The 72,089-nt window shown below is 37.1% G+C and overlaps 1 protein-coding gene, 1 long non-coding RNA gene and 1 pseudogene across 3 annotated transcripts; all 3 read right to left on the reverse strand.

Annotated features, from left to right (window-relative positions):
* Nucleotides 1–32,337: 32,337 nt before the first annotated feature.
* LOC132626065 (receptor-like protein Cf-9) lies at nucleotides 32,338–35,360 on the reverse strand (annotated as a pseudogene).
* Nucleotides 35,361–35,568: 208 nt separating this feature from the next.
* On the reverse strand, nucleotides 35,569–46,302 carry LOC132626066 (uncharacterized). 2 transcript variants are annotated; one of them, XR_009577065.1, is made up of 4 exons: nucleotides 45,952–46,302; nucleotides 45,336–45,405; nucleotides 36,781–36,807; nucleotides 35,569–36,649 (listed from the first exon to the last, which is right to left on the reverse strand). It is a non-coding gene; the product is annotated as an uncharacterized LOC132626066 (long non-coding RNA). The 2 variants fall into 2 exon arrangements; XR_009577064.1 differs by lacking the exon at nucleotides 36,781–36,807.
* An 8,056-nt stretch (nucleotides 46,303–54,358) lies between these two features.
* On the reverse strand, nucleotides 54,359–56,032 carry LOC132628316 (uncharacterized). The gene has a single exon (XM_060344112.1). It carries the CDS (start codon nucleotides 56,030–56,032, stop codon nucleotides 54,359–54,361), a length of 1,674 nt encoding a protein of 557 aa, XP_060200095.1.
* Between the last annotated feature and the right edge of the window lie 16,057 nt (nucleotides 56,033–72,089).

Raw genomic sequence — 72,089 nt, forward strand, 5'->3', positions numbered from 1 at the left:
ATCTTAGGCTGACTAAGAGTTGGCTTCCTATGACACAAGGTTCTCCCAAGCGGACAACTTGGGAGTGGAAAGTCCGTGGCCGTCGACTGCACCGCTGATCGACTAAATCCACAAGATCAATCCAACTAAAGGGGTAATTTAGTAGTGAACGGGCGCGAACCGCGAAGCCGTTTTAAGTGTGTGAACATGTGTGAGTTTTCCAGAAGTGGAGGAAATATGAACGGAATGACAGTTTATCAAAGCAGTAACACATAAACAGTTTATATCAAACAAACAGTTTATATCAAGCAAACAATTAATAGCATGTAAAAACAGTTAACAAACAAATAAAGTAATCAAAATAAGCACACAAAACCTATTTAAACTAAGTCCGTTATGGTTAGAACCTAAGTGATTCCCCAGCGGAGTCGCCAAGCTGTCACACCCCATTTTTTACCCGGGAGGTTAAGTAGAAGTATGACGTATTGGAGATTCCTGTTTTTTGTTGGTTTGTTAAGGAGTCGCCACCTAATTATTTATGGTGAATTAGGACACCTAAATTTATTAAAGTTATGTTTAAAGTTAGCTCTGTTTAAGGTCTGCGAAACTTAAGATTCTGGATAAGGGTTCAATTAGTCTAAAAGGAAGGTATTAGGCACCCTTTAAGACCCATTAACAATGGTTAACTGACCGGACTTATAATTAATTAGGCTAAGTGTAAATATAGTATTATAGAAAAAGAAAGTAGCTTTGTAAGTATGGCTAAAGTTATAGACAGACATGTAAGAATGCTATTTAAAATAGAACTTATAGAAAATAATAATTTGTATAAAAGAGTACTTTTAATGTTATTTTGAAATACGACTTATAAATATTGTTAAGGTTTCAACTAATGATGTTATTTTAAAAATAAAGCTTGCCAAAGATAGTTTACATATGAGTGGACAAAAATGTGAATTTATGCAGCGTTTTGATAGATATTTGAAACAATTCAAATGGTGAGATATTAACGATTTTTGTATTTTAGGAGTATGGATGAAGTACGAAAATAATTAATGCGAGTTTTATTTTATCTCTTTCATTATTTCTTATAAACTATGCTCAATCAAAGTATGTGCAATTTGGATAAATCTAAAAAAAAGTCATTTACAAACGTGTGCTTTAATTCATATTGGTCTATTCATTACGTTTGAATTCTTTAAGATAGTGAAAATAAATTATGATTCCCTTAGCTAGAAAAATGTAGTCATACTATTTTTTAAGAATCAATTGTTCGAATATATAAAAATATTATAGATGCCATAAATGACTATAATATAGAAGGAGAATGAAATCTATGGGGCTACTCGTGAGTTTCTCTCTTAAGTTAAGCTACCCATTATGCTAAAGTTAAACCCACTAATTTATTAGAATTCATCTAAGTTAATAAAAATAAGATAAATGTTAGTCATACAAACAAATAAGAATACACAACAATAAAATAAGGAAGAGAGGAAAAGAGTAAATGGGTACGGCCCATTTATTAAGGCCCAATTGATACGAACTGTTTATGCTATTGGGCTTCGGCCCAAATTTTATGTATTGTTGTGGCCCGTTTGCCACCTATTGGGCCTTGGCCCAGATTTTGTTTTCTATTTTTTGGCTGTGGATTGGGCTGCTATGATGGAGATCATGTTGGGCTGTTGGCCCAACGCCAAATGTGGAAGGAGACAAGTCCGAGGGACTCGTATGCGATAGCCATGCATAAAAAATGAAAAGAAAAGGATTAGTATGGGATTAATAAATAAGACTAAAAATGTAGAATATACACTCAAAACAAATCAGTAGATTATGTATATATTGTGCATATTTAGATATATCTCATGTATATGCATTCATAAGTCTAAACAACATCAATGTAAAAACAGTAGCTAAAGCAGGGAAAAGTGCAGCAGCAGGTGCATTATTTTGCACCACCAAAATGCAATCTCTCAATTGCATTTAGAATTCGAAATTCTCAGTTCATGCAAAGTAAGAAAGGGGTAAAGGATGAGTATTTTTTTTTTACACTGAAATATAAAGATAACAAGCTCAAAAGCTATCGAATTCTTTTGTATTTATTATAGTTATACTTCTTAGTTCACTTTTAAGAGAACAAACTGCCAACTGTATTCACTTGATCAGGCTTAACAAAATAACTGGAGACATGAGATGCCACTCACATATATGGACTGAGAAATTCAGAAGGAAGACTATACTATCAACAGATGGGGAGGATTAAACCAAATGCCAAGTATGGCAGTATTCCACTATTGAAACAAATGCTTAAAACAGAACAAACATATATTGCATTTTAATCATTTTAGGCATGTCGGGATACGGGAACGATTTTCAACATCCTCAATATGTTTCAACTCAAACAGAGGTAAATTAGAATGTCTAAGCATATTCCAAGGTAACTTGCTCTTTAACACTTCCCTATGCTAGGCTGATTTGTTTACTTATGTAGCAATTCGTAATCATCCAAAAGGGGTCCCATGGTGTTGTTATTCCGTGAAAAGGGATCTTAGTAGTCCAAAGTAGGTAGTACTTAAGCCTTGAGGGTAGACAGTTGTGAGAGAGCACACATCAAGTCAACTGTTAAAATAACTTCAACTCGGACTGCTTCAAAATCATACAACCAGTTCTCTTTATAAGGTCAAACATAAACAATCCCAAAAAACATTTAAAGATATCAGATTAACACCCAAAGAAGAAGTAAGAGATAATAATGCATCCGAGTTATTCTACATTATAGGCATAGGAATCTTAAGACCACGTGAGACCTATTACTTTATCTTATCAATCTGTTAATCAGCCTACCGGTCCTTCGTCTACCTTCTAAATAAACTAGTTCCGTCATTAGCCCATTATACTACCTTATCTCAGGATAGGACTTTTGTTTCTAATGAACTAGATGCTTAGATATGGACCCTGTTTTCAATCCTTTTATGCAACTGAACTTTTTAATATGGAACCTGTTAAAAGTCTTTTCAACCTATACTAGTCCATTTTTAAATAAACTTATTCCTTTCAGTTGTTAATCTACCTTTAAATGGCCTAACCAGTATATATGATCTAACTCAAGTATGAAGTAAATTGAGAACGGATTTCAGAATCTTTCCGCACCTAGAGTAAACTAGGCTAAACTGATAATATAAACCCAATATTCCTGTTTAAACGAACATGGTCGATTTAAGTTGAATCGCAATTAGTAAATCACTAAAACGTAGACTGGTCATATATATTAGCTAAAGAATGAAGATCAAATGACAAAACCATCAGCCGCAGAGAACTAAAGAAAATTGAACTTAAACTAAGTTAACATATGAACACACAAACACTATTAACTGCTGTTAAACTGCAAAATCTAAACTAAACTAAGACATGAACCTACAAACATTATTAGAACTGAAACTAAACTAACTAAACCTTACATGCATAATATTCTACATTACTGAATTGAGATTCAGCCAAATTGAAACAACAAACACACGAACATATGAGAAACTTCAGATTTGAAAGAAAGCGAACACACTGACACAATCTGCTACCTATACTGATCATAAGTAAGGTAGAAAGTACCTTTTTACAACTAGAAATCATCCACTGAAACCTAGTAACATTCGTTTACGACATATTATGTCCTTAAGGGACGGCTTCGACTAATAGAGGACCCTACTTGAGGAAAACGATTAGTTACATACAAAGTCCACCCCTATGAGGTTATATCAACATAAGATTACTAATTAACTGATTTATAAGTCCATACATACAACTCAAACTAATTCAAGAAACGCAAATATACATGCTCATTGGTATCCTAGCAATTAAACTGAAACAGATCCAACAAACCAATCTTAAGCGTAAGCAATGGGCTCAAGACCTACTGACCAACTAAAAATAGAACAAGGTCTAATACATGCCTGTTGATGTAACTACACTCAGAATTCAGATTTGGAATCAAACAGAATTAAAAAAAAAACAACATCGACATGTTGTATAATCATTTTGTCGTATTTAAATCTAAGCAGATTACATTCGTCGCAGGGTCACTACTTAGAACAAACAGAGTAAAGAGGGATAGTTCAGAACTGTTTTAACCATATACACAGTATACCTAAAATATACACATCAGGGTGTGTATATCGGGTGTATGTCGAATGTATACCTTCTGCTTACCTTGATATCCCTGGTATATCCTATGTATATTCGACTTTTAAATAAGTTCTAAGTCCTGCAAATTCAGTCTAAGCATCCAAACTACAGTGTACATCTTTTAAATTCATTTTAGCAATTATCATCCTATCCTAACAGCTCCCAAACATCAAACAAACAATACAACAACAAAGAAAATATATAACTACTAAAGATGGCAAAATAAATTAAATTTTTTTAACCGAAGCAGAAACTAAAGACTACAAGCGATAAATGTGTCGAGGTTTACCTTTTTGGTGCGCAATGAACCGAGGCGTCGGGGTCTCAAACCTACTCTCGTTGGGAATAGATTAGGACTCGATACAAATGAATCCGAAAATCTCTGTCGCGGCCAAATTCCACCAATACAGAACGAATGTTTGACGTTCTTAAAGTTAGAACGATAATCGAACGAATGAAAGTCGTAAAATCTAAGGAATTCTGGAAAAATTTGAGGCGGTTAGAACTTGTGTTTTGTAAGGGAATTTTTTGTAGATTCCAGATCTTTTTCTCGATCTGTTCGTCTCTTCCCCAAAATCCCGTCTGATTTTTTGATCTCCCCCCATTCTCTTCCTCTGTTTTCTCTTCTTATAGGTTTTTTTTGTTTTCTTTTTGTGCCGAGGAAAGGGGGAAGGAGGAGCGGGAGAGAGAGGGAACGAGGGAACAAGTGTGGGGAACAAGCGGGGAACAGGGAATAGTGGGTGAGGCGGCCAGGGTTTGGTCACGGAGGAGGGAGAAAAGAGAGTGGAGTGGAGAGGAGAAAGAGAAGGAGCGGCGACGATGAGGGAAAGAGGGAAAGGGAAAGAGGAAAAGAAGAGAAAGAGGCGGAAAGAATGAGGAGATGAAGGGGAAACCCTTCCTCATTTTGCTGAAAAAAATGAATTGGACCCGGTCCATTTGTGGACCGGGTCAAATTTTAGACTGGGTATTTAAAAGAATGGATTGGTAAACTAAATATGGACTGATCTAAAAATTGAGATAAAAAATATGGTCTAGTCCAAAAATATTAGGAATTAATCGGACTTTGATTTGGGGTCCGGTAAGTCAATATACGGACTAAGTGCAAGAAATAGTTTGGCCTCTAAATTTGAATAAAAGACCCATTTTGATTAACGATGTACTAAGGGTGCCAGAATATCACCTAATACGGAAATAAAAGATCCGGATAATAAAATTATATGATGTTGCAATGACCGTGCAATAATATTAAATAACAAACGCTATCATTAAAATGTGCGAAATAAATGCGATGTGTATGCGCCAGTTGGTAGAACGTTGAGAAATGCAAGTTTCAATAATACTAAATAATAGCAGCAAATAAATAGTGGTAGTAATACTGCTAATAATGATAACAATAATGATAATGGTAATAATGATAATGCTGATGATAATGGTGATAAAAAATAAAATAATAGTAAATATCAAATATTGATAATTAATAACAAATAACAGTAAGGATAATGATAATAATTAATAATAATAATAATAAATATGGTAGTGATTAATAATTAAAAAAAATGACAATTATTGATAATAACAAAAAATGATAATAAATTAATAATAATAACAGTAACAGTGGTAATAATAAAATAATAATGATAATAATAATAAGAAATAATAATGATGATAATAATAATAATAAATAACAGTTATTGATAAAACAATGATAATAATTAATAATGATAAATAACAATTATTGATAAAACAATGATAATAATTAATAATAAAAATAACGATGATAATGATGATTAATAATTAACAACAAAAATAACGCTGATAATAATGATTAGTAATTAATAATAATAATAACAATAATAATAATAATAATGGAAATAACAAGAATAATAATAATTAATGATAATTAGTAATAAATGATAATTTAAGAATAATAATAATAATAATAATAATAATAATAATAATAATAATAATAATAATAATAATAACTGCAGTGGAATAATAAAACGTGGGCGTTAATAAAAGACTAATAATTATAGTAAAACTTAAATGCATATTTTTTAATTTCTCGAAATACCAGAAGTATAAATAGGTATTTCGGAGGAGATGCGTGACAAAATTGGGTGTCAACAGATGCCCCTCTTCGACCGGAGGTGATGTAAGAATCTTCGGGCGAAGAAGTTGACGTAGTAGCCAATTTTGTTTGGACTGACGAGTATGAGTTTGTAAGAAAGTATGATTTAGGAAAATTGATGGGAAATGTTATGAGGGCCGAAGGAATTATGGAAAATTATGGCCGAATCTCAGTTTCGAGTTGCCTACATATCTCGGGTTGCACGAGAATCAGGCCATGTGTAGTTCGAAAGTTTTTGTGGATTCACAATCTTGCAGGGGGTTGTAGACAAGTGACGCGAACGTTCAAGAATGGAACATACGCTTATAGCCTCCTAATTATGAATGTGGCGCGCAACCCACTTTCAAGTAGGACTCTACTAGGCACGATGTGAATTCTTCAAAGATGCCACAGTGTTGAGTTATGGAGACACTGGGGGTGTAGAAAGGAATATGAGATTGTGAAAAGAGTAGATTGAGTAGAGTTTTAGCGGAGGATGTGAAAGAGAATTTAACCTACGTATCACGTGTTTGTGGACATAGGCGGAATCGAGTTCGAGAGTAGATCCGTGACCTTTGCTTGTGAGTTTGGTATTCCTCTTCAGCAAATTTTCCCCAGTTCACTGCGTAAGATAAAGTTCCACGTTGTGTTGCGTCCCTGCAGGTTGTATTTTCTGCCAAAACTGAAATTCATGTCAAAATTAGTAATAACGTTGAGAGTGTAAAATTATAAAGAGTGTAAAATGATAATAAATATGAATGTGGGAATGAAAATGAAGCCGTGTGGCCAATGTTGTCTCTGGTTGTCTTCATGGACTTGAATGAATGCGTGATGCGTATGTTGAGGATGTGATAATATCTCTAGTTACATTTGAAGGTTTTAATGATAGTAATAAGGCATCCGGCTATCTTCTGGACTTGATGATAAATGATATCTGCGGAATTCAAAGTAAAGTTGTTAAAGTATGTAAAGTGGATGGTAAAGTACAACAATAAAGTAGAGAGTAAAGTAAGTGTATAGCCGTTTGGCTTATGCATGTGAGGTTTTGTATCCGTGTGATGTCTCTGATTGTTGTCGAGACTCAATGATATGCTGATGAGGCCGTACAGCCAAACGATGTCTCCGGTTGTCTTCGGAGGCTCAATGATAATGCCTGTAAAGTTCAGGGTAAAGTTGTTAAAGTTGGTAAAGTAAATGATAAAGTAGAGAGTAACGTCAAAGTGTAGCCGTCTGGCTTATGCGTATGAGGCCGTGTGGCCATGCGATGTCTCTGGTTGTCTTCAGAGATTTGATGATGATTCCCGTAAAGTCCAGGATAAAGTTGTAAAGTGGATGATGTCTCCGGTTCACAGAATGAGTTGTTGATGGGGTGAATTGACGGTCACTTATACGGACCGTATAAAATTATACGGGCCATATAATGTGCCGTATAATTGACACAGAAAGGGAAGTTGCTGAAGCAATTTCACGGTCACTTATACGGACCGTATAAGTGTCCGTATAATTTCGTCGAGATAGATTTTAAGTTTTTAAATAAGAGACCCCAAGTTCATAATTTTCATTTCATTTTCATTCTCCACGACTCAAGACATTTCTAGAACCTTCCACACACTTCATATACAAGAACCCAAGAGAAATTGATGGTCAAATTCATCAAACCAACAAAATTAAGTGTAAGAAACACCTTAAAGTTCATCCAAGTCAAGAGATCTCATGGAAGGTGGAACTAGGGTTTTGTTCAAGTGAAGTATTTCCACTCAAGGTTTATTCCTACACTATCTAAGGTAAGTTTCATGTTATTTAAGGTGTTGAAAAGTTGAGACACTTGGATTGTGGAAGGGTATAGGAAATGGGTAATGAAAATGGGAATAGTGCCATTCTTGAGTAGTAGTTTGGAATGAATCATGAATATTGATATGTTGTGATTGTAATTATGTTATGAAGGATGTTAAGAGCATGATAGAAACATTAGATGAAAATGAATGTAATGTTGTGCTATGACCATGATTATGGATGACCGTGAGAGGAAATTATGGGGATTGGATAATGATGAATTTGATAAAAGTCATTGCTAATGATATTATGAATGTTGTTATTGACGTTTGGGAGTTGATATATGATATGGAGAAAGTAGTATAAATAAAGGAGACACTGCTCAATTTTCTCTAGCTTCAGTTCAAACACGCTTATGTTATCGATTATCTAATATGAGTGTGAACTCTCTTGAAGGTAGAAACGTGAATATTGGAGAGGAACGTTCAAGTGATAGAATAGCTAAACGAAAGAGGTATGTAAAGCTAATCCTTTCCTTCTAAGGCATGAATCTTCCTAATTTTCCGAAATATTCCTATATACTGGATAGTATGAGTCCCTGATTATACAGAGCTACATACGTACATGATAAAGAAAGGAGATGTGATACGAGCATGTTAATGATGATGATGAACTTAAGTATGAAGAATCCTAGAGTAATATAAGATGTCCATGAAGCTAATGATCCCAAGTATAGTTCCATTGATGATTTTCCTTGTGTACACTCACCTTAAAATGCTAGTCCCTCCAAGGTGAGATATGACGATCATGATTACTCCATAACGTAGTCGGGGGTTCACGACCTTAGGTCACCCCAACATAGCCATGGTAACCTTCAAATTTTAATGTAGGATCAATGATGAATGTATGATGATGTTAAGTTATGATAAGATTATGATTTGTCTATGAGATGTGTAATAATGATGAGTTATGTTGACTATATGACGAAACGATTCCACCGCACCTAGTTGGCCGGGCATGTCACCGCGAAGGCGGGCTGCGTACGATTCCACCACGCCTAGTTGGCCGGGCATGTCACCGCGAAGGCGGGTTGATGATAACGTCCAAATCCACTCCTCAAAGAGGAAGTGTACACGGTCGTATGCAATATAGTTTACCCAACTATGAGTCGGGGTCGATCCCACAGGGAACAATATGCTAGGCGATTAAGAAAGTAAGGAACTTTCACCAACTAAGCTAAAGCCAAACGATGGATAATATTTTGGTTTTTGGAGAATATTATAACTAATGCGGAAATGTAAACTAACCTAGAAAGCGAGTAAAATGATCAATGGCCACAAGTTTGGATATAAAGGAAATTACACTCAAGTAACGATCCAATGTATATCACGATTTTACAACTAAGAACGGGTTTATGTTAATAGATAATGATTTCTAAAATCTCATTGAAAGTCTTCCAACCAAATCAATGAATTTCACTCTAAGCTTTTCCAAGCCTTAGAGTGTGATATTAGGCACAATCAATTTAACCTCAAGTAACTATCCTCTTCCGAGCTCAAGTTATTAGATGGGTTTAATGACCCAAATTCTTGTTAATCAATCTTTCCCAACCTAGATTTCCTCTTCCGAGCTCAATCAAAGTAAATGGGTGAGTCCTAGGGTTAGCTAATCCCTTTGGAAACATTCAAGAACGAGATTAATTAAAGAAACAATAACCCACTTCATTAGGAATAAAAATCATTCAATACATAAGCATAACAAGAGTTTCAAACCAAACTTTAATCAAGAATATTTTCATAAACAAGATTCAAGTCATGGAATAGAAAGCTACACACTTAGATAATCAATACAAAGCAAGGAATTGAAGAAATGAATTAAAGGTTTAAGAAATGCTCAACCAAATCTTCAAATCTTCAACCCCAAAGTGTGGTGTAGAAACCTAGTCTCCAAACTTGATGAAAAACTGCCAAAGATGAAAATGTTTTTGCCCTAAGCCTCTCTTTTATGCCCCAGATTTCAGATTTGCAATTCTGCCCGTTTTTTTGCGAATCTGTCCCATTTTTGCAAAACTGTCAAGTTTTGACAGTTTTGCAAATCTGTCCAATTTAGCCTCTTTTTGACTTTATTTTCACTTGGTTTCTTCTGATCACTTCTAAATTATATAAAATCAACTTATCAGACTCGCAGGTCACGCTTCTTTTATCTTCGTATGTTTTGCTCTATTTTGCTCCATTTTGGTCCATTTTGCTCCGTTATGCTCTCCGGGCATCTTATCCTACAAAACAACATAAATATACAAAAAGTAACAACAAAAGTGCTTGAAGAGTCACAAAAGCTTAAGGAATTAGCATCGAATATCCCGTAATTTCACGGCTCATCAGCTGCGTACGATTTCACTGTGCCTAAATGGCCGGGCATGTCATCGCTAAGGCGGGTTGCTATGTTCACACCGAGCCTAGAGGGCCGGGCATGATCACCACTAGTGGGCGGCGTATGATGGTTACCCGGACGCGGGTTAACGATGATGATCTATATGATACGATGATGTATGCGCTATGATGATACATGTGCTATGGTTATATATATATATGTATGATATATGTATGAAATGTATCCACCCTTAAAAGTTACGCGGGCTATATCTTCATCTTATGACTTATGATTTCTCCATTATTATGTTCATTTCATTCATGCCTTACATGTTATACCCCATTTTAAACGGATCAAAGTAGAGTACAACATATTGGTGATTCCCGAATTATTTAACTTAAGGAGTCGCCACCTAATTATTTTATCGGTGAATTAGGACACCTAAATATTTACTAAGGCAAAGTTAAACTAAACCTCCGTTAATGGTCTGCTTAATTAGTGTGATTCTAGGTAAGGGTTCTTGATTATCCTAAAGGGAAGGGGTTAGGCATCCTTTAGAATCCATTAATTACGGTTACCGACCAAACTTAGGTTAATTAATTAGAGCTAAAGATGCAAATATGACATTTTTTAATTTTTTAAGAAAATAGCTTATAAATGTTGCTAAGGCTTTAAATGAAAATATAAAAATGCTATTTAAAATAAGACTTGTATAAAATATAATAATTTGCATAAAAGAAGACTTTAAATGCTATTTAAAATAAGACTTATAAATAAATAGCTAATGCGAATTTAAAAGAAAATAATTCTATAATCAGATTCTTTTCTATGGTTAAATTAGGGACTTGGCGAAAATAAGGACTTCGAAACATTGAAAACTTATTTTTTTCTTTTTCAAAGACATACCAAAATACTTTCATTATCATATAGAAATAATGCCCGTTTTCTTTCAAAGATATACATAAATAAAAATTGAATTAAAACGTCCCGTTATTATATCAAACTACCATCCTTTTTCCTTTTTGTAGGTATAGTAAAACATTTCGCGAGATGAACCAAAAAGAAAGATTTCCATTATTCTATAAGCTAACGTCCCAAGTAACCCCACTAGATTAATTATTCTAAAGTAGCTAAAATAATCACCTACAAATATAATTAAATTAAACAGATATAAGGTATGCTAAAAAAACGCAGCAGCCTTTCATTTTTCTCCCCTCTCTATATTGCTTCAGACTGGTCATTTTCCGAGGGGAGAACGAGTTGTTCGAAATAGAGAAATTAATCCCAATCGTCACTGGACTTATTTCAGCCGAACTTAGCGAACTAGGAAACACGAGTGGAGCGATGCAATCGCTTGATCTAGCGGCGAAATCGAGTCTCATTTGAGACCCCTCGCAATCCCGGATGTCATGCAAAAGAAAAAAGAAAAGAAAAGAATTAGAGCGACGACATAATTTTGTAATATACACGATCATCATACATGGAAAATTTAAAGACAAATATCACGGGCAAACAAAATGTCCAGCCCAAAAACAAGAGCTTGCAACCGAAACATATGAAAACAGATAAAAAATGGGCAGTAAGGCCCAAATACCAAACAAAGCAGTCAAATAAAAATAGATGCAGGCCCAATTAAAATGATAACAGTCACAAGGATGAGGCAGGCAGTAGGTACTTCTTTAAGTCAAAATCTAACATCTTAGAATCTTAGTTTTTATTATGTGCTTCGAATGAACGAACGAACGAACAAACAAACAAGCAACCACATCTGATGCTCACAGGGAAATGATATATTTCAGAGCAAAAATAGTTCTCCAGTTAACAAACTTGAAAGAGAATAAAGTAAAATGATTGAAACTTATGATTTCTAAAAGATTAGAGACTCTCTGGTCGATCTAGAATTGAGTGAACCAATTAAGCAGGATATTAAATAGTTATGCGGTTTAGACAAAAGTTCCATTGAGGATTCTAAGTGAATGATGGAAAAAGAACCAAAATTTGGAATTGTGGATTCATTATAGTTCATGCATAAAAAAGAGAAGAAAGGAATTAGCAATGTTTAAAGAACCATTATCACGATTAAGTTCGAACAAACTAATTAAATACCAGATGCACATTTGGACCTTTAATGCACAGTGATCATTTTATCATTCGTTACCATTCAACTGAGCAAGGAACCTTTATACAAAGGAGATCATCTGGTGTAATGACGGGAAATTAAGAACAAACAAAGGCCTAATGGGAGATCACAGCCGTTACTGGTTCTTGGACCTCAAAGCCAAAGTGGAATGAAACAGGGGATCAATTTGTTGTTAAAACACTTAAAGCTAGTTCTGAACCAAACCTATTAACCTTTGAAAATAACACATTAGCATCCAATAGGTTCCAAACCATACACTTACATCTAAATGCTCATGTTTGGAAGCAAATTAATCAAGAAAAAAACTACTCCTTAAAAAAAACGCCTGATGCCTTAACACCCAAAAAGAGTGACTAAATATATATCAGAACAAAGACGACTGAGAGAACTCATGAGATAACTATCGTTCTATTCCTTAGACAATCACATGCATTAGTAAAACAAAGGATTTGAACTTTAAGTGATTTTTATATCCATTTGTAATGAAACACTATACTTGATATATAGGATCCTCTTTATACATTAAAATAACTTGACAGAAAAATATTTACTAGTTAACTTCTCAATATCAAATTCCTAAGGTTATGATTCGCTACAGCAACAAAACTAAAAAGATCCTAGCAATTTGAACTAGTGCATAAACTCAACTGTTGAAAGATAAAGGGTATGAACAAAATGCAGTATCTTTATTTAGGCTCTAGTATTCACGATCTTACTTAGACACATTAAAGTAGAGAAGGTGAAACTTATCTGTAAGCAACTGATGAACTCATATAACAGCTAAAACGAAACAAAGGACTGAAAAGGGACTGCTTTCATATTTCACACTCATACCATAGCCAATGTAAAGCTTAAGCATCCATGAAATTTATTTAACTAAACCCATACTAATTTTAAACATTCAACGGGGTATGTTGTTGTTGTGGTTGTTGATACTAATTTTAAAAAAAAAGAAGCAGGAGCTGAAAACTACAAACCAAATACCAAAACATAATAAAACCATAGCTAAAATATAAAAATGAAAAGAGAGGATGGAAAATTACAATTAGCAAACATTTTACTACTGTTTTAAATCTCAGAATGCATAATCGACTATGTTAACACATCACAAAAGCCATCATGATACTCCTACCAATATTAAGCTGAACAAACACATGCTAACACATATTCATTATAATCAGACTAATCTAAAGCATACCTAGAGCACATACTTGCTATTACATAAGGCTAAGCAGACATAATCAGATGTTAATACCTATTAACTATGATTAAACTAATCTAACTAGTACCAAACTAAACACATGATAACACATACTCACTAACTAATACTAAACCAAAAAACAAATACATGCCAACATAGAAAATTACTCATACAAACAGAGAATTAAAGAAACTTGCTAAAAGAAGTAAACAGAAAAAGGGAATTACGGACCTTCTTCGGGTGCAGCGAAATGGGTGCGGTGTCTCCGATATACACTCGAAATAACTACAACCTCCGAGTTTGCATGCACTCGGATTCGAAACCGTAATAGGGGCAAAAATGAGAATAAAAAATGATTTAGTATTTTTTTTTGACTCGATATTAAGAAAAAATTGTGACTGCTGAAAAACGAATATTTTCTTAGGGGAATTTGGGTGGCTGAAAAAGACCTCCTTTTACGGATTAAGAAGCGAATATTTATAGGGGATTTCTAGGGTTTCCTGGGGTTCAAAAATTTGGGCGGGGTTTTTGGTTCAACGTTCGGATTTTTTGTGATCTTTCACCTACCCGACCAGAAAGGAGAGAAATAGACAAAAACTTTAATTTTTGCCCTACGCCTGTTCTGGATTCGAATCCCAGCTCAGTAAAAAAAAAGAAATTTAGCAAGGCAGAGGTTTGGATTCGCAAGGCAGAATTTTGAAGGCAAAATTCTGCTTTAAGCCCAAAACTCTACCTTAAGGTAGAGTTGAAACTCTGCCCGAATCATGCAAAATTCCGCCTTACGAATTTCTTTTAATTTATGACTGAGCGGGGGTTCAAGTCTGAAACCAAGGGGTTCTAACGAAGGGAAAAAATTAAAGACCACCAATTTAATGGACAAAAATTAAAGACCACCCCAAAATAAGGCATTCTTGCAAATTGCCCAATAGATTTCATATGATAAATACGAGATTCAAGAACACATTTTCCAGGAAAATATTTTTCTTCATACCGAACACACCCTATGTAACCACTTGTCACAAAAGAAAAAAGTTGGAAAAAGAGAACTATATCATATCAGAAGAAAAAATACATTAAGCTAACAAATAGCTGAAATGGAATCACCAGCAACAACAATCTCTCCATATCACAAATACTTTGATATGTCTAGAACCTTCAGATCAATACAGATTTTACAAGTATAATCGACGTTTTTCAAGAAGGAAAAATATACACTTTTATAGTAAGTTTCCCTGCTAGGCAATCAATTGTTAACATCAAGAAATGGCGTAAGATCCACTGCTAGTCAATTATCTATCTAGGCCAATTTAGAAAACTCAGCTATACACAACTTCAGCTTTACACTTGCACGTGTGGTACTCCGGGGCGGATCTACTTGGGGGCCAGGGTGTTCACCCGAATACCCTCGATAAAAAATTACAGTGTATATATAGGGTAAACTTTTTGTGTTTATATGCATATATTAACTTTTGAACATCCTCGGCAAAAAATTACAGTGTATATTTAGCTTCTACTTTTTTCCGAATATCATGAATGAAAATCCTGGATCCGTCACTGGACTTGTACTAGGTGAACTATAAGCTGCAACTCCTATCTCGTTCAATCAAGTGAGTTGAAAGGAGATTGACATTTGACAAAGTATATTTTTCGTTTGCGGTGAGGACGAATATTGCAAGTGAAGCTCCCCACTACTAATATGGATGGCTACTCCAAGACACACTGGGATCATGTTATATATTTTTGATCTCTAATTAGCGAACCATTTTTAAAAAAAATTAAGAAATATTCTTCCTCCCACTACAGATCTCCTAGCTCTATCCTCTCTAGTCTTTCCCTCCAGCTACAAAAAGCACATCGAAAACAAGAAAACATATAATCACCATTTCCATCGTCTATTAATAACAAGTGCACTATTTGAAACTAGAAAAGCAAATAAATGATAGATACTGTGCCAAAACACTCAAATATGCTAACTGTCAGAGCAAATAAACTAGACATAATATGTTATCATCTTTAGTGATTAACCGTTAGCTTCTACTTCATACGAGTAGAAAAGATTTCTTTCTCTTGATGCTATCCACTAAATAATTCTCACTAAGCCAATTTCTTTCTTCTCTCGATAAGGAAAAAATACAGGGAAGAAGTTTCCAGGATGAAAAACGTGTTTGTTGAACATTTCTTTATCTCAGTATCTTGACCGTCTAACAACCCTATCACAATCAAATGATTCTTGTGTGCAAGTTTAACCTAACTAAGATTAAACATAGGGTACCCTCCTAATGAATCATACATTATCATCTATTTGTCAATGCTTGAGTTTAAGAATTTAGTGTTTCATAAAAAGTTTTCACACAATTAACAGAGCAAAGATTGTTTTCCCTTTTGCTAATAGCAGCGACAAGTACTTGAACGAATCCAGTGAATAAGCTTTCATTAGCACTATTTTGATATAGAGAGAGCAGAACCCAAAAGTTCTAAGTAAATTAACAAAATATAGATTACTTCTTGACCTAGGTTGTGAAGTACCTTTTGCCAATAAAGGTCTAATAATTGTTCACCATATCTTATGCGACGAGAATGATTAACTCAAATAACCTCACGAACCACTAGCTAGTTGTTCAAGACATTAAAGTTTATGCTTCTAATATGTGTTTATGTTTCCTTTCATCCACTCCATTTTGTTGAGGAGTATAAGGGCAACTGGTTTAATGTATAATTCCCATATTCTGAAACAATGTAGCACACACACTGTTTACACATTCTGTACCATTATCTGATCTAAAGCATTTAACAACAGTGCCAAATTGTGTCTGCACAAAGTTCACAAAGTATTTTAAGACTACACATACATCAGATTTTAATTTTAGCAAAAATAACCATGTCATTCTAGAGAAATCATCCACCACAGTAAAGAAATATCTGTTACCATCATAAGTTGGATACTTGTATGGACCCCATACATCTAAATGTACTAATTGAAATACTGCAGTAGTCTTAATAGAACTAGTAGGAAATTTTGATCTAGCCTGTTTTGCACAAGGACAAACAGTGCATGTATCTAGCTGTTTAGTAATAGAATCAATACTAACTTTGCACATCTTATTTAAGGGAACTGCAGACATATGTCCCATTCTTTTGTGCCCTAGACTAATGTTGTTTGCCTCACTGAGCATATGATTGTTTACAGCTGCACTTCCAGCTGTTAGTGCTACCTTCTTCCCTTGATTTAAAGACTGGTTCACCAGAATGTACAAACCATTTTCAAATCTACCAATCTCCATCACCTTCCCAGTGTAGAGATCCTGGAAAACACACAAAAAAAAAAAAAAAAAAAAGGAAAGAATTTTACTGAACAGTTCAGTTCTCTAGTTATCTGAGATACTGACATTAAGTTAAACTGGAATTGTGGAAGATGAAATACATTTTGTATGACACTTATATCCGAGATAGTACTAGCTCCAGTGTGTGTCACTAATGATTCATCTCCATTAGGAAGAAACGCCTTTTTTGGTTCATCTATCTGTGTTATAGTATTAACATCAAGTAACATTTTGTCTGCTACCATGTGATTTGTAGCACCAGTATCAATTATCCATTCTCTTGGACTTTTACAGCTCATTAGAGCTTTATTTATGTCTTTATATTTTAGTAATGCTTTGCATATACTTGATGCCTCATGCATCTGTTCACTAATGACATGTGATATGTTTGAGTTAGAACTCATACCTCATACAGCTGACAATGTTGTATCATTTTCACCTTTGTTCTTCGGAAGATACACTATCTGCTCATACTGAATCTTTGACAAACCATATGGTCGAACCTGATGACCTCCATCCACATTGCTCAGATTCTGCATTGATCCAGTTGACTTCCCTGCACCTCATTCTCAGCTATGACATTGTATTCTAGCACCAGAATTTCCTTGATAACTACTCCCTCCTTGATGATTATTATTAGTCTGTCTATAGTTTTAATCCTCAGTATTGAATTACTTCTTCTTTGGTCGATAGTCAGTAGGATAGCGAACAATTTTGAAGCACTTCTCAGTTGAGTGATTTTTCATTTTACGCAACTCACACCACAAATTTTGAAACTGACCTTGTCCTTGACTCTGATTAAAGTTCCTCTTATACTTCTGATTTCCTGAATTAGTGTTATTCATAGAATACTTGCCACATCTGCATTTCCCATGGAGATAGGATTAGTAATTAGAGATCCAGATGCTGCTGCTATAGACTTTTGCTCTTCATCACTGGTTACCATACTATAGGCTTGGTTTAAACTAGGCATAGGACACATCAACAAGATTTGGCTCCGTGCTTGATTATAGCTTTCATTTAACCCCATAAGAAACTGAAATAACTTCAGTTTTTGCAGATGAATCACAAATTCTTTAGACTTCTCACAGTTACAACTAGCTATTGGAATTAGTGCCTCAAACTCTTCCCACAAATTCTTCAACCTAGAAAAGTAAGCAGACACAAAAGTTGTACCTTGTGTGAGTGTTGCTATCTCTTTATGTATATTAAAGGTCCTTGATCCATCAATCTTATTGAACCTTTCATACAAATCTTCCCATACTCCTTGTGCATTTGTTGCATACATGATTCCTCCTAACATACTCTTCTCAACTGATCCCATTATCCAAGACAAGACAATAGCATTCACTCTTTCCCACCAATTCCACAATACTTCTGGGAACTTGTCTTTACTGCACGATCCATCAATCAACCCTACCTTGTTTCTTCCAAGAAGAGCAAGGCGCATTGAATTATACCAGATTGAATAGTTCTCAATACCAGTTAGTTGGAAGGATATGATTTGAATTCCACTTTGATCAGTAGGGGATAGAAACAGTGGATGATTATAGTCAATCTCCACTCCTTGATTTCCAACATACTGTGTAGATCCACCACTTTGATCTGGTTGTACATTGTTCTGAGAATTATTATTGTTAACTTGCGAATTGTTCGCATTATTTACAGTCACATTAGGTAGATCTTCGATTGCCATTGATTAACACTATAGAACCTTGAAGTTCTTGACACATTTTTATTTTGCGGAATCTAATTGGTTTTGAATCGAACTTAGTCGTCAACAATCAAGACTATTGCTCTGATATCATGCTGTTTTATGTGAAGTAGTTCATGAGAGATTAAGATCAAGATGAATGAAGAAGAAGGTTAGAAGCTTGAAGAAGAAGAAGAAACATTCATACACAAAGTAGAGAGAGAAATATCTTGTTTATTGATATTACTTCACTGATCTTACAAGTGGTACAATACATGTATATATACACACAATCTAACTAATCATAACTAACTAATTAATCACCTAGCTAATTGATCATTTACTTGCTAATGTGTACGGCTTAACTAACATTTGAATAGTTAGTTACTAAGTTCCAGTATGAACAGTTTAGTCCCTAAGTTTGTATATTTTGTACTCCACCATCATAACTCTTTTAGTCGAGGGATACATCAAATAAAAAGATATTCTCTACAAACAGTAAACATAGGTTTCTACTTTCTTCAAACAACTCTTAAATCACTCTATCACAACTTAAAAAAACTCGTTTCTAAATTTCTGCTTATGGAAGGAAAAATATTTACTAGAGGAAAACATAAAAGCATTCACGAATCGAAAAATAGATGTTTAGACACATCATACATATATAACAGAAGCAAAAATTTAAAAAGCACCAGACTACTAGCAAGGCAGTGACCGACGATTAGCATAACAGAGAACTGAGAAGAACTGGCAAAACAAATGGAGGGAAAGTATTAAAATAATACAGAAAAGGACATAAATTACAATCAATTTTTTTTTCTTTCTGTTTTTACAAATAAATATTATCTATGAAATAAAGCATAAATTTTATGAACTTGAATAAATTATAGTTATGAATGTGTGACTATATTGTTTTGTCAAGGAAAATTATAATTTTCGCCATCTTAACTTGCCTTGAGAATTAGACTCTCACTCCAGATTAAATGTTTTATCTAATAATTCAGACGATGTCATATCGTATTTTAAATTATGATAGATTCATCTAACATATGAATAGAGCAGCTATTTATGAATTAAACAATGACCATTTCTTCGATTATTAATTCACCCTTTGTACTAATTAGAGCAGCTATTTATGAATTAAACAATGACCATTTCTTCGATTATTAATTGACCCTTTGTACTAAGTATATGTTTTTCTTTCAAGAAAAAGAACAAGAACGCAATTTTAGAATTAGAGGTCTTAAATAAGAAAAAATTGATAATGATATATTTGTAAACGTTTAATAACACATTAATTTTTTTGTATAATAATTGCAGTGAACACGAATTAGACATATTATACATGGTTAATGTAATTGGTAAACAATTATTTTGCAAATTCTAACCACGAATATAAGATTCAGTAACATCAATAATATTATAGGTTAATCAAGAGGATGCTTGAAATTAAATTAGAAGATTGTTCAATACTTAAAAATATCACTTATAATATTTCCAAATAAGCATGATCTAAAAACATATCATAATTAAATTACATCAATTTAAATACATGTAAATCTACATATATAAGTGCAGGACATAGGCCCGGTGACGTGGCATGTCTCATTGATCAGGAACACTATTTATCTTTTTCCCTATTTTTTTGCCTTTTTCCGTCATTAATTAATTCATTATTATCTACTCAATTCAACAGTTTTTTGTTACTTGTTCACTAACAGTCACTTCTTTTCTTTTCAACAGTTGCTCTCGCGGGAGAAGAAAGTTTCAATCAGGATTGCACTGACGATGAGACAAACGGAGGCGATCTGCCATCGTATGAATCTGAGAGCAGTATTCAAGAAAAGTTTGGATAAGGATCGCTCCGATTATGATACCTTTTCATATTACTATGAAAATTCTTTTTAATGAGCGAGAATATACCGAGGATAAGTTCGAAGGGATTATATCGATGAAGCGTGGAGATAAGCAACGTGAAGGTATATCTTTTGTACGTTCTGGTTACCTGTGTGTCTCCTGCTCGCATGGATATCAATTTGATGCGGTTGCGTTCATTAATGTTCTTCAAGTTTTTTTCCCTGTTACTGCTTATGAGAATATCAATATTAATATTCATGAAAATTTACTATGTTTCTTCTTAAATTGTAAGTTCCCATGTTTTTTTCTTTCAGAATTCTTCCAATTGATGTCATTTGGTATCAAAGGAATGTAGTTCTCTGGTGTCAATTCACAATACTTATAGTTAATATAGACATTTCTTTGATGATTGATTACTTTAACATTTACACATGATTTAAAGTACATTATGTCAACAAGGTGTACTCGGAGCCCCTGGGTAGCGGAATAGTGACAAAAATCGCAGCTGGATTCCATCATCGAGAATTAGTGCCCGAAATCTGTCCCATTCTTTCCTTCTCTGTGTTATTTTATTTAGTAGAGTTTCAGGTTCTGAATAAAGAATATTTTGTTAAACAAAATGTAACTACCTAAAAACTTCGGAAAGTTTTCCAATAATCCATTTTCCTTTTCTGTTTGTTAATTTTCTCTATATAGTTAAATTTTCTGTTACTGATGCGAAATTAATATGCTCATTATTGATTTAACTTACATTCATCCATGAATTTGACTGATGTCTCATATTTATATTCATCTGTGATTTCAACTGATGTATCATCGGTTTTTTCAAGTTTATTCATGATTTTTGGCCAGTCATATAGGCACAATTATCCTTGCTAACAAATGAAAAAAAAAAAAAAAAAAGTCATGTGCTCTTTTCCTACTTCTACCTATTAACATTTTTTTAAAGGCTTTGCGTTTCAAGTTATCATTGCTTGTTGACAACATTCTTACTTTCTCAAGGAAAAAAGGTTTATTCTTTTGTGCCCTACTGAGTATGCAGGAAAACGAGTTTGGGGTTTATCTTTAGAATCTTTGGCTGCTTTCACTGACAATTAAATTCATGTGTAGTGATTCATGTAATGTATTTTTTATAATCGAAAATATTTGCAAAGTTGATACAATTACATTTCATACGGGCTAACTTCTAATCAGAAGTTGGAAACGTGGACGTGGCCAATTAACTTCCTCAAATTTCCGCTCTTCCACTGTCTTGATGCATTGCTTTTGCAGGTGTATTATATTTTTGGGTATGTTCTTTGGTCTTCCTGATTCTCATTGTTGTTAATGTTTGTGTGTGACTATTATGAGAACAATTTTTTTATACTAATTAAATGCTGAGAAATGTCAGTAGCAGACTAGCAGTGGAATTCATATTTCTCAGCCTCTACAACTGCCTATGTCTACTTGTGCTCAGTATACACAATTGCTTCTTCATGTTGTTTGTAATTAACCATGTCCATTTTGTCATTTAGTTTTAAAGTTGGATTATTGGAATGCAATATGTTTTTAGGGAGGATTTATGGATACATCAAATGTCAACCAATCTTTTGACAAAGAAGACTAGGACCGACACCACCACTCTATTTTCTTGATATCTGGCAATAAGGTGATGAAAAACTTCAAGAACAATGCATCATTGTGGGAGTTCAACCGGTTTAACGATAGTTGTAAATACCTCTGCTTGAATTCTGGTGAGCGCTGGAATTTTTTCCATTCCTGGGCAGTTGGGCTGTAAAAGAAATTTCTTACTTTCCTGTGTAGTTAAATTATAATGAAGAGAGTTCGAATGATTCAAGGCTAGCTTGGTAAGAGTTTCATCTGTCATGTAGTTAAATCTCTCCAATACTCTATGACTCGGACACAGTAAAAACATTAATTGCTACTTTTGTTGATTCTCATGTAATTACGAATTAGGCACATATCAGTTTTGTACATATGAGGTGCCTTGAGAAAATTTGTTGGTGCCATATGCTTGATTCCTGCTATGTGTAGTTTTAAGTTGCTAAAAATGTTGTTACTATAGCTTTATTGTTGATTAGATCTGCAATAGATGTTCATTTCTGTAGTTGGTTCTTATTGAATATCGTCTGGCTGTTTGGTGCTTCAAACTATCCAAAGTCATCTTCATTGAAAAATATTGTTTTTGATGATGGTATTAATTAACAACCAGAACATTTATACTATGCTCAGCATGTTGTTTTCCTCTTTAAACAAATGGTTTATTTCACTAATACCTACATAAAGAGCATACCTCTTATCATACTAATATAACCCATTTACAGTAAGTAAAACAAAACTCTATTGCAGCAAATTCTAATTTGAATGTTAGTAGAAAATCTTTGACATATAAGTAACAGTTACTGGTAACCATGCTCTACATGGAAAACTTACCTTCACAGTATTTATCCAGGACCATTTTTACGACAAATTATTAGTTTGGGCGCTGCGCGCATCAGGGAGATAGCGATAAAATTGATCAATGGTCACTACTCAACAATATTAGTTTTTGCAGAATCTACTTTTTGAGTTATTTTTAATATTTGCAATTAGGAAAAGATCATTTCAGAAATTTAAATGAGGTATTTCAAGACCGCGCGACGCGTGGTTATATGTACTAGTTAAATAATATATGTACTAGAATACACAACTAAAAATGTATTTTTTTCGCTTAATATAGACATATCTATTAAAGGATAAAATTAAACTTCACGTTAAAGATATGTGTAACTGAATATTTTTTTTTATACTCAAATTATTTGAGAATACAATTTAGTATATTTTCTAATGATATTAGCTCAACGTTAATTAGATTGATGATTTTATTAATAATTTTGTCAAAATAGTTGCTTAAACCCCTTCTTTAAAGACCTTATTAGAGGGAAATTATTGCATAATCATCTGACTTAATTGACAAGGAAAGTAAATGTTTAACAATAATATTGATGTCATTGTCATTTTCAACCGCCCTACCTTTCAAGGTGGGGGTTAGGTCTGCGTACACTCTACCCTCCTCAGACCCCACATGGTGGGATTATACTGGGCTTCTTGTTGTTGTTGTATTGTCATTTTCAATATTATCATAGTTTTAATTTCTTAATTATGTTTTGTAAATATTTCATTATTCCTAGATAGATATAATCCAGATCCCACTTGTGGGACTATACCGTACTGTATGTTGTTGTTCCTAGATAGACATAACACTGTGTTAGAATTCTTGAATCGTCCAACATAACATTTGATATGTTTATTAAAATGCTTCTGCGATTGCTCAAGACATCTCTTTTCAACCGAGGAATAAAACTAGATCAATGAACGAGTTTGAGGATGGGAATAAATAAATTAGCTTTGAATGATACATTAAATTCTTTTCTTATATTGCCTTAATTGAACAAGAATTAAACATACAGTACATGGTTAAGTAATCCGTTAAAATCGTTCTCCAATTGTAGCAACGAATACATGATAAAGTTATTTCTGTAAGGTTAAAAGTTAAGCAAAATGGTATTGAAAATATAGAATCTTAAGTATTAATACTAACATTTAAAAATTAATATCACTTAAGTAACATACTATAATTATATTAGATTTATGATATAAGTAACGACAAAATTTTCGCTCGGTAATCCCCATGTAAATTTTCATGAAAAAATACGCAAGTAAATCCGCAACAATTAAATCCCCATGTAATTCCTAGGTAATATAATTCCCAGGTAAATTTCCAAGAAATTAGCCCCAGGTAAAATCGCAACAACGAAATCCCCAAGTAATTCCCTAGATAATATAATCTCCAAGTAAATCCCCATGAAATAATTCTCAAGTAAAACCGCAGCAACTAAATTCCTAGGTAATATAATCCCCAAGTAAATCCCTAAGAAATAATCCCTAGGTAAACCCGCAAGTATCGTTACCTGGGAAATTTCCTATGAATACACAAAGAAAATAAAATTTTCATTTTTTTTATCGGTTACCTGCGGAACTATCTACGAAAGTGATACCTGGGTATTATTTTCCTCAAATAAATCTGCAGGTATATTTGTGGAGCTAAATGCGCCAAAATTACCTGCAAGGCTGCAAATATATCTGGAAAAATCATATTCGCAGGTAAATATTCTATAATTTAGAAAGTTTTAGATTTTCGCATGAAATCCGCAGGAATTATCGGCGGAAAAAATCCCCATGTAAAATCACCAGGTAAAATGAGCTTTTCTAGCAGTGAGGGATCATTTGGTATACTAGACAAACATAAATAATCTTGGGATAAAAATTTAGTATTGTCTTAGACCTTGTTTGGTTACTATTTCTAGAAATAAGTTATACCAGGATTAATACACATAAGAGCAAGGGCTAGGCCACTAAGATTGTTCCCTTAGGCCCCCCAAATTAGAAGGCCCCAATTTTTTTTAATTATTATTATTATTATTTTATTATTATCATCATCATTATTATTATTATTATTATTATTATTATTATTATATAATTTATATAGATAAAAGTGTTACAATAATTTTTTTTGTTATTTGATTGAGGTTATTTATTTTATACCAATAATTTCATAAATTATGATAATTTTTCTTCACTCATTAATTAATATATTTGCTTCACTCTTCATTTTCAATTTTATCCTTTTTATATAGGAATTATGTTATATACATTACATAACATAGACAACATTATGAATTTCTTTTACATTCTTCTTTGAAAGTGCATGAATACAAAAGCATAAACGCACCGGTTTCCTTTTAGAGTAATTCAACATATTATATTAGGTTATTCACAAATTACACCAATGAGTACTACTTAATAGAATGGACTGCAATTGTCGTTTAAATTGATCAAAAGAAGTAAATATATTTGACATTGTCAATGTTCAAAACTTAAACTATTACGTTATGTACGTTCATTTCTTTTTCTTGGGATGATAGCCAAATCAAAATTTTCACTTTGAGTTTCGGCACTCAACATTCAATAATCCACCACTTTATTCTTTGCGCTCTTCTTCCTTGTTTTTTATTTTATTTTTAAATTTGCTATTTTTTGTCTTAAATGATTACTTAGTTGTTTAGAAAACAACTTTTTTCCTTGTTAGTGCACAAATTCTATAAAATAAATTTAAGGGCCTCTCAATATAGTATCGCCTTAGTCCACGAGATTCGTTGAGCCACCCTGCATACAAATCTGAAAAAGGCATAAGAGAGTAAGAGATCTCATTTCCTCCTATTTATCCTAGATAAAATAATAAAAATGACTAAATACCCTGAGATCCCTCAAACCTTTTTTCTATCGGGTATTTTTGTAAACAAATAATTTCATCTTAGACAAATTCTTTTTGTTAGCTGAAAACACAACTTCTAGTGGCTGGTTTTCTCAAATAGCCTTTTTTTTGTCCACTCATAAACCTGAACTATTAAATCAATTCCACCATAGCAATCAAAGCATTGAAGGATAGTGAAAAATGTACTTCGTTTGAAGTTTATAGTTCAAAACATATGCTTCAACTTCTTCAGTATTTTATCAAACACAAAAACAAAATCAAACAAATACATTTCAACACAATGGATCAACACACTTGTTTACAACACTCTCATAAGAGCTTACCTCAACATTTCTCAACCTCAAACAGCCCTTATCCTTTTCACCCACATGCTCTTTCAAGTTTCATCAAGCTTAACCCAATAGTTTCTTATTTTTGGTAGTAGGCTTAAGATAGTCTCTTAAGTATCAACTGAGCAGTTTCGGTCTTTTAAGTTTGTCAAAAGTGAACACTTTCGGTCCCTATCAGATATTTTCCAAACTCTGATGGTTCAATTTAACCAAAACTGTGGGAACTTTTTTTTTCTAACATGAAACACCAGAAGTTTTTCTCAAAATCGCAGAAACCGCAACATCAGAAACTACATGAGACACAAAAAATAGACCCAAAAAAAAAAAAAAAACATAAATTGCACCTGAAAAAGTTGGAGAAAAAGATCAAAATAATACATTATCTTTGAGTTTGGACCTAAAACCATACATGTTCTTTTACATGGAGCATTAATAGTCCATTATGTTTGCATAAGTGGTGCACTTTTAGTCAACTTGCAAATATTCTGTTAAAAATTTAACGGAAAAGGGAAAAAATGCCCCTGAACTATTAGAAAAGGTCTAAAATTACCTTCATCCATCTATTTTGCTAAAAAAAACCCTCAGTTCAACTTTTTGGCTCATTTATGCTCTTTGACTAACGATCAACATTAAATTAAAAAAAATATTTAAATTACACATGACATTTTATTGCTAGTCCGATTTTCTAAATCTGAAAAAATTGGATTTTATAAAATCTCGAACAACTAATTTTTTTTCAAAAATGTGGTAAGCCCCCTTTAAAAAAAAACAAGGATTGGATTTTTATTAACAAATTTGGAATTTTTTAAATCTAGAAAACTGATTTTTTTTTTAATTTATAAAAAAGGTGGACCCCCCCCCCCTCTTTTTTAAAATATGGAAAATTGAATTTTTTTTTATATTAAAATTTGGTTTTTTTAAATCTGAAATTTGTTTTTTAAACACGGATTTGTTCTAGATTTTTTTTTTAAATCTGGATTTGTTTTTTAAACACGGTTTTCCCACATTTATTGTAAAAAAAAATCATTTTTTCCAGATTTTTATAAATATCCAGTTTTTCCTTTTTTTTTTTTTCAAGTTTCCTAAAAATAAAATCATGAAATTTAAATTTTTTAGGACAAACAAAATCCATTTTCCTGATTTAAGGAAAAAAAAACATTTTTCCAAATATTTTAATTTAAAAAATCACATTTTTCAGTTTTTTTTTAAAACAATTTTCCAATAATAAAATGCCATGTGTAATTTTTTTTATTTTTTTTATAATTTAGTGTTGACCGTTAGTCAAATGGCATAAATGAGCCAAAAAAGTTTAATTGAGGGGTATTTTTTACAAAATAAAAGAATGAAGGGTATTTTTAAACCTTTTCTAATAGTTCAGGGGCATTTTTGCCCTTTTCAGTTAAATTTTTTGATAACGTCCAAATTTACTCCTCAGAGAGAAAGTGTACACGATCGTATGCAATATAATTTACCCAACTATGAGTCGGGATCGATCCTACAGGGAACAATATACTAGGCGATTTAAATAACGGAAAAGGGCCAAATATACCCCTGTACTATGAGAAAAGGTTTAAATATACCTCTCGTTATACTTTGGGTCCAAATATACCCCTGCCGTTATACTATGAGATCAAATATACCCCTCCACCGTTAAAGTCGTCCAAGGTGAAAATCCAATCATACGTGACACTCACATTTGATGAGTTAGATGCCAAGTGGCATGCCAACTCGGCGCCCCTAACCCATTCTACCTCTCCTCTCTATTTGTTCTTTCCACCACCAATGTATCCTTCCCCTCCATCACCAATGCCACCATCACCACCACTAAAGTTGGAGATGGAGGTAGGAATGAACCAACTTCTTTTTTAATTAACCAAACACGATATTAGGTGAACGAATGGAAATGATACACATATTACGAAGTTGGTGTAGATGATGACGAAGAAGTAATTCCTGATTGCCACAAAGGACAAAGCTTCCAGAGCTTTCCGTCAGAATTATGTGGCTTGTGGTTGTCGGCGATGGCCATTTGGCCAGAATCTAGTGGAGTTTTATTTTTCCGGTGATGGTTCTAATTTTCCGGTGATAAAATTTAGGGCAGCTTGTAATTGTCCTTTGCGAGGAAACTCTCTTCACGACATTGACTATATGTTTTGAAGGTCAGAAAGAAGTCACGTAATTATATCAGTGAAGTCTTCCTGTTGATTTGTTGCTATCTGTAATTTGTAAATTTTCGTTAATTCAAATAATAAGTTTGTTCATTTCTACCTCCATCTCCAACTTTAGTGGCGGTAATGGCGACATTGAGGATATATTAGTGGTGGAAGAATAAATGAAGGGGAGGGATAAAATGGGTTAGGGGCGCTGAGTTGGCACGCCACGTGACATCAAACTTATCAAATGTCAGTGCCATATAGGATTGAATGTCCACCTTGGACGATTTTAATAGTGGAGGGGTATATTTGATTCCATAGTATAACAGCAGGGGTATATTTGGATCCAAAGTATAACGAGGTGTATATTTAAACCTTTTCTCATAGTACAGGGGCATATTTGGCCCTTTTCCGTTTAAACAAGTAAGGAATTATCACTTTCTACGCTAAGCTAAACACTTGATAATACTTTGATTTTTGAGAAAATTATACCTAATGCGAAAATATAAAATAATCTAGAAAGCAGGTAAAATGATCAATGACCACAAGTATGGATACAAAGGAAATTACGCTCAAGTAACGATCCAATGTATTTCACAATTTTATAACTAAGAGTGAGTTTATGCTAATTAGATAATGATTTCTAGAATCTCATTGAAAGTCTTCCAACCAAATCAATGAATTTCACTCTAAGCTTTTCCGAGCCTTAGAGTGTGATATCAAACACAACCAATTGAATCTCAAGTAACTTTCCTATTCCTAGCTCAAGTTATTAGATGAGGATTATGCCCCAAATTCTTGTTAATTAATTTTTCCCAATCTCAATTTTCCTCTTTCGAGCTCAAATCGAAGTAAATGGGTGGGTCTTAGGGTTAGCTAATCCCCCTTAAGAAACATTAAAGAACAAGATTAATTAAAACAACATAAACTCACTTCATTAGCTATAACAATAATTCAATACATAAGCATAACAAGAGTTTCAATCCAAACTTTAACAAATGAATATTTCCATAAACAAGATTAAAGTATTGAAATGAAAAACTACACACTTAAATAGTCAATACAAAGTAAGGAATTGAAGAAATGAGTAAAAGATTAAGAAATTTCTTATCAAGATCTTCAAATCTTCAATCCACAAGTGTGGATGCAAAAACCCTAGCTCTCCAAGCTTGTAAATATGGCCAAAGATAATGATATTGTCTTCCAAGTGTTCCATTCATAGTTGCAAAATTTCCCAACCCAAAATATATCCACAACAGCTACTGATTTTCGGAATTTGCAAAACTGGCCCGTTTTTGCAAAATTGTCCAGTTTTTGCCATTTCTTCAATTTGGCCTCTTTTTGACTTTTTTTTTTTTTTTTTTTTTTTTTGTTCACTTGATTTCTTCCAAAGCTCTTCTCAATCATATGAACCAACTTATCACAAAACTCTAGGAGAGTATTTATAGGGGGGAGACAAAAAGTGCAAAAGTGACTTTTAATGACGCTATGCGGACCAAGTATGCGGTCGCAAAATGAGTTTGCGGAGCCTCATAGTCTTCGCATCCTAGCGAATTTAGCTCCACTCACTGGTCATTCTGAGACTGAGTATGCGACCGCATACCAGAGTTTGCGGTGCCGCATATTGAACGCATATTCAGCTCTTTTCCGTCTTTTTACGCCATTTTGTCCTTTTTGTACCCTGAACTCAATGCACCTAATATAATAGCAATACACACCAAGAATAGCCTCATATTATAGATTAAGAACACAAAACTCAAAGCAAAGAGACTAAAATAAGTGGTAAAATCACTACTTATCATTTTTAACAAAATATTTGGGAGTTGACTAAAAGTGCACCACTTATGCAAATATAATAGACTATTAATGCTCCATGTAAAAGAACATGTATGGTTTTAGGTCCAAACCCAAAGATAATGTACTATTTTGATCTTTTTCCCCGATCAGGGGACTTAGAGGCCTTAAATTCTTTTACACTTGACACACTGGTAATACTTGAAGCCTTACTCTGCAGACACTGAGCTTGTAACTTAACCTTTGTCAGGTTGTCCATTACATCTCTCAGGTAATGTGGAAGCTTCAGTGACTGCAACTGCTGCTGCTTGATAAAAAAACTATTGGTTCAGTGGCTGCAGCTGCTGCTGCTTGATCAGCTTCTTTAGATTGCCATTTCTGGACAGTCTTCTTAGCAGGGCCACCTCTCTATCTTGGCTTTCCTTGAGCACCATCCCTCTTTTGTTCTAGTGGGTGGACATGGCCTCATGTTTGGCATTTCTCACAAAACAATGGCTAGAGAGATCAAGGAGGTATTTCTTTTTTGTTTTCTGCTCTAGTAATTTTTTTCTTTCCCCTCAAATTTTGAAGTTATGAAGTGGTTTGCTAATTAATTAATCTAAATAATAGTTGATCATGATAAACATCATTTAAGGGAAAGTGGTTGTGCTTGTCTCCTTCCTGAGCGAAGTGTCAGATCCACATGAATATCAATCACTAGCAATTCTATCACTCAATTGTGTGTTCATGTCTACCTCAGTTAAGGTTTTAAACATTACACCCGATTCCAGATTTTGCAGGTGTCTTTATGCAAGTTATTGTTTAAATGGAAACACCGCACTGCTTTTGTAGTAGTCAATCGAAAATAGTGAAATGAAATACCAAGAGTTTCACGTTGTTCAGAAGTCAATGTACAAGTCTTTGTGTAGATTATAGAATTCTCAAATAAAATCTACTAACAAACAAAAGTTTATCACTGCATATTAGTGTTCATGTGAATTTGATTTCATCTGGATCACAACAATGTTTTATGCGCCAATTGTGCCTCAAGTCTCTTCTTCTAATCACAGGATATACTAAAGATAAAACAATAGCACATACGCATTTCAAAGATTAATTAGATAGTATAATTCAGGAAAATAAAGGAGTTAACAGTATTGGTGGCTCTCGCTCTGATTTTGAGAACTCATGAATATTTTGTCATCTTCAATTTGATCTTTCAAGGTCCATTGCTAGGTAATGTTTCTTTTTGCAATTTTTGTTTTTTTGTTTAAAGTATTTGTATTTGTCCATTCTATATACTCCCTCCGTCCCACTTTGTTTGATGGTTGATCAGTTTGGAGAGTCAAACAACTTTTTCGTGATCAAGTGAAAGTGGCAGCCCAAAAAGAGCATATTTAATGTTTTTCTTGTGAACCATTTGAAAGTTATTAAGGATTCAGAAAATACAAAATATAGAGGGACGTGTCTTCAATTCCTTTTACAGGGAAAATTAGCAAAATATAGGCAAGTACAGTTGTCGACTCACATGGAGTGACGATTATTTAGTAATAGAACTATTAATCATCACGATATAATTTTTTCTTTTTGATTTCCGCCAAAGCTGAATTTTGAACGATACCAGAATATATTTTTTCTTTGGAACTGATCCAGCGTATCAATGCCTTCCATTGAGAACTAGCCCCAAATTTAATTCATCAGAAAACTTGAACATTCTTAAGCATAGAGATTTATCAGTCTTGAGCAACTTTCTCGATTACCTCAAGATTTGGGTTAAAGGCTCAAATGTTTTCATGTTTAGAAGTTATATGCTTGGACTTTTTGGACTTTAGAGCAATCTGTATCTATTGAATTAACACCGTAAGAATATTTAAGCAAATTAATCATATCATCAAGGACAGACTTAAATAGATAAGCATTTAGCTTGCTATTGAAATTACTTGACGTCATTAAGAAAAAAGATAAGATAACTTCATAAATTTATTAACTGAACTTTTGTAGTCGAATCCAATTAGCTAACTAATAATTAGGCCGAATATGTAACAAACTATTAATATACGAAAACTCATGTCTTTATTCATAGGGTAATGAATCTGCAATTTTCAAAAATGAAGGATTAAAGTTAAGAGCTTTAAGGATGAAGGAGGTAGCAAATACATCGATATATAAAAAATAATCTCCTGAAAGATAAAGATCGAGTGGAATCATGGATGTTACACACTAATATCTTTTCTTGTGTTTATTTATTCTAGTAATAATTTTGTGTTCCAATTCTTCAACCATCCTCGAAAACCATGCTGAATTTTGGGTTGACAACATTATGTATATTATGGAGAGTACAACAATTAGACCACAACTGTAACCCATGAGAAACGCCTGCCAACTGATTATTGCTAAATCTCCTTCTTCTCCTTGATCTATCTCAACTGGAGTTGTCGCTTGTGGTACCCCATCATCACCGCCACAATATTTTGAGAGTGGATATCCACGTAACCCATCATTCCCTTGGTATGAATTGTTCTCAAATGTATCAAATTTTTTTCCTTTTGGTACGCATCCAACAAGATGATTTTGAGAGAGATTTAAGACTGCAAGAAATGTGAGGGTTGCAAGTGTTTGCGGAATTTCTCCTCCAACTTTGTTGAATGAGAGATCCAATGATTCAAGTACAGATAAATGTTGCAGGGATGTTGGTATAACACCTTCCAAGCCATTGTGAGATAAGTTCAACGTACGAAGCCCAACGAGATCTCCAATAATGCTTGGAATATGACCTTCAAATCTATTCCTTGAGAGATTGATAATTATGTTTGTACTCATCAAAACTCGAACAAAAACAAGATCCAATCCCTTTGTTGTTATTGTCAATGAATTATCATAACTAGAAAAATCAATTCCTATCATGATCTTATCAATTTCTTTCATGGCATGGAAATTCTGAAAAAGATTTACTGGTAAATTCCCACTAAATTCATTGGATGAGAGATCAATAATTCGAAGTTGTGCAAACAAATTTCCTGTCCTAGAAGTTTTAATGGGCCCCTGCAACTTATTGGAAGTCAACTTTAAAATCACCAAACTCGGTAGGGCTCCTAACCATTTTGGGAATGTGTCATTCAACTCATTGTTACTTAAATCAAGAGCTTCCAAAATTTTGCAATTAATCAAAGATCGTGAGATTTTTCCCTCTAGCTTATTCTCATGCAATTTAATGATGTAGAGTAGGTTTCCAATGCTAAAAGTTGTATTAATTGTTCCACTAAGTCTGTTGTTGCTTAAATCCAAAACCAGAAGTTCACTTATCTCACCCAAGCATTGGGGGATTGATCCCTCCAAATTATTACTTCCCAAATCTAGCATTGACAATCTTTTCAAATTGCAGATGGTTGAAGCAATATGTCCACTGAGATTATTTTGAGAAAGTAGAAGATGAGATAGGTTCTGATTGTTTAGGAGCGACTTTGGAATAGGGCCTTCCAACTGATTTTGTTTTAGATCAATGGAAAACAATGATTTGGACTTGAACTCCTGAATTTTTCCACTGAAATAGTTGTTGTTCAAGTCTATGTAATTTAGTGATGGAAGGGAGAATATCCAGGATGGTGTAGTTCCATTCAAGTGGTTTGATGACAAGTAGAGTAATCATAGGTTTTGCAAACCACTTACATTGGAAGGAATTGGACCAGTTAGAGAATTGGATGAAAAATCTAGCCATTCAAGTTGCGTCCAGCTTCTGTTAAAGGAGAAAAACTCAAGTTGTCCATCAAAGTTGTTATATCCAAGTAATAACTTCCTAAGCTTTCCAAATCTCAAGAACTGGGAGATTGGTCCTTCGAGATGGTTATTGGAAAGGAACAAATGCTCTATGTGGGTGAGATTCCATAGAGATCTAGGAATGGGCCTTGAGAGATCACAATAACTCATGTCCAAGTCATACAGTGAAGTTAACTAAATGATTCAAGTATCTTACCGATAAAATTCATGCCATTGAGATATAAATCCATGAGTGATGCACTGCTATTCCATTTGGTCATTGGAAACCTACATGTGAGCTGGGTATTGTACGATAAATGAAGAGATTTCAAGTTGGAAAGGTGGAAAACTCTTTCGGATAGTATCCCATGTAACCGTGTGTCTGAAAGGTCCAAAGTTGTTAAAAAAGAAGAGAAATTTAGAGGAATGGTGGAAGAGATGTTGACAGAGTTAAGGTCAAGCTCTCTTAATTGGGTCAAGTTTTTAAGGAGAAGTTCAAAATTGTAAGGTCCAAGTCTAAGCTCATATGGATAAAGAGTCCAGATACGAAGAACGTATAATTTTGACAAATTAGAGATTTCAGAAGAAATTTGACTTGAAAAACTTGAACTTGATAGATCAAGATGTGTCAAGCTAGAAAATCCACCAAATTTAGGTGAAATGTGAGATCCAGAGAAATCATTATGAGATAAATCAAGCCTTTTTAGATTGGAGAGTCGAAAGAGGCTACTGAATGAAACTTGCCTTGAAGTTGGCTGCAAGTGAGATTAAGCTCAACCACTTGGCCTGTTGTCTTGTCACAATAAACTTCATCCCATGAGCAACAATCTCTGCTCTTGTTCCATGTAACTGTTTTTGGATAACAACCAGAAGAAGAAGAATTTATGGTAAACATGTGCTTGAATTGAAGAAGAGCAAGGGCTTGATCTTTGGGGCACAAATGAGATGAAGATGAGGATACAAGTTGAGAGAGGAAGGCATATAGCAGAAACAATGATAGTTTTCCAATGCCCATTTCTGCACTACAAAGATACAAATCTAATTGAAGTTGGTAGAGAAGAAATCTTTGCTCTATTCAATAATTTTGATGAAGTATACTGCATTGCTTTTGTAGCAGTCAATTCCAAAAGAATGAAGAAATTATTAAAAAAGAAAAAGTTACACATTATTATTTATTCATGTGAAAGCTAAGAGGTTACAACAATTTTCTATTGTTTCACTTTTCTCTCCACTTCTTCTCTTCCTGATGGTGCATAATATATAATTTTCTATTGTTTCACTTTTCTCTCCACTTCTTCTCTTCCTGATGGTGCATAATATATAATTTTCTGTTGTTTCACTTTTCTCTCCACTTCTTCTCTTCCTGATGGTGCATAATATATAATTTCAACTTGCACCATGAATTACACATTTCTTTTGTTAGTTTTGTCTTTATGTGACTGCAAAATCTTCTTTTTGACGCCTTTTTAGCGCACTATCACTACTTTTGTCAATCGAAAATAGTGAAAAGAAATACAAGAGTTTCACGTCGTTCACAAGTCAATGTAAAAGTCTTTGTGTAGATAATAGAATTTTCAAATAAAAGCTACCAACAAACCAAAACTTTATCACTGCACAGTGTTCATATGAATATGATTTTTCACAAAGTCGTACAACTATTGGTCCTGCTCAACATCCTAATAACAAGAAGTTGTTAGCAAGCTGGAAAAAAGTGGGTGCACTTTATTGCATTTTTGTTAAAAAAGTTCTTTAGAGGGAGAAACGGAGAAAAATTATATGCAAACATGTTGGTTTATCAGGATCTTTTTTCCGGTGATGAGCTCCTCTCACATTCATTTCCCTACACAGGACTTCAGAATGGAGCGCTCTCAGAAGTACAAGGGAATAGGGTCGTTCGCTATTGATGTAAGGATCACGGTGCAAATATACCTCTCAACTTTGCTATTTAGAGCAAATATACCATCATTAAAAAAGTGGTGCATATATGTTAATGGGAAGTAGCAGGTACCCGTGGAATTAGTTCAGGTGCGCGCAAACTAAGGTCGACACTAATGCTATCAAAAAAAGAAAAAGAAAAAGAAAAATTGAAGCAGCAACCAAGTTCCTTCTGTCAAAGCTCAGTGACCTTCAATATAAATTAACACCGCTTGATGTAATCGAGTAATATTTAATCTTCAAAAGCAGGACGTGTTGAACCAAAAAAAAAAAAAAAGATTTCCATTGTGCTGAATTTGTTTAGTGATTAGGACTTAAAAAAGAAGAAGAAAGAAACATAAAAGTGGGATCAAGTGAAAGTAGCAGCCACTCCAAAAGCATATGTTGATGTTCTTTTAAAAAAGAAACTTTGGAACTTTATTATAAAATAGGACAAACACAAAGAGCACGGGGGAGTAAATTAATACCTCTGCAAATCAGAGTTTAGAAAAGGTGACATATCTTAGATTCTTTTTACATATAAACATAAAACATTAGCAAAATATAGACAAGTGTGTATATGGGACATGGCATATTCACTATACAGTTCTGCGTACAAAAACATAACTGAACAGACTATTCCTCAAACTGCTCACACCAAAGGCTTTCAATGGATTTGGAAGCTTCGAACTCCTAATTAACAAAATAAAACTCTTCCTTTGGCTTTGTTATCTCCACAACGTTTGAATTGTTGGAATCGAAATAGCAGGGCCTCACACGGAAGCTAACAAAGAAACCTTAAACGATGATAACAAAGGAAAATTATAAAAAGACTCATAATATATTAAACTCATTTGGTCATCAATTGACCTACATATGATTGACCATTCATATATCACATATTATACTAAAAGTGGGAAGCTCCTACCTTCAAAGTTGGATTACCGTTTTGCCCCTGCTGTAAATTAAAATGTAATAAAACATAAAATATCTAATATAATAATAATATTGAATGAAATTCTAATTAAAAAGGATGAGTGAATAAGAAGATCATAAGTCCTATTTTAATGCTCCAGATTCATTTCCTAAACGTTTGAGGACTCTACCCCATTCCCCTCTCACCTTTTTTTCACCCCATATTGCACACGGGATAAATTAGACATATACTCTTAGCACTAAGGAAGTACATCCTTGGGATAAAAAAAAAGTCTACTTATCCTTTTTTTTTTTTTGGATAAAAAAAAGAGTTCGCTTAACAAATCAAGAAAGAATTAATCTTGTTTTTTCATATTTGCCACTATTAAGTGTTATATGATCAAATCTCATTGCCTATTTAATTAGAGGTGGTTTAGTCAAATTATCTATTTTTGTCTAGGAGTTAGTATTTTCTTAAAGGGTGTGCAAATAGCTAAGTAAACTCTTTTTTTTATCCGGAGAAAGTAATATTTAAGTGTGGGTGAAAAAAAAGTTAAACAGTCCTAAAATGTAAATGTTCTTTCTAATAAAGATAATAAAAAATGAAAAATTAATTGAATTTAAGACAAATGTGGGACCCATTCACATGCTTAGCTTTAAGTAAGACTTTTGATTTTCTGGCAATTTTTTACCTAAGTTTGAGGGAAAATCCTCTAAACGCATGACCAGGGGCGAATTTAGATCAGTGGATGGGGTTCAACCCCCATACATTCGCGCGGATACGGTATTTACCTTGGAAAATTCAGTAAAGATATAAGAAATATAAGTTGGGAACCCATTAATAATTGGGTTGTTGGTTTAGTGGCAGAGAATTGACCCTTTTATCTTTGCTCCTCTTGGTCAAAGGTTCCCCTTGGTCACTTGTAGGCTTTTTGTTTTGTCTCTTTTTATTTTTTTAATTTGAGATGGGTGGGAACCCACAAACTTCAAATCCTGAATCCGTCTCTGCGCATGACCATACTAATTAAATACATACAGAAGTAATTGAAATTTATTACAATACTTAAATACACAAATAAATGTCCACGTAAAATTAAAAACTCATACTATCCAAACTTGTGTATCTTAAGAACTTGAAGAGTTGTGCATAATTAATAAATCAATAATTGATTCTTCTTGAATGGGTACATTAACCAAGGTTCTCTTCTTTAATCTTAAACTGAAGAATTTGAAAAGTTGCAATTGATGAATATATATAGATATATATATATATATATATGTATATATAGATATATATACATACATATATATATATATATACATATAATCTTGTAGCTTAGTTGGTTGGCTACCTGAACTCTCACCTTGTTGGTGAGGTTTCGAATCCTCACATTGTAATCCCCTTCCCCAATTCCCCTCCCCCCACCCCTTATGTAATAAAAACAATTTTTTTTTTTTTAAAAGAAGAAGTTTGTGGGTTCGCACCGCTCAGGTGCACAGGCACCTGACCAGTGTCAAGCTTGAGGATTGGACTGTGCGCGCACCAGCGACGCTCAGCACCAGGCGAGGGACTGTCATGTCCGTAGCCAACCCCAGGTGTGTGTGCAGACAAGAGCCAACATATGAAACATGCCATGAGTGCTGGGACTATCATTAGGCTGGCTCGTAGTCCGCCTGGACTACGAGCGTCGTACGGGCCATTAGTGTACCGCTGACACTATGAAGGAGGCGGCCCGTGACAGTTGGTATCAGAGCACAGAGATCATATCATTAGTACATTATTGAAGGTCAGTGCAGAATTCCTTTCAAGGCAGGAAGCGATGTTCTTAATGCCAATCAAGTCAGCGAACCCGATGCCACTGACTAAAGGAGATTGGTTGTATTCAGTTTCAGTTAGAATCAAGTCATCAACCATGAACCATATTTTTCAAAATCAGGTCATGCCACAACCGTTGTTTCCGCCATCGGTTGCATAAGGTGATTTCATGTTGAAGCATCCGAATTTCATCGACGTACCTTCAAGGATGGATTTCACACAATGAGCACTAATTTCAGAGGGATTCCATTCAGACAATTCTGGTCAGCAAGTAGCACCATTAGGTTATGCTGCTGGGGATGCGTCCACATCCGTCATTGTTATAAAAACTCTGTTGGCAGTCGGTTAGCAGCTTTATTCAGCGAATCATGGACTCGCTAAAACATCAGGTAGAGACGGTGAGTGCATGAAAAACTTGCCCAGTCAAGGTGTCTTGTCCATGTACATAACAGCTGCATCTTTTCGAGTGTCCTCGATGAAAGGTGGACCATAAACATTGCCTGAGGGCGCACAGTTGCGGGAATTACAACATTAGACACCTAGCCATCATAAAGGTCGCAAGCAATGGGAGGCGAGTCCCTCAACAACCATGTCAAAATCCAATGGGCTTATACGCCTACAGCAAGGGGCAAACCCCCAGCTTGTGATCGTCAGGGCTGCATGTTACAGGAGGCGAGCTATCGCCAATAACCTATCATCATACCTATCATCATGGAGGGGGAGAAATCTCCAACTTTGAGCTCTAGACATTGGGTGATACCGAGCTACAGCGGGGCGCGCCAAGGAGCCGCGACAACGTAAGGAAGGACCTATCAGCAGGCTTCTTTGCGGGAAGTTCATATGTCATAATTAGCAGGTGGAACCATCCACCACATTTGTAATAGAATGCCAAACCAGTTAAATGGAGAGGCAGAATCAGGAGGAAGCCGAACTACCACGTAGGGAGGCAAGGTCATTAAAGAGTCGAACCACTGAGCGTGGGGAGGCACATGTCGCACATTGTGTTGTTAAACCGACACACGGAACAACACCAAAATTAGGCTGATTGCATGGCGGGAGACATTGCAAACAGTCACCAATGCACGACGCGTAAGTTAGGCATTTCATCATGCTGAATCACCAAAGTGAGGAGGCAAAGATCATTGAACAACATAAGAGTGGGGAATAGCTAAGCTTCAAGTTTGAGAATGTGATCTATCCAAAGGATAACCAAAGGATACCGAACAACCAGGACGGTAACATAGGTACTACACTGGAGAATCGGGCATCAAGCATATGAGGATCAATTTGAGAACAAAGACCTATGGTCACGCTTGTATGAAGCTATCTCCCCTCGAGCAGAGAAAAATTAAGTACTCACCAGGAGTATGCTCCAAGAGTTCTTCTCAGTACCACATGGTACCAAACATATGAGTTGCCGAAGATGCCATGGTGCAGCATGGTCTTTCCAGAGGCCATATTATATGCAGATTGGTTTAGAGTTGAGCTTCAGGCAGCCACCAATGCCAGGACATAAGCACCACCAGGGCATCGGCTCAAATTGCAAGTCACTCCGAGTCATGATATCGGTAGTTGACCTTGCTTATACACCCAACAAGGTGAGTTGCCACAAGAGAAGAGGGTCCCTAACAGCATGGTTGGCGAGAGCGCCACACCAAGGGATGCCCACAATGGCCATCAGGCTATCATCACGATATTGTTGCCATACCAAGGGATGCGCATATGAGTCATCAGATCATTACCAGACATAGGGTCATCAAGTCATCGGCAGACATAGGGTCAACATACATACGCCCTCATCATCGGCTATCAGGCCGCCATCATCATCGGCCAACATGCCGTTCTCACATCATCGACCAGCAGGTCGTCCTCCTATTATCGGCCATCAGGCCGCCATCATCAGCTATTGCCCACCAAGGGCTCACCCATCGCTCTCCTAGAGCGTCATCGCCCGACAAGGGCTCAGCCATCATCCGCCGAGAGCTGCATCGCCCACCAAGGGCTCAGCTATTGCCTGCCAAGGGCTCGGCCATCGCTCTCCTAGAGCGTCATCGCTCGATAAGGGCTCAGTCATCATCCGTCGAGAGCTGTATCGCCCGCCCAGGGCTCAGCTATCGCCCGCCAAGGGCTCGGCCATCGCTCGCCTAGAGCGCCATTGCTCGCCAAGAGCTCCATCGCTAATGTATCACCAAGCTATGAGGACATCTTGGAACATCGACATCAGAATTTCAGTACTACCGCCACCCATGTGGGGGAGTATTCGCCCATTGCGACAGCATTGGGTCCATGCATTTCCAATTGGAGAAAGATCTCCCACAAGCAAAGCAAAGAGACCGCACCAAACATAGTGGGGGTTGCATGTGCCACATCAAGGTGTGCCAATCCTAAACCGGGCTAAAGATACAAAGGAAGCAGTACATCAACTGGCTGTAAACTAAGTACTTCAGTCGGGAAAAGGTCTCAGATGTAAGTTACCAGTCGGAAGCAGACTTCCAAAACGAATTTGCCATTTTGCTACAATCATCATGTGGCTAGCAAGAGTGCCACCACTCAAAGTTAGGCCACCAGAGGATGCATCAGTTGCCGTGAGGATCATGGCGTGGTTGACAACGAGGTCACCACGAAGTTAGCCACCAGAGGGTGCAAGCTAGGAGGCGCTTTCCATGTGAACACCGGGAGATGAAGTGCAGAGGCACGCTTGGGAAAAACTTGGGGGAGCAGTGCACGGGCACGACTCCATTTTCAAAAAGAACACACATGGGTTGCGAACCCACAGGATTTAGGGTCGTGATGTAAACCCCCGAGGGGTCAAACTCCGGGTTGTCGTTGGCGTTATGAGGCATCGGGGACGATGCCTAGCTTGAGTGGGGGAGAATGTTACGGGCTACCTTCATTGTGCCTTGGCGCCCGTAACCCTGCACGCCCCGAGCGGGCCAAACGAGTGTCAGCCGCGCAGGCAGTGCCAGCCGCACAGGCGCGCAGGCAGTGCCAGCCGCGCACAGGCAGTATCAGCCCCGCAGGCAGTGTCAGTCGTGCGGGCGACGTGCACCAACATGGGTTCCGACGGACGGGAGTCCACAATCATCATAGATATGCCCCATTCCATATCCTAAGAGCATCAAGGAAGTTTAGAAAGGATATGAGATGAGCCCACGGGTCGTCAACGCACGAGCGACCCCGTGTGAGCCTGAGTGTCAGTCCCGAGCGTTTCCGAGCCATGGATGGAATCTTGGGATTTCGGGTGAACACACCCTTCCTAGGATGTTATTGAATGTGCTTACCAAGTTTGGCGTTAGTTGAACATCATTTACCTAAGGGCTTGACTTAGCCGAGCAGTGTCAGCGTCAAAGCTCCCTAAGGCCATATCGCGTTCCACGAGCATGGGAATGAGATGAAACTTCATGGAGGAGTGAAGGAAGTCAAGAGAAAGAGTTAGGAATAGACGGCGCCTCATTTGGAGTTCGAATCATCGAGAAAGGCTAAGTGTGATTCTCGGGCAGAATCATGTCTAGTGCTAAAACTTGGGCTTTTATTTTTATAGCATATATAAGGGGGGCACAGGTGTCTCAGCTCAGCCAGCCTCCCCCGTGCGTGCCACCATCAAGCGGCACCAAGTGAGCATCCTTGGGGGCCAACCTCAAGGGCCTGCCTAGGCATCCTCAAGGGCCTGCCTAGGTACCCATACGAGTCACGCGACTCTATGGGCGGCGCTCGGCCACAGGCCAGCGTTAGGCGCCCAATGAGGGCCAGAGGCTTGACGTATGGACCGACCATGCCCTGCGGGCTATCCTTGAGAATGAGAAAGTCCTCCGTGCCGATTGAACACTCGAGGCACCTCTCATACGAACCTCGGGTGTTGACTTGTGAGCTTGGCTCAGGTTCAGCCTAGCGAGCAAGGGTCCGTTGGCCTAGACGTGCAGTCGTGGGGCGACGCTGCACCATGCAAGATGGAAGTATGTCGCGAGGGCCACATTTAGCAAAGCCTCATCATAGGCATACCACAAAGGACACACATGACACAGGCCAAGGATTCAGGAGTTGCCCTACTCAGGCGTCGCACCGCTCAGGTGCACAGGCACCTGACCAGTGTCAAGCTTGAGGATTGGACTGTGCGCGCACCAGCGACGCTCAGCACCAGGCGAGGGACTGTCATGTCCGTAGCCAACCCCAGGTGTGTGTGCAGACAAGACCCAACATATGAAACATGCCACAGGGGTATACTAGCAAGGCAAGGTCAAGGCCTTGACATCGACCCAGCGGCACCGCTGAAGCTAAGCCTCCAAAGCCATGGACACCTGATCGTGCCATGAGTCCTGGGACTATCATTAGGCTGGCTCGTAGTCCGCCTGGACTACGAGCGCCGCACGGGCCATTAGTGTACCGCGGACACTATGAAGGAGGCGGCCCGTGACAGTATGTATGTATACATGTATTACTCTATGTATAATGGATTGTGGTACCAACTGACCAGCCGTTGGTGTTGATGTCTATATTGATATCTGAATTATGAGATTGATCTACATATTTATGATATACTGGTATTCATCCCTCTTGGAATTTCTCTTATTTACGACAAGCTCCATGATAAGTATATGTCTCTATGTGCTCACTGCTCTACTATACTATATACTGGAGTACCTCCATTTTGGGGAAGATTCATCCAACTATCTGTCTACAAATAATAGTTTGTTGTTTAATCACTACGCTTCCTTTCTTGTATATTATTGTTAATATATTTTTTTGACTTTATAATCGATCTCTTTGTTATATGAAAATCTATCATGTTGTTACTTGTGAATAAATATTTTAACTATATAGAACCATGGGTTTGGATCCATGCTTCGTCATCCGTTCCGTTAAAAAAAAAGTGTGGGCCCCATACTAAACACCAACCAATATTAAAAAAAAAAGTGGAACCCACCATCTCCAAACTCACGAAAAAAAAAAGTAGACCCCATATTAACAAAATCAAGCAATATAAAAAAAAAGTGAATCCCATATTAAAAAAATAAACAATGTCAAAAAAAAAATTGCATCCCATATTTAAAAATAAAATAATATTCATGTAATTTCCAAAGTATCTCATTAAATCAATAATGATGGATTCATTGCCACATGCGTATCAACTCATTAGTGGGAGCAAATGAATATATATATATATATATATATATATATATATATATATATATATTATCACTAAACACAACTACATACGCATAGATACACTATAATCCAAATTGTTGGGCCCATGCGCAGCACGAGCATACGCCGTCTAGTCCTAAGAGAGACTGGAGAAGAAAGAAGCATCAAAGAAGAAGAACAACAAGAAAAGAAAAACCCCATTGAGAAAATGTTACTAATGCTCTTCATCTTCATTACATTTTGAAACTTATTTTATTTGTTTTTGTCTAGGAAGAGATGAAGGCAAAACTAAAAACCACATGACTTAAAAAGATGACCCATAAGGCAATCAATCTAAATCAATCCATCGATGATGAAGATAAATACCGGAAAGTTTAATAGCAAGTCAAGTTCATCCCATGCCATTGGGTTAGTTCAATAATTAAGATCAACATTCATTTTCAAAGATTGATATTTTCTTTTGTTTTATAACTGTAACATAATGTTTAATAATATTTTTCCTTATCAAAAAAAAAAAGTTTAGTAATATTTGTGTAATTAAAATTATATAATCAACGATATCGAATCCATGTGTGTGTGAAGGATGATCGAGAGTCTGGAAAACACGTAATTGCTCTTGATATTTAAAGAAGGTGCTGGATAAACTCTCTGCGGTAACATAGTTTCTACCCTCCTCAGACCCCACTTGTGGGATTACACTGGGTATGTTGTATTTTTTTATTTTTTTCGGGCAGATGTGAAAAGTTGGATGATTGTGTTGGATCTTGTTCAAAAGAATGACACCAGAAACTACTTGTCACTATTCAAGTGGGCGTTACTACTAGCAACCGGCAAATTTCTATAGATTTCTCTGAAAAAATTGAAAGACTAATCCACACCCCGCTTATAGCTGAACTGTGCAAGCATTTGTAATGCCCGAAAAAAATGAAGGGCTGCACTGAGTTGGACTATTGAACTTTATAAACTTAGAAGTTGCTAATTCCTTATCAATTGGCTTGTGAAAGAAAAGCTAACGCTAATTTTGTGCAATTTCAGGAGTGGCTTTAGAAGCATGGTCCATTCAATGATGCAGATGTCGGCCTTATCACTCGACGGAATTTTAATTTCTCTCAGCTCAGATCTGTTGTCAATAAATTAAGACAGATGGGTGAATAAAAAATTGTGCAATGGGTGGTCCTGCTTAACATCCTAATAGCAAGAAGTTGTTAGAGAGCTGGAAAAAAATGGGTGTATCTTTGGGCATGGTTCAAATGATGATTGGTTCCTCTTGACCTCCGTATTCTCCTCCTCTACTGTGTTCTTCAGAGAGAGAAACAAAGAAAAAAAAATTGCAAACAGAACTTGAGAATGGATCGGAGTGCTCTGGGAAGTGGATCATCCAGAGTGCAATTGATGTAAACAACGGGGGCGAATCCATATGCTGAAGGTGCAGATAAAGACAAAGGTGTCGATATTGGTGCTGGTGAGAGCATACGATTTTCACCATTAATACTAGTCGTCTGAAATTCAAATTCGTGTGCTTATGTCGGTTGGATTTGTGTGCTTTATGTGGATTGATTGAAGAATCAACACATATACTTAAGAAGTAAGAAGCTCTATAAAATGCAAACCTTGAAGAAAGAACTCCTCTTTGCCTTCTCCTCTTGATCCTTGATTGAAAATGGAGGTTGTTGAAGTTTTCTGCAAAATAAGTTGCAATACACCATAAGACGATACGAGCTAGCAATATCTAGACATATAAGCTTCAAAACTAAAGGCACAACTAGGATAATACTACGAATATCACTCAAATGATCTGAGCTACATAAGATAGTGAAATAAACACATCTATGATAATACTATGAAGTAAAACATGAACTTCGGGACCAAGCTTATACTGCGAACCCTTTTCTTTTGATAACAAAGAGTGATTTTTAGGACGTAACGATTGCAACCATAAGTTGATAATGAACATCGGAAGTTCCTTTAGGAAAATCAACATAGCAACAAAAAATTCCTTTAGTAAAATCAAAGCTTTTCCCTTTAGCCCAAAATTTGTTCAAATCAGAAAGAAACTAATTAAAATTTTACCCACTTCAAGTGAAGGACGCAATATTCTAGTTTGATGAAGACCCACCACAAAAAATTCAAAAATCGGTGCATGCAAAAGCTAGTAGGAGTTTTTTTAAACATAGATTGAAAGATCTAATAACAAGATCCAAAAATTATTCACTTTAGAATACTTACATACGAAATCAGAGACAAATTTGGGCAAGAATTGAAGGACCCAATATGAAGATCCAAAAGTTATTCACTGTAAGTTTTGGTTAATAGAGAAAAACTAAACCTCTTAGTGAAGATGACAACGGAGTCGAAGTGAATGGCTTGTTACTTTGCTGAAATCACCGAGAAATTAACTGAGTCGAAGCTTAGAAGAGTCTAATTTTGGGGAAAGTAAAGCTACTTTGCTGAAATGTAATGGGTCTAATTTTGGGGGAAGCGAAACTATTTTGCTGAAATGTAATGGGGTCAAATTTTGGTGGGAAACTAAAAAGTAGTGAAAATTTTTGGGGCCAAAATTAAAAAGTTGCCTAATTTTGTTGTTGTGAGGGAAACAAATCTATCACAAATTTATATATTTATTATTAATTGTCTTGTTATTATATTTGTAACGGAATATTCAATCCGTCACAATTTTTATCACGGATTTGTGACAAATAATTGTCATTTTTTCTTAGCAGCCTTAATTTGTGAAGAAAATATGTCCGCCACAAAAATCATATTTAAAATTTGTCACAAATTTGTCACAAATCCGTTACCCTCAAATTTTTTATGGGAAAAAAAAGTTTTTTAAATTTTTTTATGTATGAAAGGTTGATCCATCACAATTCCATCACAATTCTGTCACAATTTGTGATAGAACTGCTCCGTCTCAAATATTCCGTCACAATTTTGACATTTTCTTGTAGTGTTAGCCAAATCTTTTTCATTTGTTACATTAGTGACTAGTAGATGTGAGAAGTTTTCTTTCGCTATCCACTAACCTCCTGTTTAGCAGTGCTATACTAGATTGTTAGTGACTAGTCATAGAGATGTGAGAAGTTTTGCTTTCGCTATTCACTGACCTCCTGTTAGCAGTGCTATACTACATTGGTACTGACGTTCGTGTTGTTATGGAGCAATATTCATTAAAAGAAAAGAAAAAAATGATGATTGGTACTTGATCCACTAATTCACCCCTTCACTTTCTTAATTTTTTATTAACAATAATTCACCCCTTTACCTTTTCTTTTCACGTGATTTTCTCTTCGTATGTTATACAAGATCATTTACTTTTTCAGCTTATCTTACATCTCTTGATCACTTTTCCAATAGTAATTTTCCCTTTATTTCCCTTTCCACGTATTCTCTTCTCGTATCATTAAACTTTTGAGATAATCAGCACACCCAGAATTTAAACTTATGGATTCTTAAAACGATCTCAATTTAAGTTATACAACTCATTAGATTTACAATTAAATAGTACAGATATTTAATGAATTTCTTAATGTATATATAAAATCTGGGTAAATGTAACTGAGTTCATGTGAACCGGTAACCAACGTTGTAAATATGATACTCATCCATCTGCCCCTGAGTATTGATTAGTGGTATAAATAATAAATTAATCTACCTTGATGTAAACCTGAACCCAAGTACATTGAACTAGCAGAAATCTTCAAAAAGCAGGCGTGTTCAAGAAAAGAAGAAATGGAGTTATCAGTTTTGGATTTGTTTTGTTATTAGGACAAAAAAAAAAAAAAAAACAAATAGTGAGATCTAGTGAAACTGGCAGCCGAAAAAAGTGTTTTTGATGTTTTTCTTAAACCGTTTGAAATTTATTAAGAAATAGGAAAAATACAAAAAGTAGAGGTGATTTAACCAATATCTCTGCAGATCAAAGTTGAGAAGAGATAACTGTAGACAATAAAATTCGAGTCGAGAAAATAATAATCAAGACAGGAAAATATCGCAACAATCTTTGTATTTGATTTCGGAATATGAATGTTACAATCTCTATGATTCCTCTGATTCGTCTTTTCAACAATAATTTCAAGGGCTTTTGAGCTTATTCTTGAACTTGATGGATTTGATCTTGACTTGTACTTGAATTCAAGGGCTTTTGAGCTTGATCTTGAATCTGGTAGTCTTGATCTTGAACTTGTACTTGGATTCAAGGGCTTGAAGCTTGATCTTGAATCTTCGTCTGGATCTCTAGAACTTCTAGAGAAATACTTGAATGCTTGAATGCTTTTAGCTTGTAGAGAAATCTGTAGCGTTTGATCCACGAGCTCTCTCTTGCTTCTTGTTAGAATTTCCTGTCCTTTTTCTGAATTATGAGACCCCTATTTATAGTTGTAGGATGAAGGAGTTGTGATAAGGGCAGACTTCTTTCGACCAATCAGAATTAAGCTGACATGTCGATATTTGATTGGCCAGAACATGTCACTTGTATACATGGCGCATCTTCATTGGCCTTTGATTTGTCTAGGCATGCTGCATCATGTTGACACGTGGCATGACCCTATAGGCTCCTTTATTTGACTTGACGTGCCACGTCATTTGACATATGGCATCAATTTGGGCCTCTTGAATAAGATGACATCTTGGGCTTGACAAAGTGGACTCATCATTTGTAGCCCAATTAAATGGACTAGTCCAATGAAATTGGACCATTACTTAAATCCATATTTATTGGACTTAAATAATTAACCCAATTATATTAATCTGTAATATTTATTTGGACTAATATATCTTGAATTTACTATAATCCGAATTTCTTAAGGATTTAAATTCAATAAAATTTCGTTATCTACAAATGTCCCCTACTTCAAGACTTGTCAGAGTATAAAATCATTAGATTTTTTGGAGACTAGTTTTGAAGTATCTGTGGAGTATTAAATTGACAACTTCGAATACCCCTGAACAATTGTATCTGAGTTTAATTGCATGCATTTCCCCTTTTGTCCTTTTGCAAATAATTTTCCAGTGAATTGCATGCATTTCAACTTTTTGTATTTTAATTGCATGCATTTTATTTTTTGGGCCTATACTCACGTAAGGCATCTTCACCAAGCAAAAAAAAAAAAAAAAACGCATGCAATTTTGCTGGGTCCCATGTGTTCCTTTTTGACTCAAATTGAAAGACCCATTTTTTTCTTCCCCACATTTGCATTGGACAGGGATTTAGTCATTCACACCTTCTGAGACTCTATATCCGAATTGCCCTTGGATTAGGAGTATTCAGGTCATTCCCCATCTATAATTAGGAGCACTTTTCTCCATTATTTTGACATTTGGCATTCTTGATTCACGATGGGTATAATTTTTTTTTTTTACGTGTTTTCTTTTGTCTTTTTTTTTTTTTTGTTCAAACAATAATGAGTTCTTGTTCAAGAGAATGACTCATGCATGAAGAAGGTAATATTGAGGCGCAAAGGGATGGATTTTCGTCCCCGCCTTAAGAACGGTAAGGTAATCTTACGGCGCAAAGGGATGGTTACTCGTCCCCGCCCTAAGAACGGTAAGGTAATCTTACGGCGCAAAGGGATGGTTACTCGTCCCCGCCCTAAGAACGGTAAGGTAGTCTTACGGCGCAAAGGGATGGATACTCGTCCCCGCCCTAAGAACGGTAAGGTAATCTTACGGCGCACAGGGATGGATACTCGTCCCCGCCCTAAGAATGGTAAGGTAGTCTTACGGTGCAAAGGGATGGTTACTCGTCCCCGCCCTAAGAACGGTAAGGTAATCTTATGGCGCAAAGGGATGGATACTCGTCCCCGCCCTAAGAACGGTAAGGTAATCTTACGGCGCAAAGGGATGGACACTCGTCCCCGCCCTAAGAACGGTAAGGTAATCTTACGGCGCACAGGGATGGATACTCGTCCCCGCCTTAAGAATTTAGGGAGTTCATTTGTCAAGGTCTTTGTACCTATGGATATACGTCCAAGTCTGCTACTAATAACTTCTCTTGTCCTTTGCAACTTGAAGAGATGGTTTACTTCAAACACTAAACTTCCTCATCCACCAAACTAAGGTATCTCGTAGTTGAGACTGAAGATGGCGCGGACCAAACTAGATTCTTGATTCATACCATACTATCTGGGCGATATGCGAGTCCGTGACCTTCTTTGAGGAATCCGCTTCATATAGCAAATTGGACGTCGGAGAAAACCCAAAATTCTAATCGATCATCCAAGATGTGGTCACTCCAAGCACCAAACCATCATCATGCCAACATTGTGTCTGCGCTACCATGCTTAGCTCGTCGTATAATCCCATATAGATCATCCCAGATAAATCCAAGAATTTGGCTCTACATGCTGAAACGCCAATATTTCTGAGATTCAAGCAGTCTCGCCAAAAAAATTCATATCTCGACGTAGGGGCGTTGAAATCTCGAGCCGAAAAATTCCTAAGAAACTAGACTCATAAATCTAGCTTGTGTCCAAAAATAAATGTCAAAAAACATATAGATCATCCCAGATAAATTCAAGAATTTGGCTCTACATGCTGAAACACCAATATTTCTCAGATTCGAGCAGTCTCGCCAAAAAACTTCATATCTCGACGTAGGGGCGTTGAAATCACGAGACGCAAAATTCCTAAGAAACTAGACTCATAAATCTAGCATGTGTCCAAAAATCAATGTCAACAAATATATATATCATCCCAGATAAATCCAAGAATTTAGCTCTACATGCTGAAACGCCAATATTTCTCAGATTCGAGCAGTCTCGCCAAAAAAACTTCATATCTCGACGTAGGGGCGTTGAAATCACGAGCCGCAAAATTCTCAAGAAACTAGACTCATAAATCTAGCATGTATCCAAAAATCAAAGACAAAAACAATCTGAATAGTTCCAGATAAATTCAAGAAGTTGACAATACATGCTAAAACGTCAAAAGTTTCAGATTTGCGTAGTTTCGTCGAGAAAATTCATATCTCGATGTACGAACATCAAAATCATGAGCCGCTAAATTCTCAGGAAACTAGACTTACTAATATAATATGTATCCAAAAATCAAAGTTGAAAACCCTCTGGATCATCCCAGATAAATTCGGGAAATCCACCTTAGATTTTTTATTCCAACTTGAAAACTTGACGGATTTGAAAGATTGAACTTGAAGGCTTGCTGGATTCTAAGACTTCAACTTGCAGATATGGTGAATTTAAAACTTTAGCTTGAAGACTAACATATTTGAAGGCTTCGCCTTGCAATCGCGATGGCTTTGGACTTCAACTCAAAGAGTTGCCGGATTTGAGGCCTTCAATTTGGAGACCAATGGTTTTGCAGACTTTAACTCCTTGATTTAACCACTTGCTAAGAGATTACAATCATTCCATTGGAGAAACCCATTTGTCATGAATATTTGCCTTCGTTGGACTACTAATATTTAGTGAAAGTCCAAACTGAAGCAAAAGAATGCTTGTATGTACGATCTCCATTCGCCTGGTCAGGCGAACTTCATTTTGAACAACGCATAGGGGGGTGCGTTTTTTTTTTTACTCATGCGACTGAACTTAGAATAAAACTCTAAGCGCCTACGTACCTCGGTGAAGAGGATCAAGTCATACCGTAGTTCAGAAAAATGAGTTTTTTTATTTTTTTTTATTTTTGTGTCCTAACTTTTGCCTAAGCCGCCTCTTGCGAGAATTTCAACCTAGCGGACATTTTCTTGGGCCGTGCACAGTTTATACTCTTGCGGGCCAGGAGTTACATGCAGTTTATGCTCGTGCCTTAAGGAGCATCATCTTATTTTAAGGATAGTACTTCTTCAAGAACTTTGCGTTGATAGGACCGATCCTCAGGCCATCCGCATCAACAAGCTTGTAAGCGCCACTTGAATATGCTTCTTGTACGACATATGGTCCATCCCATTTTGAGGTGAATTTTCCCCCAGACTTATGGGAAACGATGATGGGTATTCTTACTGCAAGGACTTGATCTCCCACTTGGAAGGACCTCAAGCGAACCTTTTTGTTGAAGGCACGAGATAGACGGGCTTGATAACATTCAAGATTTTGTTGAACCTTCAACCTTTTCTCATCAAGTGCTTCTAACTCTGCTGGTCGCAACCAAGCATTTTCCTCTTCGGTGAGCTCTTCTTGAATAGCAAGTCGTCAATATGGTATTTGGCGCTCAAGTGGTAGGACTGCTTCAACTCCATAAGCAAGCGAATATGGTGTTGCTTGTGTTGGTGTGCGGTAAGTCGTCTGATATGCCCACAAAGCTTCTTCCATTCGTTCATGCCAATCTCGTTTGGACTTGGAGAAAACCTTCTTCAACAAGTTACACAAAGTTTTATTGAACGCTTCAGCTAGACCATTGGCGGCAGCATGATACATAGAAGATTTACCCTGCTTGAAGCCGAATAGATCACAAATCTTGTTCATCAATTTGTTATCAAATGGCTTGCCATTGTCCGTCATTATATAACGAGGAATGCCGAAACGGTAGATGATGTTTACTCGGATGAAGTTCGCAACATTCTCCTTCTTCACTTCTTTAAGAGCGACAGCTTCGGCCCATTTTGAGAAGTAATCAGTTGCAGCCAAGATGTACAAGTGTCCACCGGAAGATTTCAGCAAAGGACCAACGACATCCAACCCCCAAGCGTCAAATGGCCAAGATGCGACGGTCGGGTGTAACGCTTCGGGAGGCTGATGTATAAAATTCGCATGAAACTGACAAGCCTTGCATCTTCGAGCATAGTCTAAGCAATCTTTCACCATCGTTGGCCAATAATATCCCATCCTTTTTATGTGGAAGTGGAGCTTTGGTCCAGATTGATGTGATCCACATACTCCTGAATGTGCTTCTTGCAAAGCTTGGACTGCTTCATCCTCCCCCAGACATCGCAAGAGTATCCCCCCAAAAGATCTTCTATATAAGGTATCCTTATAGTAAAGGAATCGAGGTGCACGACGACGAGTCTCAGTTCTTCTTCTTGAGTCTTTTGACAGTATCCCATAACTTAAGTAGTCAATGATAGGTTGTCGCCAGTCTTCCTTTGCAGCTTCAGAAACAGCTACGAGATGCTCAAGCTCGCTTTCCACGCCTTCATCCTCATTTGACGGAGGTACTACCCATTTTTGACAGATAGTCATTTGTGTTTGATCTGGAAAAGTAAGCGCTGAAGCTAGAGCAGCTAAAACATCAGCTTTCTTATTTTCCCTCCTAGGAACATAAGAGTCACATCACCAAGCCATCCTATTAATTTCTGAGCATAACCATGATAGGGGAGTAATTCAGGCTTCTTGACTTCGTAGCTTCCCGAGAGTTGATTAATCACCAATTGAGAGTCACCAAAGACTTGCAACTGCAAATGCTTCATGTCGACGGCCATTTCAAGTCCAAGTATTAGTGTTTGATATTCAGCAACATTGTTGGAACAATGTTGTGTCAAAGTAAAGGAGTATGGTAGAACTTCTCCCTGCGGAGTAACAAACACCACACCAGCACCAGCTCCATCACGTTGTGCAGCACTATCAAAGTACATTTTCCATGGAGATTGAATTTCAACGACCATTACATCTTCGTCGGGAAGTTCATCAGTTAGCTCCCAGTCATCAGGTATCGGGTGATCTGCTAGGAAGTCTGCCAATGCCTGTCCTTTTACAGGCTTTTGAGGGATGTATGTAATCTCAAATTGTTGAAACTGGAGGTACCACCTCGCTAGTCGATAACTGAGGACTGGTTTTGACATCACAAACTTGATGGGATTTGCTCTGGAAATGAGGTTAACACTATGAGCCTGAAAGTAGTGCTTTAGCTTTTGAATCGAGAAGACTAGCGCCAAACACAACTTTTCAATTGGCGTGTAATTCAGCTCATTAGGTGTCATCATTCTGCTCAAGTAGTAAAGAGAATTTTCTTTCCCTTCGCTATTCTCTTGGGCCAACAACGCTCCAACCGACCTCTCTTGTGATGAAATGTACAGTATCAATGGTTTTCCAGGTACAAGGGCTACTAGAACTGGAGGCTTCATTAAATATGACTTGATATTCTCGAAGGCATTAGTACATGCTTCGTCCCACTTGAAAGGGGCGCCCTTCTTCATGAGACGACTAAATGGTTGGCACCTCCCAGCTAAATTTGAAATGAATCTCCTAATATACGCTAGCTTCCCTTATAGACTTTTTAACTCATGAATATTTCGAGGCTCGGGCATTTTCAAAATCGCATCAACTTTGGCTTGATCAATTTCGATTCCTCGATGTCGAACAATGAAACCAAGGAATTTTCCAGAAGTAACTCCAAAGTCACATTTCAATGGATTCATTCGAAGTTGATATCTCCGAAGTCGCTCGAACACCATTCTCAGGTCTTGCAAGTGGTCGCTCCTCTTTCTTGATTTTACCACCAAGTCATCCACATAACATTCAACATTTTTGTGGAGCAAATCATCAAAGATATTCTGCATAGCCCTTTGATATGTGGCACCAGCATTTTTCAAACCAAAAGACATCACTTTGTAACAATAAATACCCTTGGGTGTACGAAATGCAGTAAGCTCTTCATCTTTTGGTGCCATGCGAATTTGGTTATAGCCGGATGAACCATCCATGAAAGACATCGCCTCGTAACCAGTGGTAGCATCAATTATCAATTATGGGATGGGAAGCGGGAAATCATCTTTATGGCATGCGTTGTTAAGATCCCTAAAGTCAACGCAAACTCGAATTTGGCCAGTCTTCTTTTTTACGGGAACGATACTCGAAATCCATGTAGGATATTTAACTTCACGAATAAAGCCAACTTCAATGAGTTTGTTGACTTCATTTTCGATTGAAGGAACCAAATCTGGTCTGAAATACCTTTGGGCCTGCTTAACAGGATGAGCACCATTCTTGACCGCCAGATGATGGACTGCTACTTTGGGATCTAATCCAGGCATCTCTTTATAACTCCAAGCAAAAACATCCCTATATTCTTTGAGTATTTCCATGTAAGTGTCTTCTTCATCACCTGTTAGAAAATCACTTAGGTAGGTGGGCCTTGGGTCTTCATCAGTACCAAGATTAACTTCTTTCAAAGAGTCTACTGTGGTCTTCACCCCTTCTTCAAGTTCTGGAGGAGCATCTCTGGCATCTTCATCCTCTCGAGGATCGCCATCATTGAAAGATATGTGGTAACACGAGGAGATGTTCTCCAACTTATCGGCAACCTCTATCTGAAACGAAGTATCTCGATCACTTTGTGCAGTAATATGATATGAAGAACCTACACTCTCCTCATCTTCGTCACGCTCCTTGGTATACACTACAGTGTGAGACTTTTCTTTTAGAACCTCCTCACATGAAACCACAAGCTTTGTTTGTCGTCTCATTCTAGAAGGAATCAAACTTTGTATATCCCTCTGGGTTCCAGGCAAAGCAAGCGTTTTCACGCTTTGATAATCTCTGTGGAACTTGTTCTTCCTTTTCTTCTTCAGTTTTAACGACCCTAATCTCTCAAATACAGAAGCTTTTGTGGCCGACTTTCCAAGATGATCAAACACTGAAGGCCTTTTGTTGGAAGCAACAGACTCATCTTCCACAGTGATGTAGTTGATACTTGCCCTTCTTATGGATATGCGAACTGGCGGAGGTTGTTTGTATCCCAAACCTTCACGTGATTGTATCATGCTAGCTCCTGATGGAAGTTTCCCCAACTTTGACGGCTCGTTAGGGTTGTACCCAGCCTTGACAAATAACTTGTAAGCATTTGGATCAAAGCCTTCATTTGTACGTTTTGTAGGGAGTGCCATATTTTGTGGTGGATTCTGAGCCACGAAGTCTCCAAGTAACTTTGAGGACAAATTTATCGCATCAATTCGTCTGATGGGAAGAGTTAGCCTTCCTAGCGTATTTTCTTGAGCTTCAGATGGTTGACCTTCCTTTTTCTTCAACTTTGGGACATAGCAGAGCACGGGAGTTGTCTTCTTATTTTTCAAAGACACGATGTTCCCTTTATTGGGATTGGAGTGCGACACCTCAGCACCAACTTCAACTTTTCCAATAGTCTCATCAGCTCTTTCAGTTGCGATCTTATCACTCTTGGTCGTTGCGATGTCATCGACTTTTACTTCTCTTACCATGTAGTTTTTCAAGTAGAACTTCGCATCGACGAAGTGTGACTCTGCTTCAGTAAATGGCTTATCATCAGCAACTATCTTCTTTTCGACACTGCCTTCAAGATACTTCAAACACTGATAGTAGGAAGATGGGACAACTTTGTTCTCGTGTATCCATGGCCTGCCAAGCAACATATTATACGAAGCCTTTGCGTCGATGATATGCATCTATGCACTTGATCGCAAATCTTCCATGGTGATATATACTTTGATAGCACCTATGGCTCGTTTCCCCCCTTGATTGAATCCTTGTATCATCAAGCGGCTTTTAGAAAGTTCTTCAGTTGTGATGCCAAGTTCTTTCATTGTACGAATAGGGAGAATGTTAACTCCAGATCCATCATCTATCAATATTCTGTTTATCCTCTTCTCAAGGGCATAACCCACCATGTACAATGGACAATTATGTTGTGTTTCCCCAAGTAGAAGATCGTCATCTGTGAATGTGATTCTTGTATCACATGTGTGTACCTCTTTCGAAGAAGATTCAACAGGCTTTTCAGATGATGACAAAGACAATGTTGATAGGTTTTCATCATTTGCTTCCTCTTTATCAGTATTGAAGCATGATGCTTCAATGTTGTCTCGAGCAGTCTTATTATGGAACCAGCTTGGTAGGAATTCTCCCAAAGTCAAAGGACATCGTGGTTCTTGGTGGTAGTTCTCCTCCACTTTTGCTTTCCTCAGACGCTCAACTGATTTCTGCTTCCTTGGTCTTCTAACCATCCTTTTCCTTGTTGGTTGTTTAGATGATTCTTTTCGTGGACTTGTTTTACAGCGTCTCCGCCTAGTCACCAGAATCCAACCTTCATCATTGGCTTCATCAACTTGGGTTCTATCTTCCTCCAATGGTCCTCCCTCATGTTCTTCAAAGCTGTATATCTGGACCGGATCGAAAGAGCCAAAGGTGATAGAGACTTGATTCGAACTTGCCTTCTCATCATCAAGCAGAATCTTGTTTTCATTAGCCAACTGCATAACTTTGTCTTTACAGACAAAGCACTTCTCAAGAGAGTGACCCACAAGTCGATGATACTTGCAATAGTTCGGGTCGTTTGTTCTTCCAGCTTCGTTGGGCCGCTTCATCTCTGGTAACTCAATGAGCTTCAGCTCAAGTAGTTCATCAAAAATTTCAGGGATATCAGAGTCCAGGAAGGGGTATTCTCTTTCTTGCATCTCCTTCAAGGTAGACTTTCGGCTTTTGTTGTCTTGGAAGGAAGTTGCTTTCATACTCTGCTTCTTGCTCACCTTCGTAGTAAACTTTACAGGCGAGGCGTTGATGTTCATGGATTCTCTATTATCACTCTTGGGGACGAACTTGCTCCATTTCTTGGGTTCCTGCTTGTCCTTTCCTTTGCGAGGGTCATAGACAGGCATTACTTCATTCCCAGTGGAAGACATGCTCAACTCCATGTCATGAGCACGAGTAGCTAGTTCTTCAAAAGACTTTGGCTTAATTCCTTGCAATATGTAGTGAAGCCCACAATGCATTCCTTGGATACACATCTTTATCGCAGAAGCTTCGCTGAGCCTATCTTTGCAGTTTAGACTCGCATTTCTCCATAGGTTGATGAAATCGATAACTGGTTCGCCCTTCCTCTGGCGAGTGCTTGTAAGCTCGACCATGCTCACGGTACGCCTTGTGCTATAAAAGCGATTGAGGAACTCCTGCTCTAGTTGCTCCCAACTATCGATAGAATTAGGCTCGAGATCAGTGTAACAGTCAAAGGCATTCCCCTTGAGAGAGCGGACGAACTGCTTGGCAAGATAGTCTCCATAATTCCCAGCGTTGTTACATGTTTCAACAAAATATGCAACATATTGCTTTGGATTTCCCTTGCCTTCAAATTGTTGTAATTTGGGAGGTTGATAACCGGCGGGCATCTTGAAGCTATCAATTCTTGTAGTGTATGGCTTCCCGCAAGTAAACGAAGACTTGGCAGCAACTTCATACTTATCCTTGATAGTCCCTTCAATGAACTCCTTTAGTCGGTCAAGCGGAATCATCCCTTCAGAAGAAACAGGAATTTCCTTGGTAGGTGGTACTTGTTTTGCACGAGGTTCAGTCTCTTGTACTTCTGGACCCTTCCCAGGTGCGTGGCTGGATTCTCCTTCCATTAATTCATCCATCTTGTCCATCAACTTCTCAATCCGAGCGTCTTGATTTTGCACATGCTTGGCCAAGCCATCAATCACCTTTGCCAAATTTGCCAGTGTCTCCTCTATTGACGAAGCGTTGGTTACCATTGCTTGCATGATTGTTGGGGATGTTGGAGAATAGCATGGATTATTGCATAAGTTGATCTTTGACTGGCCTACTTCATGTGGTGTGAGTGGAGAGAATCCGTCACTTGAAGTATCATCGTCTTCCTTCATAGCAGAGTTCTTGGATCCAGAGAGATCAAGTAGAGCTAGAGTCTTCTTAATCTTTTCAGCAATGCTGCTTCCTTCCTCCGATGCATCAGTAGAGGATCTCGCTCCTTTTGGAGATGAAGATCCAAAAACAGGAGTTGTTACGGATGAGACTTGGAGTGCTTGTTGTCCCAATATGCTTGCTTTGCTCCTCGTAACTGGTCCAATGCTACCAAAGGTAATGTCGAGGATGCTTTCCATATCAGCAGAGAACTTGGAGCTAGCAACCTTGGAGGAAACTGATTTGGAGTTGATCTTCTCTGAAGTCATCTCGATGTTGTTAAACTTTAATGATTGAAAAGTTGAGATGAGAGGTAGAGATTGTCCCACTGGGCGTGCCAGAATTTGTAGACAATAAAATTCGAGCCGAGAAAATAATAATCAAGACAGGAAAATATCGCAACAATCTTTGTATTTGATTTCGGAATATGAGTGTTACAATCTCTATGATTCCTCTGATTCGTCTTTTCAACAATAATTTCAAGGGCTTTTGAGCTTATTCTTGAACTTGATGGATTTGATCTTGACTTGTACTTGAATTCAAGGGCTTTTGAGCTTGATCTTGAATCTGGTAGTCTTGATCTTGAACTTGTACTTGGATTCAAGGGCTTGAAGCTTGATCTTGAATCTGGTAGTCTTGATCTTGAACTTGTACTTGGATTCAAGGGCTTGAAGCTTGATCTTGAATCTTCGTCTGGATCTCTAGAACTTCTAGAGAAATACTTGAATGCTTGAATGCTTTTAGCTTGTAGAGAAATCTGCAGCGTTTGATCCACGAGCTCTCTCTTGCTTCTTGTTAGAATTTCCTGTCCTTTTTCTGAATTATGAGACCCCTATTTATAGTTGTAGGATGAAGGAGTTGTGATAAGGGCAGACTTCTTTTGACCGATCAGAATTAAGCTGACATGTCGATATTTGATTGGCCAGAACATGTCACTTGTATACATGGCGCATCTTCATTGGCCTTTGATTTGTCTAGGCATGCTGCATCATGTTGACACGTGGCATGACCCTATAGGCTCCTTTATTTGACTTGGCGTGCCACGTCATTTGACATGTGGCATCAATTTGGGCCTCTTGAATAAGATGACATCTTGGGCTTAACAAAGTGGACTCATCATTTGTAGCCCAATTAAATGGACTAGCCCAATGAAATTGGACCATTACTTAAATCCATATTTATTGGACTTAAATAATTAACCCAATTATATTAATCCGTAATATTTATTTGGACTAATATATCTTGAATTTACTATAATCCGAATTTCTTACGGATTTAAATTCAATAAAATTTCGTTATCTACAATAACATATCTTCGATTCATTTTACATTTAAACATATGAAATCAGCAAAGTATAGACAAGTGTGATTTTCGACTCATAAGGAGTAGCGATTTTTTAGTAATAGAAGTATTGATCATCATGATACGAATTTTTTCTTTGTTTTCTGCCTGAGCCGAGTTTTGTCAATATTGGAGCACATTTTTATATATCACTACATGAATAAAAATTCGCTACACTTTTCTTGTTCAATTTGTTCATGGCGCTCCTCTGTAAATAAATTGCCTGCTACAGAATTATAAAGATTATGTGAAGTTGAGAAGATATTCAAGTCAATTCCTACTCAAAAGCGGAAAGAAATAAAAGGAAATTTTTTTCTTTGTTGGTTTTCGAATTGTTATTGGGATTTAGATCCTTTCTAGGAAAGGATTAGACCTAGTAGTATACATATATGCTAGCTAGGATTTATTAAGTAGGACAAAACATAGAACCTAAGAGTATTCAATCTTGTAACTTACTTTGATATTAATAAAAGTGTCTGTCGTTCTCCGTGGACTAGGATCACATCGATCCAAACAACGTTAATTACTGTGTTTTTTTTTATCGTTTCCGCGCTAACAATTGATATCAGATACCTACAGGTCGTGAGATCTAGGAGACGAGGAGACTATGGCATCTATGAAGTTTGAGGTAGCGAATTTTGATGGGCGAAGTAATAACTTCAACATCTGGAAGATCAAGATCATGGCGTTGTTACAGAGAGAAGGATTAGTATATGCTTTGAATGACTCGTATCCCGAAAATGCGATAGAGGCCGAGAAGCAAAAGATTGAGACGGATGCGTTTAGCACAATTCAATTATCCTTATCAGACAGCGTGTTATGTGAAGTCAGTACCAAGAAAACAACTGCGAGTTTGTGGAAGAAACTTAAAGATCTCTACCAGAAGAAATCAGTAACAACTAGAATGTTGTTAAGGCAGCGTTAACACACCTTCAAGATGAAGAAAGGTACAACTTTACAAGATCATCTTGATGTTTTAATAAATTGGCTATGGATATTACTCATGTTGATAGTAAAGTGGGAGATGAAGAACTAGCGTGCACTCTACTATTTTCATTATCACCGGCGTACAAAGTCGTAGTTAATTCAATGATGTACAGTAAGGAGGTGGTCACGTTACAGATGGTAAGACATGCATTGAATTCAGATGAATTAAGAAACCATATCAACAATGGTGAGAAAGAGGACCATGGTGAGGATTTGACGGTTAGAGGTCGCTCGAGCCCAAGTGGCAGAGGCAAATCAGTACCTAGGTCAAAGTCTAGGAAAAGGGTGAGTAGGAAGGATGCTGAATGTTAGGGTTGTCATCAAAAGGGTCACATTGAGAGGGATTCCCCGAATAAGAAGATTGATAAAACAACAGCCAGTGCATCTACGGTTCAGGTAGCTCAGACGTCTGGAGAAGATTATGTGCTAACTGCTTCAACAGATGACATTCAGACACGGAAGTGGATTTTAGATTCAGCTTGTACCTTTCACAGGTACTTTAGAAATGATTGGTTTACTAGCTACGAGCAGACGAGTGGGACTATACTTATGGGTAACGATGCAGTCTGTGAAATAGCAGGCATCGGTCCAGCCAGTATAAGGTGTCATGATGGCATCACAAGAACATTTTCTAATGTTCGACATGTTCCTGATATAAAAAACAATCTGATCTCTCTTGGTACTCTTGATAAGCTCGGATATAAGCATGCGGGTGAAGGTGGAATCTGCAAGGTGACCAAGAGTTCTCTGGTCATGTTAAAGGCTAAACTGGAGGGTGGTCTGTCACACCCTAACCCTATTGGGGTGTGATGGGCACTCGTCCCCACATACAGAGCCGAGCGAACCCGCAGACCCTGATTACACACCTAATTTTTATTTTTATTTTGAATTCTGAAAGTCAATTACAATTAAAATACATGTTGAGCTTTCAAAATTTTCTGCTTACTATTTCCAGAATTTAGCAAATCTGTAATTATATAAAATTTACTACATAACACAAAATGACATATCGGCTGATGGAGCCGCTTACAGACTGACTATCATTACCCACGACGCTGTCTGCAAAGTCTCTAATACTGATCAGACATCACAGCATACATACTCTGACTCGGCAGCACTCCTGGAGGAAATGGAGCCCGCCAATCCATTGGATCATCTTCAGCTAATCTCGTCTATCCATTTGTGGGTACCTGCGCGGCATGAAACGCAGCCCCCAAAGAAGAGGGGGTCAGTACGGAATATGTACTGAGTATGTAAGGCATGAGTACAGAAAACGAAACCATGACTGAGACAAATAGAACAACATACAAATAGCCTATCCAGAATACCAAACACTTATTATTTTTCTTTTCCAGACACGAATCATACTTACTCATCTCGTATGCCAGACGGATTACAGAACGTACAAATTACCCAAATGATGTCATATAGCAAACGGAATACAGAATATACGGAAGGTCAGAATGCTTACTCTCCAACACAAGTCAGGCATATCGGAATCGGATATCATATCACATACGCGGTAACCCCGGGGACATATACCACGCCGGGACAAATACCATATCATACATACGGTAACCTCGGGGACAAATATCACGCCGAGGGACCGGTCACGTCCTATCATATACATGGTAACCTCGGGAACAGGTAACACGCCGAGGAACCGGTGAACAATGCCAAGGGATGCGCACGATAACATAGGAACGTGGTCGCCACTCCTACCTTTGGCGCCCCAACACATCATATTTCAGAAAATTTGCTCCGATCTCCGTCACACATCATAACATAACCACGGTACCCGGGGGCGGACAAATAACACGGCACCCCGAGCCCGGACACATCATACTTCATAATATATCCTCGGTAACCGGGGACGGACATATCACACAGTACCCCGGAACCGGACACATCATACTTCGGAATTCATATATGGAACCCGGCCCTCAACAGAGGACTCGGCGAACCATCCGCACGATACATACCGGCCCGGGACTCGGTGAAGGAAACCATAACATATGCACGAGCAGAATGGTGAGAAAACACATGCATAGAAATCAAGACTCGACGAACCAATGTACTTACCGATACCTGGAGGCTCGGAACAGATTTCAGGTCAATCCGGCGTAGTATGAGAAAGTTACGAGCGTTCGAAGTACAGAACGCTTTATAAGCATTTCAGAAGCCTTTTTCGGGAAATCAGAATCATAGTCATATCGGATACCTTCAGATGTCCTTACGAATCAGATCAAATGGAGGTTTTGGAACCATACTTACGTATAAGAAAATTATAGACGTCTTGATACAGAAACCTCTTCGAACATTTCAGAGCAATTCGAGATCGTATACGGAAGTTAGGGACATTAAATCTTACAGAAGTTCTCGAACCAGAATAAACATACCAGAATGCTCTTATCAGGATACTGATTTCGGAATTCTCATATCAGGATACTTATATCGGAATACTCATATCGACACACTTATATCAGAAGATTGATATCAAAATGCTTATATCAAGACACTTATATCAAAACACTTATATCAGAATACTTATATCAAAATACGTATATCAGAATACTTGTACCAAAATACTTATATCAAACACTCATATCAAGGGATGAACTAGGATCACAAACTCAGGTCAAGAAGTGAATTAGAACCATAATCAGACTCAGCATCACAGAACAGAGTTACCCCAAGGCAGCATATCACATTATACCTTACTTGGCTCTAGGACATGCCAAAGAAAGAAAGGGTCAGCCTTACATACCTGTGCCGCGACCCACTAGTTACGCTTGTGCATCCAACTTGTTTGCCTACATGCAAGAGAGTTCATCCATTCATTAGTTCCTTCGTAAAGTACTTGCCTCACCCTTTCAATATATTCATTTATATTTTGCCGAAATTTCGACAGCATCTCCCCTGTAAATGTACCAACCCCGAGAATATGGCTCGGCCCAAATCAACAACAACAATCCGAGAATGGAACTCGGCCAGACCAACAACAATATTAGCAATTCATTTCAATCCGATTCACACGATCTTTCAACGACTTAATCAACATATCACTTTACCCAAAACCTTCCAAATTCACACATTATGTCACAATACATACATTTACAACTTCATTTCATAAATCCAAGAAACCACATCAAAACTACATTTCCCTCCAATTCGTCCCACACAATTGAAATCTCAACTTGGATTATTTAAAACTTCATTTTTCCGTCTTAGAACTCACAATGACGACAACCAAAATGCTAACGACGATTTATTCGTTCTCAACTACACAAAGGGGAACCATGCGGCCAACACCATACCCACACACTACATGCACAATTCCATGAATTTCCATCCTTTTCCATGCATTATAACCATCAACATACATCATAAAATTGACATAATCCTTTCAATTAACATAACATACCCGGCTACATAATACACACGGCTACAATACAACGTATACATAATTTCATATATTCCATCATTTCCTTCACCCTACAACATATACAAACAATACCCACTTCAATTTAAATCCTTAAACCTTCATTTTCATCATAGAGCCCACACAACAACAACAATCAAATTGCTAAATAAAAATAATTCATCATTTCAATCCAACACCTCACATATATTCGGCCAACATGCAACACATCACACGGCCACATTACTACTTGCATGATTTTACGTTTTCCATCCATTTTTCTATACAACAACATATATAAACCATCCACAACACACAAGAGGAGATGAAACCTTACCTTTTCCTTCAACTTCCCACTTGGTTTAGGGTTGGCATATGACATCAACAAGCCTTCTACTTGCTTCAACACTCACTCCATGTTGTAGAGGACCTCCCATTAGGTAGGAAAAGTGGAAGAAATAATTTTTTTGATCACTACTTCAAGGGGCTAAATTTTTGCCCCTTTGGCCGTGACCTCTCTTTCTTCTCTCCCTTTTTTTTTTTTTTTCTAAAAGTCTTTCTCTCCATTTTTCCTTGAATTAAAAGATGAACTCTTATATATATAGAGAGAGAGAGCTACTAGCATGTGAGGGGCACATGCCCTCCTCTACACTTTTCTAGATTTTTCTTTTCTTTTTCTTAAGTTTCTTTTTTTTTTTCAAAATAAAAGATGACTTATTTTGTCATCTTTTCCCCTTATTCTTCTTCACATGGCCAATATGGCCCTTTCATGAATTTTCTTGAACTTTTGTAAAATTCCCATTTTACCCCTCGACTTTCCTCAATATTACCATTTGCCCCTAGCCTTCCACATTATTTCCATGGCCCATTTTGCGAATTCCACTTCTTACCCTTAACCTTTCTCAATATTTCCATACTGATAATAGTCATAAAAAAAATTATAACAACTTGCACATTAAAACCATTTTTTAAAATGGTCTCGCCCTTAACTTTCCACGACGACTTTGGAATTTCCAAACGTACAATATACGGGCTATAACATCCTCCCCCCCTTTAGAACATTCGTCCTCGAATGTTCAACTATCCTTATGGGGTGTCATGATACTTCGGGAGGGTTCGTTTGTAGTCATCCTCTGTCAACTATCCGGTGTGAGTTCTTTTACAAATATAACTGAGCACCGCTTCACGTTGATGATTCATATAACTTCATAGCATATATTCTCATATTCCATACAATTAATGGTCTATGAACTATTATCCGGTGGCCTCTCTTATTTCTTTCTTTCTTTCGAAAATTCCCAGACCACCAATTGTCGCGATTCCCTTTTTAAGTTTAACAAAATATGCTCTCTCCCCCCCCCCCCCCCCCCCCTTTTTAAGGGGTTCCTCATACGTCACAATCTCCGAGTACTCTCGTTTTTTTATTATACTTCATTCCTTGTCTTTCTTTCCAACTCTATACACAGTATATCAAAACTTTTTATCCTACATTCTTCGTTTGCTTTCTGTTTATGTCGTCATTTTGTCCATATTTCCTATACATTTCCATCCACAACTCGTCCTTTTACTTGCTTGGCCCACCTACCCGTGATTCTTCTTTAACTGCGCGTTTGTGCTGTAGCTGTACAGACATTTTTCTTCAGCGTTCCACTACTCTTGTCCTCAGCACAGAATCCTTCTCGTACATTAACATAGCCACATACTTATTCTTTTATAAATCTCTCATCTTAACATTATTACAGACCTACGAATTCTTTTTCTTACTTCGTATCCCCCTATCCCAGTCACTATTCCTTTATCCTCACTTATCGACATTGGTTCTCGAACCTTCTTCCAATATTCCGATCTCTCTGTTTCCTATCTACTCACTCTCTTTCTTCTTCAAACACCATTATACTAGAACTTCCAATCTCAACCTATAGTAAAATAATAACATCTTACTTTGCCACACTTGTACCATTTACTCTTGCCGTCCCTCGAACTTCGGTACCCTTACGCGATCAATGCCTTTCTTTACCATATTTCCGGTTGCTAGGGCACACACGCCATCGATGCCATCATATATGGAATATCCCACACATTCACATATACCTATATATATTTCCTACTTTCAACTAACCCACAAAATATCTCCGAACGCTATTCAAGCCCTTCCTAATTCCCGAGCTGTGACGCACTCTTTGTCTCTTCATTGAGTTAATCTGCCTCGTTCTACGTGTCTTCTTAAGGTTTCCAGTCGTCCCATATAATATAGTTTTACTTAGACTATTCTGGTTTTTCATTTGTCTTTTATGTCAGAATATGTAGAATTTCCTTGTAAACTTCCCAGGGCCACCCATCCTAGGATCGCTCCCATCTGAGCACGCTTAACCTTGAAACTTTGCTGAAATCCGGTGCCTTAATGCTGATATTTTCGCGTCCACTTCCACACATGACCTTTATTACATAATTTGAGACTAGTCAAGGCCTTACAGATCCCGAAGCACCCTTGTGACACGTCTTTCCTTCCACAATTACCATTTTACCCTTTTCGACCCTCAGTGTTTTCTTTTCACTTTCGTGTGTAACTACTTTTCATCCTAGGTTCCCAGATTCCTGATGGTAACAGATACACCTTCGTTGCCTTTACTTCATAAATGTCCAGATATCAGTCCGTTCGAATTTCCTACTCACCACTTTTGCATAACGATTTGTAACAAAATTATTTGTCAATTTTCTGAATCCCCCATCAGACCTCGTTTCTCTTATACCATCCCCCTGTACACAGCAAATATCAATAACGACTCACAGAACATACGGCTATATCACATCTTGGCCATCCGGAACTGCCAATTCCAGGTAACGGGTCAAATACGTCAATACTTACCCTTATGACTTTCCGTGTCGCCACTTACCTTTTCCGTCGTATGTAAGGCTTACATAAGGATTTCAGTTCCTACGGCTTGGCTCTATCGCATGATCTAGGACAGAAGGAAGGTCGACAATCCCTAGATGCCCTGTAGCCTCCTGTTTATAAATGTGGCCGGCTTCACACCATAAACAAGACTCTACTGGACACGACTTTGCAGACATCCCCACGGACAAACCTCGCTCTGATACCACTTTGTCACACCCTAACCCTATTGGGGTGTGATGGGCACTCGTCCCCACATACAGAGCCGAGCGAACCCGCAGACCCTGATTACACACCTAATTTTTATTTTTAGTTTTATTTTGAATTCTGAAAGTCAATTACAATTAAAATACATGTTGAGCTTTCAAAATTTTCTGCTTACTATTTCCAGAATTTAGCAAATTTGTAATTATATAAAATTTACTACATAACACAAAATGACATATCGACTGATGGAGCCGCTTACAGACTGACTATCATTACCCACGACGCTGTCTGCAAAGTCTCTAATACTGATCAGACATCACAGCATACATACTCTGACTCGGCAGCACTCCTGGAGGAAATGGAGCCCGCCAATCCATTGGATCATCTTCAGCTAATCTCGTCTATCCATTTGTGGGTACCTGCGCGGCATGAAACGCAGCCCCCGAAGAAGAGGGGGTCAGTACGGAATATGTACTGAGTATGTAAGGCATGAGTACAGAAAACGAAACCATGACTGAGACAAATAGAACAACATACAAATAGCCTATCCAGAATACCAAACACTTATTATTTTTCTTTTCCATACACGAATCATACTTACTCATCTCGTATGCCAGACGGATTACAGAACGTACAAATTACCCAAATGATGTCATATAGCAAACGGAATACAGAATATACGGAAGGTCAGAATGCTTACTCTCCAACACAAGTCAGGCATATCGGAATCGGATATCATATCACATACGCGGTAACCCCGGGGACATATACCACGCCGGGACAAATACCATATCATACATACGGTAACCTCGGGGACAAATATCACGCCGAGGGACCGGTCACGTCCTATCATATACATGGTAACCTCGGGAACAGGTAACACGCCGAGGAACCGGTGAACAATGCCAAGGGATGCGCACGATAACATAGGAACGTGGTCGCCACTCCTACCTTTGGCGCCCCAACACATCATATTTCAGAAAATTTGCTCCGATCTCCGTCACAAATCATAACATAACCACGGTACCCGGGGGCGGACAAATAACACGGCACCCCGAGCCCGGACACATCATACTTCATAATATATCCTCGGTAACCGGGGACGGACATATCACACAGTACCCCGGAACCGGACACATCATACTTCGGAATTCATATATGGAACCCGGCCCTCAACAGAGGACTCGGCGAACCATCTGCACGATACATACCGGCCCGGGACTCGGTGAAGGAAACCATAACATATGCACGAGCAGAATGGTGAGAAAACACATGCATAGAAATCAAGACTCGACGAACCAATGTACTTACCGAGACCTGGAGGCTCGGAACAGATTTCAGGTCAATCCGGCGTAGTATGAGAAAGTTACGAGCGTTCGAAGTACAGAACGCTTTATAAGCATTTCAGAAGCCTTTTTCGGGAAATCAGAATCATAGTCATATCGGATACCTTCAGATGTCCTTACGAATCAGATCAAATGGAGGTTTTGGAACCATACTTACGTATAAGAAAATTATAGACGTCTTGATACAGAAACCTCTTCGAACATTTCAGAGCAATTCGAGATCGTATACGGAAGTTAGGGACATTAAATCTTACAGAAGTTCTCGAACCAGAATAAACATACCAGAATGCTCTTATCAGGATACTGATTTCAGAATTCTCATATCAGGATACTTATATCGGAATACTCATATCGACACACTTATATCAGAAGATTGATATCAAAATGCTTATATCAAGACACTTATATCAAAACACTTATATCAGAATACTTATATCAAAATATGTATATCAGAATACTTGTACCAAAATACTTATATCAAACACTCATATCAAGGGATGAACTAGGATCACAAACTCAGGTCAAGAAGTGAATTAGAACCATAATCAGACTCAGCATCACAGAACAGAGTTACCCCAAGGCAGCATATCACATTATACCTTACTTGGCTCTAGGACATGCCAAAGAAAGAAAGGGTCAGCCTTACATACCTGTGCCGCGACCCACTAGTTACGCTTGTGCATCCAACTTGTTTGCCTACATGCAAGAGAGTTCATCCATTCATTAGTTCCTTCGTCAAGTACTTGCCTCACCCTTTCAATATATTCATTTATATTCTGCCGAAATTTCGGCAGCATCTCCCCTGTAAATGTACCAACCCCGAGAATATGGCTCGGCCCAAATCAACAACAACAATCCGAGAATGGAACTCGGCCAGACCAACAACAATATTAGCAATTCATTTCAATCCGATTCACACGATCTTTCAACGACTTAATCAACATATCACTTTACCCAAAACCTTCCAAATTCACACATTATGTCACAATACATACATTTACAACTTCATTTCATAAATCCAAGAAACCACATCAAAACTACATTTCCCTCCAATTCGTCCCACACAATTGAAATCTTAACTTGGATTATTTAAAACTTCATTTTTCCGTCTTAGAACTCACAATGACGACAACCAAAATGCTAACGACGATTTATTCGTTCTCAACTACACAAAGGGGAACCATGCGGCCAACACCATACCCACACACTACATGCACAATTCCATGAATTTCCATCCTTTTCCATGCATTATAACCATCAACATACATCATAAAATTGACATAATCCTTTCAATTAACATAACATACCCGGCTACATAATACACACGGCTACAATACAACGTATACATAATTTCATATATTCCATCATTTCCTTCACCCTACAACATATACAAACAATTCCCACTTCAATTTAAATCCTTAAACCTTCATTTTCATCATAGAGCCCACACAACAACAACAATCAAATTGCTAAATAAAAATAATTCATCATTTCAATCCAACACCTCACATATATTCGGCCAACATGCAACACATCACACGGCCACATTACTACTTGCATGATTTTACGTTTTCCATCCATTTTTCTATACAACAACATATATAAACCATCCACAACACACAAGAGGAGATGAAACCTTACCTTTTCCTTCAACTTCCCACTTGGTTTAGGGTTGGCATATGACACCAACAAGCCTTCTACTTGCTTCAACACTCACTCCATGTTGTAGAGGACCTCCCATTAGGTAGGAAAAGTGGAAGAAATAATTTTTTTGATCACTACTTCAAGGGGCTAAATTTTTGCCCCTTTGGCCGTGACCTCTCTTTCTCCTCTCCCTTCTCTTTTTTTTTTTTTTCTCCAAGTCTTTCTCTCCATTTTTCCTTGAATTAAAAGATGAACTCTTATATATATATATAGAGAGAGCTACTAGCATGTGAGGGGCACATGCCCTCCTCTACACTTTTCTAGATTTTTCTTTTCTTTTTCTTAAGTTTCTTTTTTTTTCAAAATAAAAGATGACTTATTTTGTCATCTTTTCCCCTTATTCTTCTTCACATGGCCAATATGGCCCTTTCATGAATTTTCTTGAACTTTTGTAAAATTCCCATTTTACCCCTCGACTTTCCTCAATATTACCATTTGCCCCTAGCCTTCCACATTATTTCCATGGCCCATTTTGCGAATTCCACTTCTTACCCTTAACCTTTCTCAATATTTCCATACTGATAATAGTCATAAAAAAATTATAACAACTTGCACATTAAAACCATTTTTTAAAATGGTCTCGCCCTTAACTTTCCACGACGACTTTGGAATTTCCAAACGTACAATATACGGGCTATAACATGGTCTTTATGTACTTATGGGCAGCACCCATTCTAGGTACTGCGAATGCTGCAAACTCACAGTTATCAGATGATGACAAGGATAAGATGTGGCATATGAGATTAGGTCACATGAGAGAGAAGCGGTTGGCAATAAAGAGTTTGACAATTTCTGTAAAATTCATGGTGTATTGAGACATAGAACTGTTAGGCATACACCACAACAAAATGGAGTAGCTGAAAGGATGAACCGCACTCTTCTTGAGAAATCACGATATATGCTCTCTAGTGCCAAGGTGCCTAAGGAGTTCTGGGCGGAAGCAGTAAAAACTGCTTGTTATGTTGTTAATCGTTCCCTAGCGTCGGCGATTGACTTCAAAACTCCAAATGAGGTATGGTCAGGTGAACCGTATGATTACTCGTACTTAAGAATATTTGAATGTCCAGCATATTATCATGTAAGTGATGGAAAACTAGAACCTAGAGCTCAAAAAGGTTTATTTATCGGACATACCGAAGGGGTAAAATGATATAGAATATGGAGATTAGATACTCTTAAGTTTGTAATCAGTAGAGATGTTACTTTTGATAAGGCCTCTATGCTTGATCCTAGAAAGACTTGTATTGAGTTTGCAGGACATAAAGTTCTTACGATAGAAACGGTGGAGGAAAATGTAAAACTCACCGAGGAGGAGGATCAAGTGACTTAAGTGGAGTCAGATAATGAAAAAGCTGACACAGTAGTACCTGAAGGTGAACCATACAGTATAGCTACTGGAAGGGACAAATGAACTCCGAAGCTTAATCTAAAATATTATCCTCAGCCTTCGCAAGCTAATCTTGTGGCCTATGCATTAGCTACTACCAAGGAGGAAATAAAGGATCTGGAACCCTCAAGCTATATAGAAGCTACTGTGTGTGCTGAAGTTGATCAACGACATTTAGCCATGATCGAAGAAATGGAGTCTCTGCATAAAAACCAGACATGGGATTTGGTGAGTCTACCAAATGGGAAGAGAACTGTTGGTTGCAAATGGGTCTTCAGAAAAAAGGATTGCAGTCCGGGCGTAGAAAATGCTAGATACAAAGCGAGATTGGTTGCCAAGGGCTTTTGTCAGAAGGAAGGAATCGACTACAATGAGATTTTCTCACCAGCCGTGAAGCATAGCTCAATTCGTTTGTTACTAGCTTTGGTTGCCCATTATGACTTGAAGTTTCATCAGCTTGATGTCAAGACTGCATTCTTACATGGTGAACTTGAAGAGGTGATCTTCATGAATCAGCCCGAGGGT

The sequence above is a fragment of the Lycium barbarum genome, chromosome 2, assembly GCF_019175385.1.
Source record: "Lycium barbarum isolate Lr01 chromosome 2, ASM1917538v2, whole genome shotgun sequence".
Taxonomy (NCBI): domain Eukaryota; kingdom Viridiplantae; phylum Streptophyta; class Magnoliopsida; order Solanales; family Solanaceae; genus Lycium; species Lycium barbarum.

What these genes read in the sequence shown, in the direction of transcription:
- LOC132628316 (XM_060344112.1), bottom strand. Translation starts at nt 56,032, where the DNA reads ATGCATATCATCGACGCAAAGGCTTCGTATAATATGTTGCTTGGCAGG.